Source organism: Notamacropus eugenii, chromosome 4, assembly GCF_028372415.1.
Source record: "Notamacropus eugenii isolate mMacEug1 chromosome 4, mMacEug1.pri_v2, whole genome shotgun sequence".
NCBI lineage: Eukaryota > Metazoa > Chordata > Mammalia > Diprotodontia > Macropodidae > Notamacropus > Notamacropus eugenii.
Genome location: NC_092875.1, coordinates 59917660 through 59978607, shown reverse-complemented (window position 1 = coordinate 59978607; position 60948 = coordinate 59917660). Strand labels below are relative to the sequence as shown.

Sequence of the window (60948 nt, the reverse complement as noted above, 5' to 3'; positions counted from 1 at the left end):
CCTGGATATGGATATGAGACATGGAAGTTCCAAGAAGAGGACAAAAAAAGTCTGTCAGAGATGAGTGGAGAGGACCAGAATACCATGGAGAGTTTTTAGACTTTAACAATCTGTAGGGTCCTTTCTAACTCTAAGATTCCATATACAACAAATGTTTCTTTAGGTCTCTGTTACAGGGCATAGTAGAGAGGAGCAGTATTACTGATTAATATTGTTACTGTGTTATAATTACATATTACATATGTATATTTAGTTATACAGATTTTCTTCTGTTCTCTGCATTTTTAAAAAAATGTTTGAATGTCCCTCTTTTTTTTTTTTTTTGGCATGACTACTGCTAACTCCTCTTTTGTATTGTTAATGTGTTTTTTGCTTAATTAGAAGATCTTTCCCATCCATTAATAGACCCATGTGACCTGCTTAAATAACATGGAAGCCTAAGTCACGTGGTAGGAGGAGCTTGCTGAACAGGTAGAGCAGGAAAGTGGAACAGGAAGAGGCAGAGCTGGAGCAGAGCTTAGAGGAAGTGGGAAAGACCAGTCAGATGTGGGAGAGAGAACGCAGGCAGCAGGCTGTAGGTGAGAGAAGGGCATTTTGCTTGAGAATATTCATTTGTGGGAAGGCCTGATAATGTGTATAGACTTTTTAGTTACTATGATGGATTTCTTTGTTGCTATGATGGATTTGGTTTTCTGGTATTGGGATTTGGCTTTCTGGTATTTGAATAGATGTTTTGGTTCTGTCTTCCATGTGGAGAGTCTGTTATATTTTGCAATTTAGAACTATGCTGGCATAGCTGTGAATATTGCATTGGTGCTACATCTCCCCTCCTGATCTTCTATCTCAGTTGATCAAGAAGGGAGATCTTGGATAGTATTGATCAACTACTATCCAAGATCTCCCTTAATTGTTTTTTTAAAGATGATTTCAAGAGGCACAAAGGTGGCACAGTGGTAAGTAGACTACTAGATTCAGCAGCAGAAAGATCTAAATTCTAACTCTACTCCAGATACTTCCTAGTTGTCAAAACCTGGGCAAGTCACCAGATCTCTGCCTCAGTTTCCTTATCTGTTAGATGGGGATGATAATAGAACCTAATTCACAGGGTTGTTGTAAGGATCAAATGAGATAACACACATCAAGACCTTTGTAAATCTTAAACCAATATATGTTAGCTTCTGTTATTTTAAAATAAAAAGTGATTTCATATATTAAAAAAAGAATTGATCAAGAGATTCCTCAGTTGATCAAAAGAAAGGGAAAAAACAACCTTTCATCAAATTAGCATGATCAAACAAAATGTGTTCACAAATAACCATATCCAAAAAAATATTCCTCCATATCTTGTTTCTACCACCACTACGTAATGAAGTGACTTCATGACATACGTCATCACCAGTCCTCTGGAAACAATTGGCCATTGATTTGATCATAGTTCTTAAATCTTTCAAAGTAGTTTTTCTTTATAATTTTGTTGTCTTTGCATAAACTGCTCTTCTAGTTGTCTTCACTCCATTCTGCATCAGTAAATATTACCCAGTATACTCCAGAACAAGGGTGGGGAATCTGCAACATTGAGGCCATTTATGGCTTTCTAGGTCCTTGGGAGCAGCCTTTTGACTGAGTCAATGTTTTACAGAAAAAATCCTTTTATGAAGGGGATTCATTCTGGGAAGTGTGGATTCAGTCAAAGGGCTACACTTAAGGATCTAGAGGGTCACATGTGGCCTTGAGGCCACACGTTCCCCACCCTGCTCCAGGATTTTCTTTTTCATCATTTCTTAAGATGCCATAATATTCCATTACATTGATATGCCAGTTTGATCAGCCATTGCTCAATTGCCTAAGCAGTGATCTAAGGATTAGATTCTAATTCTTTTCTCTTTTTCTCCTGTAGCTTTCCCTTCAGGACGTTTGTTTGACTTGTGATTATCACCCTCTAAGTCATATTCTCTCATTTCCCTGTTGAGTTTGATACAGTTCTATAACTGCACCAAACTGTAAGTATGTTTGTTTAACCCTCCTTTGTCATTTTTAGATAACGATGAGTTTCATCTGTTGCCTTTTCCCCTACTTTCTGTTTTTCCTTCACGATTGTGTATTCTTCTTCTTACAGACCCCAATTATAATCCATAACAAGTTCTCCCTTGTTGCTCCTTTCCTCACTAGAGTATTCTTCCTATTACCTTACCTTCTCTTTCCCCTTTTCATATCCTCTGAACACAACCAACCCACCCTACTAGAATCTCTCTGTTTTACTTAACTTTCAATACCCTTTGAAGACATTAAGGCTCTGAAAGGGCTACTTGTTTCTTCTTTCCTTATTAGAATTTTCGTGCAGTTTCTTCCAGTTGTTTATATAAATTTACCTTTCTAAGGTTTCTCTAGACAAGGGGTAGGGAACCTGTGGCCTCAAGTTCACATGTGGACTTCTAGGTCCTTGGGTGCAACCTTTTGACTGAGTCCAACTTTTACAGAGCAAATCCTTTCATTAAGAGAATTTGTTCTGTGAAGTTTGGAATCCGTCAAAGGGCCATACTTGGATTTGTATTTTAAAGTTCCTACTGAGCCCTGATCTTTTCATCAGAAATGCTTGAAATTTCTCTTCTATTAAAAGTGTATTTTCACCTTGTAAGATTATACTCAGCTTTGCAGGGTAAGTTATTCTTGGTTGTTAGCCTATCTCATTTGCTTTTTGGAATATTGTATTCCAAGATCTCTCATTTTTAACAGAAGTTGCCATGTCTTGTGTGAGACTGACACTGGTTCCTTAGCACTTGAAATGCCTTTTTCTGGACACTTGTGATATTTTTTCTTTGATATGAGAGCTCTGGATTTCAGCTGTGACATTCATGGGACTTTCCTTTAGAGATTCCTTTTAGGAGGTGGACTCTTTCCGTGGAAGTGGATTCTTTATATCTTCACTTTGCCCTCTGGTTCAAATAAATCTAGACAGTTTTCATTTATGATTTCTTGAACTAATATCTTCCTTTTCTGCGCATAAGGTTAAGGTCTATATCCTGTCTAATTCCCATTAGCCCAGGAGTCCAGACTCCGGGCCAGATATATTAGAGTGTTTTACTTTCCCCAAATAGTCAATAACTCACCAAAAATATGAACTTTACGTTTTAACTTTTCAAGAAATGATCTCATATTTTAAGAGAACACTTTTCTGGTTTGGGAGTAATTTCACTGAGGCATTCAGTCTCAACTTTATGTGTTTTTGAGTATCCACTATGTGCCAGGGACTGGGTATTATGACAATAGAGGCAAACTATTCCCTGCCCTCAAAGACTTACATTCTACTAAAGAAGAATGCATTGGAGATCCCCTGGTCTGGTCTAAACAATGCCATACACTATTTGCTTACATAAATCTACATGCCCTCTACTATGATTTCTGGTGCCCAAGAAGAACTCAACTTTTATAGTTCTTAATAACTGACTAGTATTTTAAAGCCTGCCAGCTGCTTAATCAAACAATCAAGTGAGATAATGAGGTAGGGAAAAGGGGATTTTTAGCCCAATTTTAAAGATCAGTTAACAAACTTTTATTAAGCACATGTTGTGTGCCAGGGACTGTGCTAAGTGTTGGACATACAAAGACAACTCTGTCAAAACAAACAATTTTTAAAAATTTACCAACATTGATACATGTAATGACCAACCATGATTCCTAAGAATTGATTATGAGCTATGCTACCCATCTGACTGAGAAGTGATAAATTCAGGATACAGAATGAGACATACATTTTTGGATATGGACAATGTGTGAATTTGTTTTGCTTGAGAATGCATATTTGTCAAAAGAATTTTTTTTTTCCTTTTAAATTAGGAAGTGGAGTGGGAGGGAGAGAAAACAAATATTTGTTCATAAAAAAATAAATAAAAGGAAAAATTTTTTAAAGACAGAAGCAACAGCACAGTCATGCATTGTTCACAAGCTATGGCTTAGATGAGAGATTGCCCAGGAGGTCCCTCTCTGACCCAGAAGGCCCCAGCAGTTTGTCCTCCTCACTGGAACACAACCAAGGGGGAAAGAGACTGAGCTGCCCATGTGGAAATCAAATTGTGTGTAGGCCCAGTTCTAGCTCAGAAGCCAATCAAAAATGCACACAGTAAGTAGACCAGAAGTAGCCACAGAATACTTCCACAGGCTCTCAAGTAGAGAGAGAAGAACCCTTCATCATGCCCATCCAGAATGAGACTCATCAGAACATCCATGGAGGGGTCCCCCACATATGGTCCCAAGACTTGGCTTTCATTGGCTATAAGGGCAAACAAAGTAGGATCTTTTGCTGTTTTTGTTTTAGCATAATCAAGTGCCTCTGATTGAATCTTGCTTTATCAACCAAGAGTCTTTACTAGGAGTAAAGTACAGATACAAGAGTTTCTTTAACTAGAAACAGTACATGTATTTGTATTGTTAATATAATTAAAGGTCTTCCCCACCCATTAATGGTCCTACCCATTAAAGGGAGTTTTATTAGGGAAGATTTGTAGGAAGGCCCACACCTTTTGTTAATGAGGCACTGGTTCTCTAGGGCTGAGATGCCCTCTGGCTCTAAAAATGGCACAAATACATTGAGGGTGAGGTTTTTCTTTGGGGCTTAGTTTTTTTTAAAAAGCTTTATGTGCGGAGAGGAGCCAAGAGGGGTGAGTAGAAAGATACACATATGCTAGCTCCTAACCCACAGCCCATAAAATACCTGTAAAGAAGAACTCCCAACAAATTCGGGAGCAGCAGAAGCCACACAACAACGGAGCAGAGGAGGTTTCTGTTCAAGAGAGACCTGAAAAATTGACATGAAAGGTCCTTCGCACACCAGACCCGGAGCACAGCCCAGCTATGCCTTGGCCACATGGCACCGAGAGGAGCAGATCAGAACAGGCTTCAGGGACAGAATCTCCAGCGGCTGCACAGGTCCCTCCACCCACAGGGGCCAAAGATCAGCGAGAGGGTCTTTTCAGCTTGCCGAGAGGGGAGTGGGGTGCCCTCATAATTCAGGCCCCCTCGGGAGGCAGCAGCAGACAGGGGCTCCCAAGGTAGGCAGGAGCTCAGATCCATTGTTGAAGGTCTCCACATAAACCCCCTGAGGGAACTGAGCCCCGTATGGCAGCTCTGCCCCCACCTGAGCAGCTGAACTTAATCTCACACTAAATAGCAGCCCCGCCCTGCCAAAACCCTAAGGCTGGGAAGCAGCATTTGAATCTCAGACCCCAAGCACTAGCTGGGTGGATCTGGAGGAGAGGCGGGTGTGGAGAGGACACTGAGAAATCAAGTAACTGGCTGGGAAAATGCCCAGAAAAGGGAAAAAAAAATAAGACCATAGAAGGCTACTTTCTTGGTGAACAGATATCTCCTCCCTTCTTTCAGATGAGGAAGAACAATGCTTACCATCAGGGAAAGGCATAAAAATCAAGGCTTCTGTATCCCAAACATCCAAAATAAATATTCTATGGGCTCAGGCCATGGAAGACCTCAAAAAGGATTTTGAAAATCAAGTTAGAGAGGTGGAGGAAAAACTGGGAAGAGAAATGAGAGAGATGAAAGAAAAACATGAAAAGCAGGTCAACACCTTGCTAAAGGAGACCCAAAAAATGCTGAAGAAAATAACATCTTGAAAAATAACTCAATTGGCAAAAGAGGTTCAAAAAGCCAATGAGGAGAAGAACGTTTTAAAAAGCAGAATTAGCCAAATGGAAAAGGAGGTTCAAAAGCTCACTGAAGAAAATAGTTCTTTCAAAATTAGAATGGAACAGATGGAGGCTAATGACTTTATGAGAAACCAAGAAATCACAAAACAAAACCAAAAGAATGAAAAAATGGAAGATAATGTGAAATATCTCATTGGAAAAACAACTGACCTGGAAAACAGATCCAGGAGAGAGAATTTAAAAATTATGGGACTACCTGAAAGCCATGATCAAAAAAAGAGCCTAGACATCATCTTTCATGAAATTATCAAGGAAAACTGCCCTGAGATTCTAGAACCAGAGGGCAAAATAAGTATTCAAGGAATCCACCAATCACTGCCTGAAAGAGATCCAAAAAGAGAAACTCCTAGGAACATTGTGGCCAAATTCCAGAGTTCCCAGGTCAAGGAGAAAATATTGCAAGCAGCTAGAAAGAAACAATTTAAGTATTGTGGAAATACAATCAGAATAACACAAGATCTAGCAGCTTCTACAGTAAGGGATCGAAGGGCATGGAATATGTTATTCCAGAAGTCAAAGGAACTAGGACTAAAACCAAGAATCACCTACCCAGCAAAACTGAGTATAATACTTCAGGGGGAAAAATGGTCTTTCAATGAAATAGAGGACTTTCAAGCATTCTTGATGAAAAGACCAGAGCTGAAAAGAAAATTTGACTTTCAAACACAAGAATGAAGAGAAGCAAGAAAAGGTAAACAGCAAAGAGAAGTCATAAGGGACTTACTAAAGTTGAACTGTTTACATTCCTACATGGAAAGACAATATTTGTAACTCTTGAAACTTTTCAGTATCTGGGTAGTTGGTGGGATTACACACACACACACACACACACGCACATGCACACGCACACACACACATAGAGACAGAGTGCACAGAGTGAATTGAAGAGGATGGGATCATATCTTAAAAAAGAAATCAAGCAGTGAGAGAGAAATATATGGGGGGAGAAAGGGAGAAATGGAATGGGGCAAATTATCTCTCATAAAAGAGGCAAGCAAAAGACTTATTAGTGGAGGGATAAAGAGAGGAGGTGAGAGAAAAACATGAAGCTTACTCTCATCACATTCCACTAAAGGAAGGAATAAAATGCACACTCATTTTGGTATGAAAACCTATCTTACAATACAGGAAAGTGAGGGAGAAGGGGATAAGCAGGGTGGGGGGGACGATGGAAGGGAGGGCATGGGGAGGAGGGAGCAATTTGAGGTTGACACTCATGGGGAGGGACAGGATCAAAAGAGAATAGAAGTAATGGGGGGCAGGATAGGATGGAGGGAAATATAGTCTTATACAACATGACTATTATGGGAGCCATTTGCAAAACTACACAGATTTGGCCTATATTGAATTGCTTGCCTTCCCAAAGGAGGGAGTGGGGAGGGAGGGAGGAAAAGAAGTTGGAACTCAAAGTTTTAGGAACAACTGTCGAGTACTACTCTTGCCACTAGGAAATAAGAAATACGGGTAAAGGGGTATAGAAAGTTATTTGGCCCTACAGGACAGAGGAGAGGATGGAGACAAGGGCAGAGAGGGATGATAGAGGAGAGAGCAGATTGGTGATGGGGGCAATTGGAATGCTTGGTGTTTTAGGGTGGGGGAGAGGACAAGGGGGGAGAAAATTTGGAACCCAAAATTTTGTGTAAATGAATGTTAAAAGTTAAATAAATAAATTAAATTTTAAAAAAAATGAAATCGAGGACTTTCAAGCATTCTTGATGAAAAGATCAGAGCTGAAAAGAAAATTTGACTTTCAAACACAAGAATGAAGAGAAGCATGAAAAGGTAAACAGCAAAGAGAAGTCATAAAGGACTTAATAAAGTTGAACTGTTTACATTCCTACATGGAAAGACAATATTTGTAACTCTTAAAACTTTTCAGTATCTGGGTAGTGGGTGGGATTACACACACACACACACACACACACACACACACACACACAGCACAGAGTGAAGTGAATAGGATGGGATTATATCTTAAAAAATGAAATTAAGCGGTGAGAGAGAAATATATTGGGAGGAGAAAGGGAGAAATGGAATGGGGCAAATTATCTCTCATTAAAGAGGCAAGCATAAGACTTTTTAGTGGAGGGAAAAAGAGGGGAGGTAAGAGAAAAACATGAAGTTTACTCTCATCACATTCCACTAAAAGAAGGAATAAAATGCACACTCATTTTGGTATGAAAACCTATCTTACAATACAGGAAAGTGGGGGAGAAGGGGATAAGCAGGGTGGGGGGGATGATGGAAGGGAGGGCAATGGGAGGAGGAAGCGATTTGAAGTCAACACTCTTGGGGAGGGACAGGATCAAAAGCGAGAATAGAAGCAATGGGGGGCAGGATAGGATGGAGGGAAATATAGTTAGTCTTACCCAACACTATTAGAAAGGTCATTTGCAAAACTACACAGACATGGCCTATATTGAATTGCTTGCCTTCCAAAGGGAATGGGTGGGGAGGGAGGGATGAAGAAAAGTTGGAACTCAAAGTTTTAGGAACAACAGTCGAGTACTGTTCTTGCTACTAGGAAATAAGAAATACAGGTAAAGGGGTATAGAAAGTTATCTGGCCCTACAGGACAAAAGAGAAGATGGGGACAAGGGAAGGGAGGGATGATAGAAGAGAGAGCAGATTGGTGATAGGGGCAATTAGAATGCTCAGTGTTTTGGAGTGGGGGGAGGGGACAAATGGGGAGAAAATTTGGAACCCAAAATTTTGTGAAAATGAATGTTAAAAGTTAAATAAATAAATTTTTAAAAAAAGCTTTGTGTGCCAGATAAGACTCTGGGAATCTGCTAAGGAACCCCCCTGGCTTTGAAACCCTGGATGTTAGTGCTTCCCTCCCTGGCAACTATGGTCAGACAGTTGGACCTCTCTGTTGATTTGTGATATATGTATTGCTTATGTCAGACAGTTTGGAAGCACTGTCTGTTGATTTCCTGAACTAAGTGAATGATATATGTGCCTGATTGAAGGAGATTATTAATCCCTCAAAAGTTGCTTTTCCTTTTAGAAAAGCAGATCAAAGAATCTGTGATAACAGGCCTCCCTGGATATGTCGGGGTGCTTACTGTTACATTGACCAATTCTCTTTTCTATAAGCACATAAATGACAGATACATAATTACTACAAATAGTGTGGGGTGGGAGTATAGCAGTCACTGGGGAGGCTTCATATAGAAGGTGGCACTTGGTCACAGAGATTTAGTAACTCCTAGAGTCACACAACCAACATCTGAGCCAAGATTTGAATTTGAGGTTTTCTGACTATGTGACCAGCCATTCTGTCTCTAGAGCTATTAGATGGCCCTGCCCCCATAGTTTATTGACTGACTGACAACACCCTTGAGAGAAATAAAATTCAAAAGCTTGAAAAAGAACAAACCAACCTGGGGAGGGGGGTGCCATTGAAAGCTAGACTTACCATCAGCACTTGGCCAGGTTCCTGCCTATGGAGCATAATAAATGCTTGAGTCATTGCCTGTTAGCTCAATAATATGTACGTCACACTAAACCTGGAACAATTTATTCAGGAACTTTTTGGCTCTGGGGTTATAGATTTCAATTCCTTCTCAAACTCACACACATGCACACACACACACACACGCACACACACACACACACACAGGGTATTTTAGATTCCTTTAAAAACAAGCAAAACAACCCACAACATTCATATTTATTGCAGGAATTCATTATTTCTGTCCCTTCTAGTTTTGTTCTCATCTCCTAGACCTTTAAACAGGGGAGAGACAGAAATAGAACCTCTGGGCCTATGGAGTTGCATCTTTATGGCCTTCTCCTGCCTCCTGGACCCAGATTCTCTGTGATACGTCATCTCCATGGAAACTATTCTGAGTGTAACCAATCTGATGTTCTGGGCAACAACAGAAACATCAGAAATCTCACAAGGAAAACACTTCTTTTCATTGGAATATAGAGTCATGAGCAGCATTATAATGTAGCAGATAGAGAATCAGCCTTGGAATCAAGAAGACCTGAGTTCTAGCCTCACCTCTGACACATACTGGCTCTGACCCCCCTTCCTCCCTTTCTCCCCGTCCCCTGGCAAGATCTCCCTTTCCAGGGCTCTAAATTGAAGGGGAGGTACTGTTCTGTGTGGGTAGAGGAGTTTCCCATACCAAGAAAATCACAGGCCCAGGACCAAAAAAAAAAAAAAAATTAATAGACTCTTATAATGTCAGTGCCAGGAGGAAAGTCGGAGCTGGGAGGGACGTAAACATAAAACACAGAATGTTAACACAGAAAGGGCCTTTAGACCATAAAGTATAAAATGTGAAAGCTGAAAGGGGCCTACAAAAACAGAACGTCGAACAGACTGTTAGAGCTAAAAAAGACCTTACAGAGACCCGGGTCCAACACAAACTGAGGCCCATAGCACAAAAATTTGTTTTGCATGACTATGCATATTTGTAATGACTTTGTTTTCATTACCTTCTCCCAATGTGGGAATTGGAAGGTGGAGGAGAGAGTGGGGGATAGAATAAATGAAATAAAATTGAATTCTAAAAAAGAAAACCTGAGGCCCAGAGAGGTGACATGATTTATAAGTTTATGGCAGACCCAATATCCAAACCCAGGTTTTCTGACTCTTAATTCTTTCCCCTCAGGGAAGGGACTGAGGACTGGCTCCTCCGAGGAGCATCTACTGCATTCCAGATGTCTGTGACTCATTCATGGGCAATGGTCCTAGCTCGATGTGGCTCCTCAGCTTTCCCTTTGGGGTGACTTGAGCTGAAGAGTTTCTCTTTGATCGGCTGCCTCTCACGTTCTTCTGCATTCCTCCCTAGCCAGGGCAGGGCTGAAGTGAGCCCAAAGTTCTCTTTCTAGCCCAATTCTGTTCTTAGGACTCTCTCTTTGTGTTGGTTCGCTTCTGAATTATAAAGCTGATCTGGTAAATTAGTGTCACAGCCAAAGAGAAGACAACAACCTGGAGGGAAAGAAGAGTTATTCATTCGCTTGTTCAATTCATTCATTCACAAGTGTTTACTGAGTACATACTGTGTGCCTGCACACCAGGCCTGAAGTCAAGAAGACTCACCTTCCTGAGTGCAACTCTAGCCTCATACACTTACTAACTATGTGATCCTGGGTAAGTCACTTCACCCTGTTTGCCTCAATTTCCTCATCTATAAAATGAGCTGGAAAAGGGAATGACAAACCATTCCAGTATCTTTGCCAAGAAAACCCCAGATAAGGTCACAAAGAGTTGGACAAAAAAATTACTGAACAACAACAAAAACAACAAAAATGTGTTCCTGACCCTGTGCTGGGATCTACGGCTCAGGGGAGACCAAGGAACTGACCACGGAAACAGCTCGTGTTTCTATGATGCTTTAAGATTTATAAAGCATGCTCCACACAACAACTCTGAGAGTTAGGTAAGAGGAAACTGAGGTTCAGAGAGTTGAAGTCACAGTGACTCTAAGGTCACAGAACTAGTAAGTGCCAGAAATACTATTCAAATCCACTAACTCTCTAGATTCTACATCCAAAGCCCTTTGAAAATAGCAAATCTCACACTATCTATTGTACCAGGTTGGGGTGAGGATATTGCCTTATAAACTAGAAAGAGCCAGAAAAATGGGAGCCATTCCATAGCTGGAAGCCCTAGGAGGGCAAGAAGCTGGTCTGTCCCGTCTAGCATAGAGCTGTATAGGGAACTGGTGTTGGGAAATATTCATCAACTGGTATAGGAAGGATGGGACACAGACATGAAAAGCAGTGAACTGGGGTTTGGGTAACAGGTTCAAGTTCCAACTCAACCATTTGTTCACTGCATGACCCTAGCAAGTGTCTCATCTCTCTGAACCTTGTCTTCCCCATAATGGCATTTTAGGAATGAGGAAACTATGTCTCAGAGATGATAAATTGCTTTATACCTTAAAGAGTCGGAATTTGAACCCAGGTCTCCTGATTCCAAATCCAAAACTTTTCCCACTACACCCATTACAAATGGTGAGGCAGTAGAGGAGAATACAAAGGATGCTTGGAGTCAGGCATCCCAGCTCACTTTGTGACCTTGGGAAAGTCACCTAACTCAGGTCTGTTTGTTCTACTCTCATTTGCCTAGGGTGTTGGGCTGGAAAGGACTGTGTAAACATTAACCCTAACCCCCCACACCCCATTTATTCTATTCTCTCTCCTTTCACACTGTCCCTGCTTAAAAGTGTTTTGCTTTTGACAACTGCCTTCCCCAATCTGCCCTCCCTTCTGTCATCCTCCCCTTCTTATCCCCTTCCCCACCACTTTCCTGTAGGGTGAGATAGATTTCTATACCCAATGGAGTGTGTATGTTATTCCCTCTTTGAGCCAGTTCTGTTGAGAATAAGCATTCTCTGCCACCTTCTCTACTCCCCTCCACTGTAAAAGCTCTTTCTTGCCTCTTTCTGTGAGATAATTTACCCCATTCTACCTCTCCCTTTTTCTTTCCCCCAATACATTCCTCTTTCTCATCTCTTAATTTTATTTTTTAGATATCATCCCTTCATATTCAACTCACACCTGTGTCCTCTGTCTATATATGCTACTTTTAACTACCCTAATAATTAGAAAGGTCTTATGAGTTACAAATATTATCTTCCCATGTAGGAATGTAAACAGTTTAACCTTATTAAGTCCCTTTTAATTTCCCTTTCCTGTTTACCTTTTATGCTTCTCTTGAGTCTTGTATTTGATAGTCAAATTTTCTATTCAGCTCTGGTTTTTTCTCAAGAACACTTGAAATTCCTCCATCTCACTAAATGTCCATTTTTTCCTCTCATGGATTATACTCAGTTTTGCTGAATAGGGGATTCTTGGTTGTAATCCTAGCTCCTTTAAAGACCCCCTGGACTATCATATTCCAAGACCTCTGATCCTTTAATGTAGAAGATGTTAAATCTTGTGTTACCTTGATTGTGGCTCCATGATACTTGGAACTGTTTCTTTCTGGCTGCTTGTAATATTTTCTCCTTGACCTGGGAACTCTGGAATTTGGCTTCAATATTCCTAGGAGTTTTTCTTTTGGGATCTCTTTCAAGAGATGATAAATGGATTCTTTCAATATTTATTTTACTTTCTGGTCTAGAATATCAGGGCAATTTTCCTTGATAGTTTCTTGAAAGATGTCAGGCTTTTTTTGATCATGGCTTTCAAGTGGTTCAATAATATTTAAATTATCTCTCCTGGATCTATTTTCCAGGTCAGTTGTTTTATCAGTTAGATATTTCACTTTATCTTCTATTTTCTCATTCTTTTGGTTTTGTGTTATTGTTTCTTGATATCTCATAAGAGAAGGTTTTATACACAATACTGAGGCATTACTATTGCTCCAGTGTCCTTTTGTCAGTCCTCCACAGTGGATAAAGTACTAGGCTTGACCTCAGAAAGACCTGCTTTCAAATCCTACCTCAGACATTTACTAGTCATATGATTTCACTCTCAGTTTCTACATCTTTAAAATGGGGATAATTGGAGCTCTGCCTCACAGGGTAGTCATGAGGTTCAAATGAGAAAATGTATGAAGGCATTTTGCAAACTCAAAATTCTACTTACATATGTTGTCATTATTCTGTGATGATAACTCTACTTACCTCCATTGCCAAAAGGCCCAGGGCCAATCCAGCAATCAGATGTAGGTTACTCTGTCCCCAAGTGACTATCTTTTCCAAACAACCTCCCGTGTGGATCAAGCTTTCTGCCTTCCAGGCTTTCAGATTCTGGGTCCCATAACCACACATGGTATTAAGAACATTCTACAGAAGAAAATGAGCCCCCCCTAAAAATATTAGACCAGTGTCCATTAGGTTTGTCCTCCAACCCTTGCAATTCAATCCAACACAACTTGACATACATTTATTTAGTACCCACTGTGTACAAGTCCCAGCACCAGAGACTAGTCTAAGTAGTCGGGACACATAGCCCAACTGTCTTGCCTTTTGTTTTTCAGAACTCTGAGGATCCAGAACAAGGCTTGGGAGGATATCTTGGTATATTCTTTGGCTTTCTTTTAAGTGTTATTAATGGCTTTTATTCTGACTACATAGTCATGAACAGATTTATTCCCTCCCTATCCCCAGAGAGCCTTCCTTCAAAGACCAAGAAATACAGGTAGGCAAATGCCACCAAAATGGTGACCCTATCAACTTATTCTATATCCAACAAAAGAAAGGTAGTGCTTTTCCTCATCTCTTCTTCTCCTGACTCAAGATTTCTCCAGGCTCATTTCACCATTACTTCCCTTTACACACTTTATGTTCCCAAAAAATTTCATATCTTATTTTTCCCAATTACATGTAAAAACATTTTTTAACATTTGTTTTTTTTTTAATTGTGAGTTCCAAACTCTTTCCCTCTCTCTTTCCTCTCCCCTCCTAGAGACGGCAAGCAATTTTATATAGGTTATATACATCCTGAGAGCACTGGCCTCCGGGTGATGACATTTTTCCAGCTCTGGAGCCAGAAAGAAACTATCTCTGTGTAGCCACCATATCGAGTTGGCCCCAAGCCATGCTTCACATCCCATCGTTGCTTCCCAGGCATCTTGCTACTCACATCGTGACTGTCTTCATCCAGTATCCTTCCACCCCTTACTTTCCATCTGTGAACCATAATCAAATCAATACTATCTCTGCTTCTAGAGTTCTATAGCTCCCATATTCATTCTCATCCACCATTCAGGCCAATATTCCCTTCCCTAGCCACCACAAGAGTGGTGTATATTGTCTTCCCTTATTTAGAATATAAACTCTCTGAGGACAAGACCTGCCTCCCTTTGGTACTGATATTCCCAGTGCCTAGAACAATGTCTGGCACGTCATCTTTCATTCTCAAAGAGGACCAATGACATCACGAGGGTGATGTCTTACTGTCTTTCTACAGCAATATTTCAAGAAATCAAAAATGAAAACTGCACAGGACAAAAAAGTGAATTGTCCCAGCTCTTTGGAAGGAGGAGGAATAAGCGCCACATTCCCTTACTTCTGCTAGGATTGATGGATTGGGCTACTCCTCCTCCCAGATAACATGGTAAAGATAGTTAATACATTCTCCATTTACTGGCTGTGTGACCCTGGGCAAGTCACTTACCCTCTGTCTGCCTCGTTTTGCTCATCTGTAAAAGGAAATAACAGCAACCACTTCCCAGGGTTGTTGTGAGGAGTAAATGAGATAATATTTGTAAAATACTTTGCAAATCTTAAAGCACCACCATCGTTCCAGTCTGCCAGGTTCCTAAGCTTGGCATTACCCTTGACTCTTCATTCTCCTCTACCCCAAATATCTAGTCAGTTGCCATTTCTACCCCCACAATCTAACTCTACTACTATAGCCGTCCCTCAGGAAATAGTAGGTGCTTAATAAGTGTTTGTTGACTGATTAACACATGATTGTTTGAATTAAATTGAACTGAATTTAAAAATTCATGCTGAAAGAATTTGGGCAGTGGGGAATCATGGAAGGGTTTTAAGAGCAAAGAGAGACATGTCAGAAACTCAGGGGCCCCAGGTTTGTCATTTAGTGACTCTATAACTTGGAGCAAATCAAAGCAGCTTCCGAGGGCTTACCTCTGTCAAATAATGGTCTTGATGGTACCTATGGTTATTTCCTCCGTTTCTTTTTGTTTTCTTCTTGCGCCAGCCACCTTCGGCAAGCTGAGCAAGAAAACCTACTTCCTTCTGGTTGTTTTCACCCTTCATGATCCAACTTGCCCCAAACTTTAATGAGGAGGTGAGGACACTTGGAGTCACTTTCTGTAACTCTGGCTAGTCCCAGTTAGTCTCTGTTCATAGGATAAACAGTGCTTAGATTCCCAGGGTGGAGCCCAGTCCAATCTAGTTAAGAGTAAAGGGCCTTAAAGAGCAGGGATGCAGTGACATTTCTAGGATTCTCTACAGGGAAGGATTTCTCCTTAAGCTATAGTCAGGATGGCCTTTTAACAGAGAAGGGAAAATTATATTTGATATTAATAATAATAAAATTAATTTTCTCATCACTGCCTTTTAAATCATGCAATGGAGAAAAGGAACAGAAAAAGACCCTGCTCATGCCAGGCACTCACCAGCTCCTCCTCGGGGATGCAGCAGGAGAAAGGGACGGCACAGCGTTCCAGGCTTGGATTGGAGATACTGCAGTCAAAATATTCATTCTGGGACCAGTCTTTGTAGGAACGCACCCCACAGCACTCGAACTGGAGAGGAGGATCAGCATTAGAACCAGAATGTCTGGATGGGCTTTGGTTTCAAACAGGGCCTGGCCTAGGTGGCCTCTCAAGGATTCTACAGCAAAGAAATCCTAAGGCTGTGGAGCTGATGCCAAATTAGACATCAAGTGATTGTATGATGCTGAGCCCATGGCTGGAGGGAGGTCACAGGATGGGAGCTTTCTATTGTCTGGAGGAAACAGAAAGGCTTAATTATGTAAGGCTTTATCAATGTTATGTTTTGATTCCTGCACCACAGGTGACCCTGACCTCTCAAAAGCTAGGGTTAAGGAGTCACCAGCCCTGACAGATTCAGTCAGGAGAATGTGATCTTAAAAGGAAGGACTGTTTTAACACCTAATAACTCCTTGAAAAACATTTGCTGAATCCACAAGCTTTGCTTAAGTGCCTACAGTTGCCATGCATGAGACTAGGCACTTGATATACAAAGATAATAATGAAATTGTCCCTGCCTGCAAGAAGTTTACAGTCTATTGGGGGGATAGGATAGGACATGTGCATAAATAACTGAGTCCAAGGAATATACAAAGTGATTTCAAGAGGGAGAGAGTTCTAACGACTAGGGGAGGGATCAGGAAAGCTTGTGTCTGAGGCAGCACCCTCAGGAAGCCAGGATTCCACAAGGGGAAGATGAGGATAGAAAACCTTCTAGACACAGGACCATTTGTACAAAGGCATGAAGGCAGGAGCCTGGGATGCCAAGGACAGGATGTTAACAGGCCAGTTCTAGAGTGGAAAGTACATGCGAGGAAGTAATAGGAAATGACTGGTAAGGTAAGGGAAAACTCAATTGCGGAGGGCTTGGTCTACAACAGAACCTTAATAAGTACTTATTGATAGATTGATTGACGTAATATCAATCTTCAAGAACTGGAAAGGTCAGTGGCTCAGTGCACTGGCCCTGGAGTCAGGAGGACCTGAGTTCAAATGCCGCATCAGACATCACCGATTCTGGACAAATCATTTAACTACTCTCTGACTCAGATAACAGCACTTGCCTCCCAAGGTTGTTGTGAGGATTGAATAAGATGATATTTGAAAAGCATAGTACCTGACACATAGTAGGTACTATATAAATGCTAGCTAGTATTAGACTTGACAACTAGAGCTGTCTCAAGCTAGACTGGGCTGTTTGGGGAGGTAGTGGGTTCCCTTTGATTGAGATACTTCAAGCAAAGGTTGGATGAGCACTTAAATAGCATGTGATAAAAGGGATTCCTTTTCCTATTTTAGTTATGCCCAATGTTCTACGACATCAAGATTCTGTGACTCATTGATCCTTATTCCCCAAAAGTTTAGAGGAATTCACTGGAAGTAGGACTGGAAGAACCTTACAGATCACCTAGTCCAAACTTCTACTTCTACAGATGAGGAAACTGGATTCCAGATGACTCAACCAATTATTAATGGCAGGTTTCCTGACTCCCAGCCCAGGGCTTTTTTCAATACAATACACCACCTGCTTCTTACCTTCTTCTGTATGTAGTCAATGAGATTTTGTAAATCAAGGTCATCCCGGTAGCTGGCAATGGCTTTTCCCATAAGAAATGCAGCCTTATCCATCACCTGCAGCTCAAAACCAGGAGTAAGTATTTGCTGGACTTACCTCTCCACTAATGGCCGTTCACCCACCTCCCTGATAGACTTCAGAAAACACCCGACTATGATTCTTCTGTCCAAAGTCTAATCTACTCTGTCAGAAAACTGAACATAACCATCAAAAAATTCCCATGCATATCCTTCCTATCCCTTAATAAGAGCAAACATGTATGCAGTGCTTTAAGATTTGCAAAGCACTCCACAATATTATCTCATTTGATCCTCAAAATAACTCTTTAGAACATTGTTAGCTATTGTTATACCTATTTTACAGATGAGGGAACTGAGGCAGAGAGGTTGAGTGATTTGCCTAGTGTCATATAGTTATGTGCCTGAGACCGAATTTGAACTTAACTCTTCTGTCTCCAAGGCCAGCGCTCCATCTACTGTGCCACCTAGCTACCCCTTCCAATGAGCCTACACCTAACACAGGAAGCTTCATGGTGGGATAGAGAAAGCTCTGGATGGAGAGTCAAAGCTGCCTTAATGACATTATTGTGAAACAACTAGACTATGTTCTGCCACCTACTGACCAGGTGACCTGGATAAATAAATCCACTTCCACTCTCCAGGCCTCTGGTTGCTTATCTGTAAAAATAGCTGGGGGGAAAGGGGTGGGGAATGAGTGGGGGGGGGCGGGGGGAGAGGATTACCTTTCCCTTTAATTAGATGGATTAGACCATCTAATCCCTCAGCTCTGACATCCTGGGTTCTAAGGGCCCTCCCAGCTTTGACACTCTGTGTTCTAAGGGACCTCCCAGCTCTGACATCCTGGGTTCTAAGGACCCTCCCAGCTCTGATACTCTGTGTTCTAAGGGACCTCCCAGCTCTGACATTCACTCTTCTAAATTCCCTTCTAGTATTAACATTCTACCTTCCCTTCCCAGTCTATTATTCTTTGTTCTAAAGCTCCTTCCAGCTCTCAATTTCTAGGTACTAAGGTCACCTCCAAGTCATTTATTTGAATGAGCCAGGCAGGACCAGAAGAGAAAACAGATTCAGATGCCCCTACTTTTTCCTCCCTGGAAAGGTCTGTGATTAAGCTGTTGGCCAAGGCAGAAGGTTTGACACAAGGTAAGCCTTAATGGTGTTCCAGTGCGCATCAGAATCCTGAGCCTTCTTGGTTCTTGTTACCTGGCCAGAGAAGAGAAAGGCTACTCCCACAGCCACCACCTGGAGCACGAAGATCAGCCATAACATCACAGCAAACTGAGGGAAGAAAGCAGCATGGTGATGAACTGAGACTGCTCCCAGCCAGGAGCTCATGCATGAGAGAAGGCAGGGCTGAAACAATGAGAACCCCCTACTCAGGAATATGAGTCCGAGTCTGGGTGCACTGTTTACCGGATTCACACATGACTTTCCCTTTCCCTGAGCCTCAGGTTTCTCATCTGTAAAATGGGGATCACAATCCCTGCCCTGCCTTCCACAGGGAGGAGGGGTTTTGTGTGCATCTGGACTCATTGAGCATAAAAATGTTTGAAACCGACAAAGCCCCTTTAGAACATGGCCAATTGCAAAGGCAGTAAGTGGCTAAAAACCATTTTGGAGCAACTTAGTGGCCTCCAAGTGTGAAGCCTGACCTTGAAGAAAGGGAGGTCTCCCTCTTGTGGCTGATAATTAGTACTGTATGGTGCACCAGTTAGATTCTAAAATAAATGAATGGAAAATTCTAACACTTTTCTGGGGGGTGGGGAAAGACAAGTATGCTATTAAGGGGAAAGTACAAGCAGAATAAATTTAGCAAGTCAGCTTTTTACATCTCAAAATGATGTCAGTATTTTAAGCAGAGTTTAAAGAGTAGTTTCCAACATCTTGCCTAGTTACAAAACTAAAGGAGCCCCAGTAGCTGACCTGCAAGGGTGGGGAGGCAGCACCTGTCCTAGCCCCAAGGAGGGCATCACCTCTCACAATCTGAGCCTGCCTATAAGCAGCAAATAAAAGCAGGGAGAGCCTGACCCTCTGGCCTCTCTCCTGCTTGTCTTCAAGGGACAGAAAGTGATCCAGGTAAGGTCTATGTGTTACTGGAACAGTAGGACCTTTGGCCATAGTGTCCCTGGGAGCAGAGGTTTCCCTGGATGTCTGTAATCCCCCTATGATCTGTACATCTGTCGATTTCTTACCATTTTCAGCAGCAAGGGCATATCCCTCAGGGCACCAGTGCAACCCACAAAGGTGACAGTAAATGTGAGAGCCCCTACAATGATTACGATGAGAGAAGGCTCTGCCAGAAGGGAATCCACGGCCCCTGGGAGGCATAAAATGCACATAAGTAAATTAAATGTGTAGTATTGTAATTGAGTAATAATATTCGTGATTGACATTCGTTAATGTGATTAATTTACTATACTTATTATTAGTTCATTCACAAAAAAATTTCCTCATAACTATATGAGATTGGGAATGTAAATATTATTTTCCACATTTTATAGAAGAAGTATCTGAACCTCCAGCAAAGTGTAACTGACTTGCTCAGCATCACGTAGCCAATAAATAGTATAGCCAGGATTAGAATCCAGGTATTCTTTCTATTATACCACACTGTATCCCCGATCAAAGCTGAGCTTAAGGAAGATAACCACCAGCCTATGAAGGCTGCATTAGAAGAGAGAGATGAGTCAGGGAAGCCAGTTAAGAGGTTATTGCAATAATCTAGAAAAAAGATGTTTAGACTTAGAGGAAACACAGAAGGAAATGGGTCAGCTTTAGAGCTCCTATTCTCCACCCACCTATCTTTATCTTTGAGCATCAACTCAAATAGTCTACTATGACTCACACCAAAACAAATCATGTTTTGACAGGGTTCTTGGGTGCTTGTGCTTGAACCCCAGTTCCAAGATCATATCTGTCCCTAGCAGTTTTCTCCCCTGACAGTTTTTTCCCAAGCTCAAGGACACCATGCCTAGCAATAACTCAAAAATGGGCCTCAGTAAGACAAACTATCTTTCCCTATCACAAGAACAAGCTGACCTCTGAAGAAATTCTCTTATAAAAACAGGACTATCTTGTAACCATAGAATTATCATGCACTGATTCCCAAAGTTATCATATTCAATCCAGAGGTCAAGCTATAGACAGCTCTCAAAGTTATTTTGCTACAGACATAACAGACCAGAAATATATCCCTGAGAAACCCCTTCCCCTGGTTTCCAGTAGTGAATGATGCCAATGACTAAGGTTGTAAATTATCACCTGATTAGCACATCTGACAGATAATCCACTACTTTTACTATATAAGTTTTAGCATTATTCCTGTTAAGTTGCAAGTTCCTTTAGGAATGCAAGTTCCTTAAGGAGTTCTGCCCACCATGTTGGTGTTACAATAAACCTTTGCCAACTTGATTTGAAGAATGCTTGAGTCTGTGAATTCATTCCAGACAATCCTGTCCAGTACTCCATTCCTTGGAGGGTCCCCAGACCTCTTACACAACATCAGTTTCACACCCCATCCAGCCCACCCTCTTACTGTCCTTCCCTACCACTCCTCTCCATTCCCCACCCCAACTGGAAAACTCAGTAATCAAATCAATACTAGCTTGTTGCTAGAAAAGGCAAGTCAAGTGATCTCCCTATACATGAACTCACCTTCCCTATGACTCAGCCCACACACTCCTTTCCCAGGCTACCATTCCCTTTTATGATTATGTCCCCTTAACAGAATATAAGCTTCTTAAGGGCAGGAGCTGCCCTACTTTCTTGTATACCCATTGTGCCTCGCAGGTACTATACACTTCATAAATTTTGTTTTCATTCATTCATACATTTTTATAACTCTTCAAGTATCTGGAGGCTTGGACTAATAAGACAAATGCAGGAATGATAGTAATTACTTAGCATAGCTATCACGATACAGAATCCTAGAATGATAGAATTTTAGTGTGGGAACTCAGAGATTAGCTAGGACAATCCAAAATAGGTCATGGAGGACGGAGCTCTAATGCCAGGCTGAGAGGTTTGGACTTTAATAAGAGTCAATCAAAGTGGTAGCATTTGCCCAGAGGCTATATAGAATGATTCTGTGCTTTTCTCACAATAGCTTCAAGTGATATAAATACATGTAACGTGCTTGGCAAACTTTAAAGTCACATATATACACTTAGGTATGTGGGGCATAGAGAACAGAGAGAGACATGGAGCCAGAGAAGCCTGGGTTCCTGACCCGGGGCTGGTCACTTAACTTCCTGTAACTCCAGTCAATTTTCTAAGACTTTAAGCTTCAGAGCAGATACAAATCTGGACTGGCAGAGAGAATTTTCCTCCCTGGCAGTGAATGGAGGGAATGAATATGTATTTGGTTCAGACTTGTGATTTTATAACCATGGAGACCTCCCAGTGTAGGAACTCCCTCCCCTGAGGCAAATCAGCAACTTGCCTGCAATCTATACTCTTAAGAGTTGTCTGACTTGTATAAACTGATGCAAAATGAAATGCGCAGAACCAGGAAAACACTGTACACAGTAACAGCCATAATGTGTCATGATCAACCATGAATGACTTAGCTCTTCTCAGCAATACGATGATCCACAACAATTACAAAGAACTCATGATGGAGAACGATATCCACATCCAGAGAAAGATCTTATGGAGTCTGAATGCAGATGGAAGCAGACTATTTTCACTTCATTTTTTTGTGTGTTTTTTTCCCCTTTGGTCTGTTTCTTCTTTCACAGTTGTGACTAATATGGAAATATGTTTTACATGATTACACATATATAATTTCTATGTGTTTTAGGAAAATGGGAGGTAAGAGAGGAAGGAAAGGAAAAAATTTGAAACTCAAAATTTTCTAAAAATGAACGCTAAAAATTGTATTTACATTTGGAAAAATAAAGTACTGTTTTTAAAAAAGTTGTCTGAAACACTGAGCCTAAAATCCAAGAGGTGTGTGAAATGACAATGTTAGAAATATGCTGTTGTTGAAATATCATTACAGCAAATTTCCAGATATCAATGATTGGATTTGGTTACATTGTCTTAGTGACATTCTTGCCAAATACCATCAACCTGGGTAACATTGTACTGTATCTATTTCCTTGGACATCCCAGAGCAAAGTCCTCAGGGAATGGCATTCAGGATGATTTCAATAGGATAGATAGAAGGAAAAGTGAATACAAAGTTTGAAGCACTGGATCAGAAAGACAGATGGTAGGGGTGAAGAAGGAGGTACCTCAAGCTACCAGTAGAACGTCTGGACCCTCAGCATCTCTACCAGTCCATCACCCCACCTCCAGACTCTCCCTTCAAACCCTCCTTCATGAGCAAACTACTAGTTGTCTACTATTGTAACCTAGTCCCTCCTACTCTTAAATTTTCAGTGGCCCAAATGAAAGCCCAAACTGGCATTCAGGCCCCTCTCCAACCACTCCAATATACTTCCTCCCCCAACCCTTCCCCTTGTCTCCACTCTCTGTCCAGTCTTCAAGGCTCAAATGCTACCTCCTCCCTGAAGCCTGCTGTGAACTCCCTCAAACCAATAAGCCTTATTCATTCTCAGAACTTTCACAAGTTGCTTTTATACTGTCAGTAAACATTTATTAAACACTTACTAAGTGCTAAGTACCAAGTATACAAAGATGAGCTGCTCACCTCCTGATAAAGAGGGGAAGAACCCAGAGCTCACAAAGAAACAAATTGTTTCCGGAGAAAGCCAATGAGAAAATTTGTTTGCTTGACAAGGTTTTTGTTTTCCTTTCATTCTCAGTGGAAGTGGAATGAAGGATGAAGAGGGATGAAGGGATGAAGAGAAACCAGATTTTTGCTGATTAAAAAAATACATAATTTTAAAAAAAATCAATGTCCCAAGTACAAGATAATCAAAGCAGAGTAAGGAAATAAGTCATCTGGAAAAGATCCGAAGGTTACAGTATGCTGCAAACTCAATCAATCAAGCTGAATCAATGTATTAGCCAAAAAGGCTAATGCAGTCCTGGACTGAATTAAGAGAGATGTAGCTTCAAGAAGTGAATAGTAGCACAGTCCCATTGTTCCTCATCAGAACTCATCTGGAATATTATGTTCAGTTCTAGGTTTTGTTGATGGAGGGTCCAGAGGAAGTCAATCAGGATGGTGAAAGGCCTTCAGTCCATGCTTAATGAGTAGGAGATCATGGGCATGTTTAGCCTGAAGAATGTAGAGAACCTTGAGAGGTTTGAAAGAGCCCCTTATCAAGAGTTCCCCTCCTCCAAGGGAGACTAAGAGCTGACTTGAGAAACTAAGTGATATATTGTTCTCAGGTGCCCGTCCTTGAATTCGGGTGTTGAAGTTCCAGGAATCAGGGCCCCTGCTATACAGGATAACATTCTGATAAAGAGGCCTTGAGACCTCCCTTTCTACTTATCATAATCTGTTCTGTTTCATGCCTCAATTGCTACCCCTATGGTTTTTTACTATTTAAGCACCCCAACCCCCTAATTTATTGGCTCAGTATGTCTAGAATAAACTCAGCTTGTTCAGACTGCTGTGTCCCGCCTGTCTTTTCATCCTTGCTCTGTGAACCCCGTAACCGCCCCAGACCTGCTGGACTGCACTGGCTGCAGCAGAAGAAGATTCAAGGCTACACAGGATAACTAGAGTCATTAGCCCTAGAGAGGAAGACTTCCATCTGAGCAGTCCCAAAGTAGAGCAGGCTGTCCCCCTCCTTGTCTTCCAGCAGATTCTGGCTGACTACTTGTCAGGTGTGTCTCATAGTGAGGATTCTTTGTGGGGCAATGGTTTGACCTGGATCTGGACTTCTCAATCTGGGGTGCATGAATTTGTTTTTGAAAAATATTTTGTCTTAGAGAGGAGGAAGGAGAGATAAAGAGGGAGAAAATTTGAAACTTAAAATTTTAGAAAAAAAATGAATGTCAAAACTTGTCTTTACATGTAATTGGAAAAAAAATTTTTTTTTTTAAAAATAAAAATATCTTTGTGACAATTTAATGTTGACTGGTTTCCTTACAATGGTACATATTTTATGTATTTAAAATGTTACTCTGAAACTGAAAACAAATAAATAAATGAAATGTTACTCTGAAGGGAGATCTGTAGACTTCCCCAAACTGACTGCCAAAGCGGGTCCCTGGCCCAAACAGGGTTAAGAACTTGTGACCTAGATGGTCGCTGAGCTCTTCCCCTTACAGGATGCAGCTGTTTCTTCTTCTCTCGGCTCCACAGCATCCTGGGCTTCAGCCACCTGCCTTTCTGATTGTGTTTATCACAAGGGAGTAGGAGGAGGCCTCTCCATTCCCCAGTGAGTGCCCATGCCAGGTCCCAGAAGCTTAGCTACTGAGGCAGTCATACTTACCTGATTCTTTGGAGAGCTTTGCATATAGACCCACAGCTATCATTAGACCACTGGCCACCTGGCAATGAAAAATAAACATGGAGGGGTCCCAATCTGATCAAGCAAAACCTTCCCTACAAGAGTTGATTTGGGGGCTTCCTCCCAGACATTTTCCATGTCAAATATGATTTATAAACACAGCTGGCTAGGTCAATGGAAGCATAAACCTTGAGACAAAAAGCCTTAAGGAATTTTTTCACTTAAAGCAAAAAATCAGTTGAGCCCCACCCCCTTTGTCACCCAGTGAAGAGAAAATTTGAGGTGGGGGAGGGGAACCAGATCCTACAGAGACAGGCACCAGGCTGTCCTGGGAGATTAAACAGCTGCCATAGACCAACAGCTGCCTACAAAAAGAGGATATTCCAGACCTTCTGGTAGCAGGCTAAGCTTCTCCAGGGATGTAGAGCATTTCTAAGTATATTGTTCCCTAGGAAAAGGACATCTATTTGGATTTAGGGGTCTGGCTCCGCCTCCAGAGGAAGAGGAACTTTTCCTCCCATCAGGAGGGTTATAGGAGGAGACAAGGCACTTTGATGACATTCCCCCAACTGAATTCCAGGGAAGAATTAGTAGCAAAGTGATGGGTGGTTTGGGGCTTCTATTAACCAAGAACTGCCACCATACTCTTTTTTCCCTCCCAAAGACCCTCTTCCATCCAAGCCCTACAGGGACAGAGCTAGTAGAAGATGATAAGGAACAGATGTAGCATTATGTAGACCAACAAGGCAGGGAAAGGTACACCTCAAGAAAGTATGTCCCTCCCAGATATCAGACCCCATTGAGTCAAAGCCCCAGCTTTTCCATAATTCTTGTTATGGGTCTTTCTGGTCCCTTACACAAGTTCCCCCTGGTGAAAACACATCCCTCATCTCACTCTTGCGAGATTTGTAGTATATTACTGGATCCATTTTACAGATAAGGAAACTGAGGTTCAGAGAAGACAAAATGATTCCCCTGAGGCCGTAGGACTAGCACATGTCACAGCTGGAACTTCAAATGCCTCAACATACTTTGCATAATAACTTGCTGCCTTTCTCAAATATTCAAAGTCCTCATCTGCTTTGTTGTCGTTTAGTCATTTCAGTTGTTTCTGACTCTTTGTGACCCCATTTAGGGTTTTGCTGACAGAGATACTGGAGGAGTTTGCCATTTCCTTCTCTAGTTCATTTTACAGATGAAGAAATGGAAGCAGCGTTAGTGACTTGACTAGGGTAACACTGGAATCAAAATTTCCACCTGAATGCCCCTCTAATTTCTCAATGAAGTGTGAGGGTGACAGCCCTGGGTTTTGAAGCTAAGGCCAGGGGAACTGAAAACTCTAGAAGCTGCTACCAAGAGGGAAGAATCTCAGATAGACCCAGAGCCCACATATGAGGTGGTTGTCTAAGAAACAGCCCAGTTATGTTTGGAGAATGTCATCTTCAGACCACAGAAGAGACAAGATATGAGAGAAATAGCCCTGGATTTGAAGTCAAATGCCAGCTCTGCCACTGATTCCCAGGTGACCTTAGACAAGTCCTTTTATCTCTTAGGGTCTCAGTTTCTTCATCTGTAAAATGGGCTAGATGGAAGTCCCCTTCAACTCTAGAATCCTACGTCCTATGAATTCTTGAAGAAATAAGTCACAGAGTGGGTGACAATCTGTACTGTGGAAGAAACACCCCTTCTGAACCCATGGCAAAAATACAAATGCTAAAAGTAAAATAGGATCCTGGAATTTTAGACTCAAAAGATTCTAGAATCTCTAAGAGTTCACATTCTCCTAGCTACTCAGCCTGGTAATCTCTGAATCAATCATCTTTGGTTCTCTTCTGTCCCTTATCCCTCTTGGTTGCACCCCCAATTCCACTCTATCTAATTACTTCACAAATTCCTTCATATGAAATTTGTCATAACTTTAATTATCTAAACAAACCATTATAGGAGTGTATTGGAAAGAACTCAGAATCAGGAGAGAGCTGAGTTCAAAGCTCCCTTGATATCCTAACTGAATCATTTAATTTCTCTGAGCCTTAGTTTACTCATCTGTAAAATGGGGATAATGATGCCGGCAATACCAACCTCCTAGACTCACAAGTTTCAAATAATACCATGTAGGTAAGGTGCTTTACAGCACCTTAAAGTGCTGTATAAATGACAACTATCCATTTTGTGGTGGCCAAGAATTGGAAATCAAGGGGATGTCCATCAATACAAGTTGTGGTATATGAATGTAATGGAATATTATCATTCTGTAAGAAATGATGAGCAGACGAATTTCAGAAAAACCTGGAAAGACTTATATGAACTGATGCTGAGTGAAGTGAGCAGAACCAGGAGAACACTGTATACAGTAACAGCCACAGTGTGTAATAACTGACTTTGCTAGACTTAGCTTTTCTCATCAATGCAATGATCTAAGACACTTCCAAAAAGACTCATGATGGAAATGCTATCCACATCCAGAGAAAGAACTCCGGAGTCTGAATGCAGATGGAAGCAGACTATTTGCTCTCCTTTTGTTTCTTCAAATTCAGCCTCAATGATTTACTAACTATATGATCCTGAGCAAGTAATTTAATCACTTTTTGCCTCACTTTCCTTATCTGTAAAATGGAGGTGATAACAGCACCTACCTCCCTGAGGTGGTGGTGAGTCTCAAATGAGATAGTATTCGTAAATGTCTTAGCACATAGTAGGCACTTAATATATGCTTGTTCCCTGTGTGGAGATATTAAATGCAGACCCCACTTTCTACAACTTAGTAGATTATCAAGAAGAGTTCGAGCCAAAAAATTCACCACCCTGCAGATAAATCTTCTCTGAATTTAAGTAGATCGTTCCTTAGATTACAAACAAAACACAACCAGTTCCTCAAAGCTTTTCCAGGTCAGACCTGACAAAGTTTATGCTCCTCTAGCATAGGCTTCTGAAAGTCAGGTTCACCTCCGCACCATGAAGAGGCATCAGAGTAGGACATTAGTGGAAGTGACTGAAGTCCTTTTCCCTTTGAATTAGCAAACATAGTTTAAAATGATAAAATTCATTGTTGGCAGGGCTGTGAATAAACAGGCCTGCTGTTTACATTGTTGGAGAAGCTTTGGTTAGTGCAACTTATAATTTGGAGAGTAATTTGGCAACATATAATAAGAATTATGAACCCTTTGTCTGACCCAATGGTCCCATTGCTAGGACCGAAAGATAGAGCTAAAGAGAAGAAAGATGTCCATCTCTTAAAAAAAAAGTTTATGCCCTCTTTTGATAATAATGAAAAATTATCAACACACTATGTGTCCAATTTTTAGTGAATGGCTGAATAGGTTGTGGTACGTTAATATAATATAATATTATGTATAACAGCCTAAAATTTGAAAAATATGAACAATACCAAAAAAGGGAAAGGCAGAAAAAAATAGTGCCAATTGATGAAAGTATTACACTGACTACAACCATATTAAAAACCAGTTGTAAAAATTTTGTAAGTACACAGGAAAAGATACCAGAAGGGGACACAAAACAAATTATTATTTTTTAGTTTTATTGACATGTAAAAAATAGTTTGAAATTTAAGACTTTGAGTTTTATTTCTCATTTTGTTTGTTCATATTTTGGGGATTTGCTATTAAGTTTATAATGTGAAATTATCTTGAAAAAAATAAAGTGAAGTGAATGAACTCAATTTCTAAAGCTCTCTCCATCTCTGTCATCTTATGTCCCAAGGTCCCTTCCTGACTAGCTTCCTCTCTTTTAAAGTCCCTCTCAGTCAGTCAACCAGACCAATGTGCTAAGCATTGTGCTCTGACAGTCCAAGTTCTAAGGGCCCTCCCAGATCTGACTTTCTCTAGAATGAGGTCTCTTTGGGCTCTTATGTTCGAAGCTCTAAAGTCCCTTCCAGATCTGACTTAGGTCCTAGAGACCTAAGACTTCTAGTTTTGACTTTCAAGAAACTGCTACAATAAGCCATTGTCACATATTACTAGGCTATCTGGTGATACTAGCTTCAAAGTTGGAAGATTTCAATTAAATTCAATCCAAAAAGCATTTATTATGCACCTACTATCAGTCAGGCTTTGTGTCAGATACTGGTACAGAGACTTAAACAAACCATCCCCCCTCAAGTAATTTACCTTCTCACAGAGGGATATATCTTGTACTCAAATAGGTAAATATAAGGTAATTTGAGAAGGGAGAAAGCATGAATCAATGGGAGGGGCTGTGGATTTCCTCTATTCAGCATCACTCATCTCTTGGGGGTTGGGGGTGGGGTAACTGAAAGTCTGTCTGTCCCAGCAACACCAGTTTCTTCAGAGCTCCTTCTCACCGATGATCCAGTCCTCTCCTAAAGGTCCTTTCTCAAGGATCCTCGTCCCCTGGACCCCCCAAGCCCCACTTACCCAGAAGAGATAACAAGAAATAAACAAGATATATTTCACAAGCTGGTTGGTTCGCATTGCTCTGGTAGCAGCTGGCCACACGTCTACCACCCGGGCTTCTGGGTTGTTTGCTCTGGATCACACCTAGCCCGCCTTCTTTCCAGGCAAAAGAGCAGATCTCAACATGCACAGTCCCATCCTCCCAGTGGCGTGCCTTTCAAGGCTTGCCCCACCCTTGCCTTCAGTCTACATTACTTTAAACTTGGGCATTTAGAAGGAGCTCTTGACCCTCAGAAAAGAATTTCTGCTGTCTGTGGGTGATTGGACTAGTTCAGACGAACCCTGAAGGGCAATGGAGGATGGGAAGGAAATTATGTTACCTTGGAGGAAATTTCAGCCCAATAAGGAAGAACCAGAGATATCCAGGAATGAGATGATTTCCCTGGAGAAAACATGAACAAGAACTTAAGTACGTACTATGCATCAAGTACAATGCTACGCTCTGGAGATACAAAGAGAGAAATCCAGTCCCTGACCTCAAGGAACTCGCAACTAATGGGGGAGGTAGCATGCAAACAATTGTGTACACACACACACACACACACACACACACACACACACACACAGACACACGAGACAAAGAAGTATAAAAGAGAGATAATCTCAGAGGGAAGGCTCTAAGGGATGAGTTCCCCATCACTGAAGGTTATCAAGCAGAAACTTGTCAGGGATGCAGTAGAGAGAGTCCATGTTTCAGCTATGCGTCAGACTAGATCAGTCAGGCAATAAGCATTTATTAAACTCTTACTATATGCCAGAAACTATGCCCTCAAGGAGCTCACAATCTAACGGAGAAGACAATGAGCAAACAAATATGTACAAACCAGTTATGTAGGGGATAAATAGGAGATAATTAACCGAAGGAAGGCACTTAGATTAAGAGAGATGGAGAAAGGCTTCCTAGAGAAGGTGGGATTTTCGTTGGAATCTGAAGGAAACTGGGGAATTCAGAAGGCGAAATGATGAGCTAGAGCTTTCTAGGCTCCGAGGACAGTTCAGTGGAAAATCTTTCAAGTTAAGAGATGGAGGATCATGGCTGAGGAGTTTGTGGAGGGGGTAAGGTATAAAAAGGCTAGGTGACTCATGAGGTCTCTTCCAGCTCTAGGATTCTGTAACTCTATGAAAATAAAGTCTGATGTATATGAAGAAAGGAATGGAACAGAGATTTCAGTATTTAAAAGTGGACTCAAAGTATCTATTAGAAGTAAACATTTATTAAGCACTAGAAGCAAGAGAACACAATTTTAGAGCTGAAAGAAACTTAGAGATCATCTAGTCCACCTCTCGTATTTTACAGATGAGAAAGACCTAGAGCGGTTATGTGATTTGCCCAAAGTCACATAGCAAAGTAGTGACAAAGGCAGGATTCAAATTCAGGTCCCTGACTCTAAGATCCGATACTCTTTCTGCTCAGGGTCACGTCCAACTGGGACAGACAGAAAGGAAAGCAGGGGTCAGTGGTCTTTCCCTAAAGAACTATTTCAGAAAAAGCATTAAAACTAAAAACATAAGCTTAACCACAGAGGGACAGAGACTGAGGTAGAAAGGATCTTAGGACATAGAACCTAAAGACTCCATTGAGGCAGTTGGTGCTCTAGGAAGTATTCTAAAAGTGTAGGCAGAGCAGCTGAGTTCACATCCTATCTATTTAGCTGTGTCACCATGAGTAAATGGCTCATCCTCTCTTAACCCCAGTTTTCTCATCTTTGAAATGGAACTAATAACACTACCACAGTATTGTTGTGAGCCAAATACTTTATAAACCGTAAAATTCTATAGAAGAGTGTTTTTATTATTACAGTTATAGAAACTGAAGCCAAGAGGGGAACTGGCATTCTCAAGATCACACAGTGAGTTAGGGTTGGGAGTTAAGTCTTGATTCCCCATGAGCTGTTTCCTGCTCATGGCTAGCAACAACAACAACAACTATGATGATGATGATGGTGGTGATGAGGATGATGATGGTGATGATGGTGATGATGATGGTGGTGGTGAAAATGATGACAATAATAACTCATGTAACCAGGGGCAGCAGAGCTTCTCTCTCTGCTTCCAGTCAATCCCATGTACTAGCTTAGCATTTGGGTTTTTGGGGAGTGATAAAGCAATCAGAAAGATTCAATTATTCAGTGAGTCTTTAGAAAGGGAGTGATTCCACCCCTGCCTTCATCTTCCTTCAATACTCCAGGTGGCATCATATTACTCAGAGACATCTTACAAGTAGGAAGTCAAACTGTTCTCATATCGGGGGGCAGCTAGAGCTCCCCAGCAACACAAGTTTAAGCCTGAGCCTTTGGTCTTACAAGACTGAACATGAATCTCAAGATGGATACGCTCAGGCTTGGAGCTGATCTCAGAAGGTCTTCAGTTAATGCTGGCTGCCCATTGAAAGGAGGCCCTAGCAACTACTCTAGAGATCTTGGAGAAGAAGACCGCCAGTAGGAGGATGAGTTCTGTCTGCTGAAAAACCTGACCCTATTTGTGGAAAGACCCCTAAGATGAGGGGCCCAATGAAGAGTAATAGTAAAGTAGAACAATGCCTATTTAGCAGTTCCACAGATGGCATTATGTTCTGATGAGTTTAAAGTTTCAACCTCTTGGGAAAGTTACACGTTATGGAATCATGTTTTAAGCTGTTCTACTGATGCACTCTTGTGTTTTGTAGTTAGCATTTCATTTGTTTGTACGAAATAAGTACCTGTCCCATACCTGATTTATGCTACATACCTTTTTTTCTCCCATTTTTGGAGAGACCCTAGAATTTGATCCAGAATTTAACTAAGTCAGGAACCCCATACATGGGTCCAGAGCAAAAGGGGACTCCTTAGTGGTTTCTGTTAGACCCCGAAGTGATTTGTAATTGTTACCTGTATTTCTGGGATGCTGTATGGTTTACAAAGTCCTTTTCTTGAAACATCCCTCTGATGTACTGTAGAAAATATCTTTGAAAAAGAAGATTGAACAAAGGAGAAATTATGTGAGTATATGCAGTACAGTGTAAATCTGCTGCCTGAGGGAAGAGCCTTTAAACTGCCTTCATCAGATGACCTCAAGGGAGCAAGTTTAAACACTGGTTCTCCTTGGGCCAAGGCCAAGGCTTCCTGTGGGTGAGCCTTAGGTGGCTGAAGTAGAATCTTCAATTCATTCCACTTACTCCACCCCTCCCACCATCTGCCTGAAAAAGCTCCTTGTGTTTCAGTGAAAATTCTGAAAGCTTTTCTGGAGAGTGGGCTCCCAAACATTCATGACCTCTTTGTCTTAGGACACAGACCAGGGAGCAGATGCCAATTCTGAACCTTGTACATACAATCCAAAAAATCCTCAGAGCTGCTTCTATGTGCCTAGGTCTGTATTAAATACTAACAGCGTGGAAGATCTAAGAGACAAGATTCCCAAGGGATCTTCTATCCCTCCACTCCTCCCTCTTCTCCCAGCCCCACACCCCTCTAGCCTCACCTTCCTCCCTTCCATGTATCTAACCTAGAATTAAATTCAAGCCTACACAGTCCCCAGCTATCTCATCTCTCCTTGCTGGCCCCCCACCTCCTTTCATAAAACCCCAGATTATTCCCGCTTTCCTTCTCTACCAATCTCAAGTTCTTCATCAGCTAAGAGTGGAAGGTATGTAAGCCTCCCCCTCTCTTTATCCCCTATCTTGATCTCCAAGTACCTTGGAGGTGCTTTTTGGGCCTGACAGGTCCCAGTAGGTCAGACAGCTAGGAGGCTGTCTTGTACTCAGCCTGATGCTCTCAGGTTCTCCATCCAGTGATTATGTTGGAGGCCCTGCACCTGGGCCCAGTTTCTGAAGCATGGAAGACAAGGACAGATGCCCCATCCAGAAGTGTATGCCTAATTCTTTCAGTTATCTTGGCTAGGGAATTGGGAGAGCATCAGGTACCTTTTTGTGGGGGTTTTTTTTGGGGGGGGTCTTGTTTTGTTTTGTTTGTTTCTCAAGGCTTACTCCCAGATCCTCCTTTATGGAGTAAGGGACTTCCAGCCCCCTTGCCTATAATAGGTCAGTCCTTTTCAATTCCCAAAAGTTCACCTTTAGGTTGTCTTTTACAAAATTGGGAAAAATTTAATTTCTATAAAGAACTTGAAAGGAAAAAGTTGGTGTTCTTCTGCAACACTGTTTGGCCTCAGTATCACCTAGAGGGACTTTACAACATAATATTCTCTTGCAGTTAGAATCATACTGTCTCCAAAAAGGAAAATGGATAGAAGTTTCCTACACAATGGCCTTTGTCTAGCTTTCTCAGGAAAGACTGTGAGACACTTGTACCTAGAGCCACGCCACATAGGGGCAATAGGGGCCAATTAAATGACCCCCTTCTTATGGCCCCCAGGGCATTGGCCTCCTCCTCTCCCCAGTCTCTATTCCCACCACCTCCCCAGTTCCTATCCCCACCCCAATCTCCCCCAGCCCCAGCTATGGGTCTTACTGAGGTGCCTTCCTCTTCAGCCCCTCCCCCTGAGGTGATACCCACTCAGGCCTCAGGCCCCACCCCCACGGCAGTCTCTGGGGTATCTCCTCCTCTGACCCCTTGCTCCTCAGATGCCAACTGATCTTTCCCCTTACCAGTCAGATTCCCCAGCCTTGCAGCCTAATCCAGCTCAGCCGGCATTCCCCAGCCTCTCCTTCACAAGACGTGGGGCTTCCTATCTCCCTCCTCAATCCCCCCCCATAGTGTCTTCAGCATTTTTTCCCCTTAGGGAAGTGTCTGCCTCACCTAGTGGGACAGTTACTGCAGTTCCATTCTCCATGTCAGACCTCATTCAAGTTAAAAAGAAACTGGGGAGATACTCGGCTGACAGCACTAAGTTTAACAAGAGTTTTAGGGACATATCGCTACAATTCGAGCTTTTCTCAGGTGATTTGTGTATCCTCTTCTCCACCTGTTGTACCACTGAGGAAAAGGAGAGAATCTGGGAACAAGCCCAAAACTTTGGGGATCATTTGGCTAGCAATGACCCCACAAAATATCCTCCAGGAACAGCTGCTATTCCCACTCGTGATCCAGGATGGAATCATCTAAAGAGTGAGGAGAGAGGAAAACAAGTCCATTTGGTAATTTGTCTGTTAGAAGACCTAAGAACTTCAAAAAAATAGGGAAATTACTCAGGGAGAAAAGGAAAGCCCTGCCCTTTCCAAGACTGACTGGTGGAAGCAATTAAGAAGTATTCGAGTTTAGAAGAAACTCTGTAGAAGGGGCAGCAACCTTAGCATGTATTTTATTAATCAGTCTGCCCTGTTAGAAGGAAACTGCAGAAATTGGCAACGGGACCCCAAACACCTCAGGTCCAATCACTGGAGGCTGCCATTGGAGTCTTTACAACAGAGACCTCACTGCAGCAGAGCAAAGAGAGCAAAGGGAAAGGGCTAGAGACAGAGAACATATTCAATTCTTACCTGCTGCCATGGGCAGGAACAGCCCCAAGGAGTACCCCTCCAGGGTGCCCCTCAGAGGAAACCCAGCAACTTGGGCAGTGGGAAAATCTGCTTTGGACGCCACAAGGAGGGTCATTGGTCCAAGGAGTCCACCTCCAGGGTCCCCTCCCCAGAAGGAACCCCAGGAAGCAATGCCTGTGGAACCATGTCCATGTGACCAGGAAGGACATTGGAGGAAGGATTGTCCCCCAGGTTGGAAAAGTGGCCCTGCCCTCCAGGCTTCTCAAGACTCAGAATGGTGTGGGAGCTTGGGTCTGGCAGCTCTCGCACTTTCACCATGTCTCACACCAAGCCCTGGGCAAAAATTGAGGCTGAAGGTAAAGTTACCTACTTTATCATGACTATATTCTCTGTTTTAACCAATTACTCTGGCCCTACTTGCCCCTCAACCAGTCAGATCTTGGGCATGTCTCCAGGCATACTCCCCTCCCTTGACTACTTGAGGATCTGTTGTTTGAACACTCCTTCTGATGAGGGCTGGAAAGATAGAGGAACTCCAAGACTGGAGTTCTCTCTATGGGCCATCTGGAAAAGAATTCACAGACTCAAGCATTCTTGAGGTCAAGGTGGTAAAGATTTGTTACACTTTTCAGAGGGCAAGAGTTTTTAGGGAACCTGAAATCTTAGATGGGTACAGCTAAAGTTTATATAGGATATTCTATAGTATAACATGTGCCAAGGATGCTGACTGATTCTGGAGTGGTTAGTTCTTAAAGAAACTTGCACTTTTGGTACCTACTGCATGGGTATTTTACTCAGGAAACAGCCCAAGATAGGGCTACATGGAGGTGTGGTTTTAGGCCTGAAACATCAGTAAGTCAACTAATGGTCAGAACTGACTAAGCAATACCCAGGCTGCTCTCATCAATGTCTCGTTAGACAAGATAAAATGTAAGGGAGTATATGTATGTCTAAGTCTAAGTTACATATGATTGGTCAGTGAGTAGTAAATGTCGTTTTGACCCAGTACACAGCCAGTTCAGCCAGTACACAGCTGGTCCAAACTAATAAATTCTATAAGCGCTGCTGGCTATTATATGAGGAAGAGAGAGAAAGGTTTTGCCAGGGCAGGCTGTCCTTGAGCTGGGGAGAAACTGCCTGGAATAGTGTTGTGAGCCTAGGGAGAAATGTGATTTTGGAATTGCGGTCCAAGCACAGGCACCCAAGCTCCCCATCACTTCCTTTTGCTCTTCTCTTGCTCTTATTGGGAAGGGACCTGATGGTGAAATTGGGAAGCCAATTTTCTCTAGTTAAACCTCCCATATCCCTTTTCCCTCCCCATTTTCTCTGGAAGTGTGGGAGACAGTTGAGCCAATTGTTCGGGATCAGAGAATTCCTGGGTGAGCTCTTCATGCCACCCCAACTGTAGTTCACCTCCAATATCTTCAAGTGTTCCCCCATCCCAGTCAATATCCAATTAAGCCCCAGGCCTGGGAGGGCCTGCAACCATTAATTGCTACTCAAAGCCCCGACTCACTCCCTCTAGAGTGGGGCAAAAGCTTTTGAGACCTTGAAAACTAAATTGACCACCACTCCACCATTAGCCCTACCAAATCTAGAAAACCTTTCACTCTCTACGTTGATGAAAGCAGAGGACAGGCTTTGGGATCTCTAACCCATCCCTTAGGACCTGACTCCAGGTCAGTTGCCTTTTGCAAAACAATTAGGCTCTGTGTCTGCTACAGTCACATTATAGTACCCACCAGAACCATGGAGCTAGGGGAAAATAAAAGACTAAAACTTTTTACTGACTCAAAATTTCCTTTCCATGGTCTACATGCCCATGGAGCAATTTGGAAAGAAAGGGGATGTCTGACAGCAAAAACTCCCCTGTCAAAAATGCTCTTTTATGTTTCGGCCTTGCCATAGTCATCTTTAATTCCCTCCAGGGAAATTGTCTTTTCTTTATTATACTTTTAGACCTATTTGGTTCTGGTTTCTTAACCTCTTTGCTGGCTTTGTCTTCTCCAGAGTTCAAGCCATCAACTTGCAGATGACTCCTCAGGTTAAGTACCCCTTGAACAGAACCCAGAGAGGCATGGACAACTTTATGCCCTTTGTCAGCAGGAAGCAGTTTCAGAAGCAGAGACCTTCACCCCTTGCCCCAAAAGAATTTGGGTGCCATTTGTTTGAGGGAGGAAGGATGGGGTACAGGGTCTGGGAACCCCCTTGAACTCTACTTGAATCTTCCCACTTGATCTGGCATTCTCCAGAGGATGTAAACCTTTCATTATCACTTTGTCCAATTGCTTCTGGCTGCTTCCCATCCTTGACCCTAGCCTAGGCCTTCATTGTCCTTTACGGATTGCCTCCAGGTATTTCCCATCCTTGATCACATCAAAATCCTCCTCTCTTGGTTCTGACCTCTAGTCACCCCAATCCCATTGAGATCCTCCTTAGACAACTCCTCAAGATTCCCTAAACCCCTCCTCCTATCACCTCAGACTACTTTGGCCACCCCTAGATCCTTCCCACAATCTTTCTGTATATAAGTTCCATCTTGCCTCCATGAAGGCACTCAGATTCAATGTGGCTCAGATTCTATCTGGCTGGCTTGTCAATACAAGGAGCACAATTGGTGAGGCTGCTTAAAGTCAGTCCAATATGGCAGATCTTAAATAAACTTTGCTTTTCTTTGGCTGAAAGAAAGTTTGAGTTCAATTCATTTGGGCAGGATCCGGGGTGTTGGTATTTTGGGGTCCCAAGCACTCCAAACCTTAACAGGTAAACAGCTGGATTCACCTGTTGTTGTTTAGTCATGTTCAACTCTTCATTTGGGTATTTCTTGGCAAAGGTACTAGAGTGCTTTGCCATTTCCTTCTCCAGCTCATTTGAGAGATAAGGAAACTGAGGCAAACAGGGTAAAGTGACTTGCCCAGGGTCACAAAGCCAGTAAGGGTCTGAAGTCATATTTGAACTTAGGTCTTTCTGATTCTGGGTTGGTGGAAGTGATGAGAGCTGGAAGGCATGGGGGGAGGGGAGGGACAGGAACTCCAAGACTGTAATTCCCTCCATGGGTCGTCTGGAAAAGAATTCACAGGCTCAAGCATTGTGGAGGTCAAGGTAAAGATTTATTATGATCCCTGCAACCTTAGAGGGGTACAGGTAAAGTTTATATAAGATATTCTATAGGAAACATGCCAAATATGCTAACTAGGTGTTTTGGGGTGGGATTAGGGAGTGGTTGAAGAGTGGTTAGTTCTTAAAGGAACATGCACTTTTGGTATCTACTGTGCAGGCTCAGCCCTCACTCAAAACAAAGTCAAGTGCAAGTCTTGTCGTCATTTCTCTGACGGCATGGTCTTTTTTCACAACAAAAGATGAACACAATTTTACCCAGAGTTCACGAGGAAATAGCCCAAGGTAAGGAGGCTACATGGAGGTGTGGTTTTAGGCCTGAAACACCACTAAGTCAACTAATGGTCAGGGCTGACTGAGAAATACCCAGGCTACGCTCATCAATGTCTTGTTAGACAAGATAAATGTGAGGGAGCGTACATATGTCTAAATCGAGGATACACACGATTGGTCAGTGAGTAGTAAATGTCACTATGACCCAGGGCACAGCCAGTTCAGCCAGTACACCGTGGTTCAGACTAGTGAGTTCTATAAGTACAGCCGGCTACTATATCAGGAACAGAGATAACGGTTGTTGCTTGGGCAGGCTGTGTCCTTGGGCTGGGGAGAAACTGCCTGGGATGGTGTTTTGAGGCTAGGGAGAAATGTGATTTTTAAAGAGAAAAGTGATTTTAGAATTGGGGCCCAAGCACATGCACCCAAGCACACCTTCAGGAGTTTTATCCACTTTTCCACCCAGCTTCCTGACTCCACCTAGGCCTTCTGGATTTTGCTTTGGTCTTATTTACATGACAATTCTTCTTTCCCTCCCATAATAGGGTTGAAAAGAATCCCTGAAACCCAGCTCCACCAGATTTCTTTGCATTTTTGCTAAGTGGAAATCCTGGGATGATTTAGAGAGGATCCTTGCTAGTGGTATAGGGGGCTGATAGGAGTTAGTTTTCACTTCATAACTCAGAGTTTGAGCCAGGAAAGTCTGAGTGGCTACAGAGGAAAGAACATTTCAAAAGACAGGCTTAAACATACTTTAAAGATTTTTATAAACAGCTGGTTGGAGAGAGAGAGAGAGAGAGAGAGACTGAGAGACTGAAAGAGGGAGGGGAAAACAGAGACAAAGACTGATAGATATAGAGAGGAAAGACTGAGAGACAGAGTCAGACACACAGAGAGAAACAAAGAAAAAGACAGAGACAGAGATGGACAGAGAGGAGCAGGGAGGGATGGCTAGACCTCTGGGGATCCATAGCTATCAAATTTTCAGGCCCTGCCCCCTCTCCTGGCTCTAGAGCATGTTTTCATCACAATGGCCCCTTTCTCTCTTTGGTGACTTCCTTCCAGAGCCTCTCTTTTGGGGATGGGCCCAGGCCAGCCATTCCCCTCTTGGCTGTCCCTCAGACTCTTCTGACTTCACCTCCCTGCCGCCCATATCAGTACCTCCTTTCCCCCCTCCACCCCTTTGTTATGTATGATGTTCCCCCAATACAAAGTGAGCTCTGTGAAGGCAGACTTTTTTTTGCCTGTTCTTGTATCCCCAGCCCTTAGCACAGTGCCAGCCACATTGCAAGGGCTTAATAAAATGTTTGCTACCTACCTGCCTTAAGGCAAGGACTCTTAACCTGGAGTTAACTTTTTTTAAATGTTTTGATAACTGCATGCCAATAGAATTGATTTCCTTTGCAATTATTTGTATTTTACTTTCTGCATTTAAAAACATTACTCTCTGAAGAAGCCCATAGGCTTCAACAGGCTGCCAAAGGGGTTCACAATTCAAAAAGATTTTTGAAGCCTTACTTTATTGGAAAGAAGTTACAACTCTAAAGAAGACCAGCAGATGGCAATAGAAAGCAATTTAGTTTAAAAAAAAAAAAAAGCCACTGGACACCTGATGGATGACCAGCAGATCCCCACATCACAAAGTATATCAGCATCTTTGGGAGCATGAGTTGACCTAGTCATATTGTTCTCTGCACATATATATGAACAAACATGTCTTCTACATGTGCCTTTCGCATATGTTTCTAGCCAAGTGAATTCCATGTGTGTGTCACATACACACTGGTGGAAAGTATACATACTGTGGGAAAGCATACCCCTGTGTATATGGGAGAAATCTTGTCACATTTTGCTATACTATTTGATTAAGTATCTTTTGCTTTGAACCCTCTGTTTGACTTAATAAAAGTAAACACATTGGTGGGGGCTCGAGAACCATGGTTTCATATGAACATTAATTCACAAAAGGCATCAAACCTATAGTAGCTTTCAGAGGGATTATGCATGAGAGGAGCCCTAAGTGCTATATAAATGCCAGGGGGATTTAGAGGAAAGAGATATCAGTAAGACCTAGGAAAACTTTATGGAAGAAATAAAACTTAAATTGTGACCATGTACTCCTTCCATCCAGAAGAGAGTAATGCTGTTACAAATCCCAGAATACCTTCCCTGGCCTCCTTTAAAACTAAACTCAGAAAAAAAAAACCAAACTAAACTCAAAGGGGCAGCTAGGTGGTACAATGGATAGGACATCGGACTTGGATTCAGGAATACCGGAATTCAAATCCTGCCTTAGATACCTTACACTAGCTGTGTGACTCTGGGCAAATCACTTAACCCCCAACTGCCTTGTGGAAGAAAAAAAAAAGACTAAACTCAAAGCTAATCTTGGTTTCCCTCACCCCTTCAGCTTCTAGTGCACTCCCCTTTGAGATAACCCTTTATCTATTCTGTGTATATCTTTTGGGATTTAGTTGGAACTTGAAGGAAGCCAGAGAGGCCAAGAGGCAGGGATGAGAAAAGGCAACCATCCCAGGAATGAGATCTAGTCAGTGAAAATACGTGGAGTTGAGAGATGGCATGTCTTGCTCAGGAAGAGCAAGGAGGCCAATGTCACTGGAGATCATAGTACAAGGAGAGGAGTGAGGTGTAAGAAGACTGGAAGGTAAAAGGGGTTGGGTTAGTGGAAGACTTTGAAGGCCAAACAGACAGTTCTCTATGTGATCTTGGAGGTGATTAGGAACCACTGGAGTTTATTGAGGAGGGGCTGGCATGGTCAGACCTGCACTTCAGGAAAATGACTCTGGTGGCTGAATGAAGGCTGGATTGGAGTGAGGAGAGGTGGTTGCAATAGTACAGGCCTGAGGTGACAAGACTCTAGACTAGACAGGGTCTGTGTTAGGGTGATGGGATACAGGCTCTGGGAACCCCCTTGGAATCTTCTTGAATCTTCCCACTTGATCTGGTTTTCACCTGAGACTGTAAGCCTTTCATCATTGCTTTGCCCAGTTCTCTGTTACTCTTAACAAAGCCTAGCCCTCCATTGTCTGTTCTGTTACTTCCTACCCTTGATCCTATCAAAACCCCATTCTCTTGGTTCCTGGCCTCCAGCCTGCAGTCACCCCAGCCTACTGACCACTCCCATCAAGATCTTCTCTAGACCCCCCTCCTTCCATCACCCCACACTACTTGGCCAATCCTAGATCCCTCCCAGTCTTTCTATGTATAAGATCCATCTTGGCCTTCCTGAAAGTGCTCAAATTCAATCTGGTCTGCTGGCATTAGTGATGTAAATGTTCGAATTCCTTAAGAGTCTACCCAATATGACAGGTCTTTAATAAATTTTGTTTTTCTTTGACTGAAAGAAAGTTTGGGTTGAATTCATTCAGGCAGGAACTGTATATTGCTATTTCACGGTTCCAGCACCCTTAAATCTCAACAAAGGGAGAGGAAGGGACAGATCTGAAAGATGCCGCAAAGGTGAAATTGAGAAAAGGTCTCGGATTGGGCATTTAGGAGATCATCATTAACTTTAGAGAGTTCAGTTTTGGTGGAATAATGAGATCAGCAGCTATAGAGGGTTAAGAAGAGAGGGAGAGAAGAGGAAATAGAGTTAACCCCACCCCAGGCCTAGTGCCTTCCTCTGAGATTTATCTTGTTCTTCCCAAAAGAAAGTAAATTCTGATGACCAAAATCTACCTAATTAACTTGAGGTTGACAAGTCACACTTCATTCTCTAAGCCCAAGCATTAAATCCATTTCACTCTGGATCTCATGGATTGGACCACAATAGGTCCCTGCCCAAGCACCACTTAGTGGCAATATTTGGGGCCATCCCTTGACTGAATTCTTAAAGAGGATATTCACTGAATAGGCATTGCCTCACTCAAAGCGAGAGCTTGAAAAGGCCTTAGCTTAAAAGGGCCAGGGTCTCCCATTGCATCCTGATGAATATCTGGTCACTGGATCCAGATGGCCCTGGAGGAGAGAGTGAGGGTGGTGACCTCACACAGCCTTCCCTCCTTCAAATCCAAGTCAGTTGTAAGTCATGTCATCATTCCCTGATGTCCTCTTTGAGAACGGATAAACCACAACCACAATCACAATCCTGTCCATATCCTGTACGTACATCATTGAATGGGAACTCCTTGAGGACAGGCCTCATTTATTTTTACCTTTCTTTGCATCCCTAGCACTTAGCATAGTACCTGGCACATAGTAATTATTAAACGCTTACTGTGCTAGAATGGACACGGTATATAAGACATGGAGTCAGGAAGATCTGAGTTCAAATCCAACCCTCAGGTACTTACAAGCTGTGTGACCCTGGGCAAGTCACTTACTCTGCCTCAGTTTCTTCATCTGTAAAGTGGGATAATAATAATTATCCTCCTAGGTGTTGTGAGTCTCAATGAGATATTTAAAAAGCACTTAGCACAGTGCCTAGTTTACTATTAAACATAGTAGGTGTTTAATAAATGCTTATTTCCCTCCTTGAATGGTTGAACAGAGTGGGATAAGCACAGATTTCCTTCCAGGTCAGAACTCTGGGATAATAAGGAAAACAAACCCTGTGATTTGTCTATGGTTAGTACTCAGGACTAGGATTTGAACCCAGGTCTCCTGACCCCTGGTCCAGGGATCTTTCCTGAATACTAGCAGCAACCAAGAAGTAGGCTTGCCTATCTCTCCGCCATGTTAGTCACATTCCTTGATTCTAGGAGCCCTGAGGGCTCCCGTGGAGACTAAGCCTTGGGCTAAAATTAGACCCAGAACTGCCTTCAGATTTCTCAAGCATGAGCAGGGGATCTCAAAGCTACACCCCCCTTTCCCTCCCCCTACCCCTCCCCTTCCCCTCCCACTCCCATCCTCTTCCCATGCCTAGTAGCCAAAGGCTGGGAACCTTCTCAGGACAGCAAGACCAGAACACGGGAGGCACGCATGTCAGCTCAGTTGTCACAGGGTGGCTGACCCCAGAGCACACTAGGAAACTATTTTGGGACTGACTACTCATAAAAAAAACAACAACACACCAACAAGGAAGGCTTTACAGACCATAGTTAAGACATAGAGTCGACTCGGTTTGCTCATCTGTAAAACGAGAGGGTTAGTCTGCATGGCCTCTGAGCACCTGCTACCGTCTGATCCCATGGTTTTCTAATCCTTTTAGGGACAGGGGTCAGACTTCAAAACTCATTTGTCTGTTTCTTGTACATTTAAATTATTATAACCAGCACAACCTGAAGTAAATATAAAACCAATTAAAGGAAGATAATCTAGGGCAAGTCTTTTACTTTCCTTGAATCTACCTCAACTATAAAATGGAGTTAAACTCCAATGTCCATTCTAGGCTATTCCAGTTTGGATTTTGGCGGGGAGGAAGAGGAGTCAGGAGCTCAGTGTGGAGTATTCTGATGTAGAGACTCCCTCCACAGATTCAATAACAACTGAAATTATAAGTTTTAAGTTAAGTGAGTTGCCCATAGTCACACAGCTAGAATGGAGTCAAGCCAGAAGCGGGACCCAAGCCTGCAAGGCTGGCCCTATATCTATATCTACGTCTATGTCTATATCTATATCTCTATCTCTGTCTATGTCTATATCTATGTCTATGTCTATGTCTATATCTATACCAGGCTCCTCTGAACATTCTGTGCTCCTGTAAAAATGCCCAAAGGAAGCATCTGAATGAATGGTTAGACCAGTTCTGTGTTCCAAGGCCCAGGAAGAGCCATAGCCCAGTTGAAAGAGTATGCAATCAAGAGTCAATATTTGAACCTTTGTCCAGATAATGATTCTGCTCTCAGTAACCTTGAACAGATTACTTCCCTTTTTCAGTTAGACCTTGGGTTCCTCATTTGTAAAATGGAGAAGTTGAATTCAGTAATCTCTAAGGTACCTTCTTTCTCTGGAGTCTATGTTTTCTCACAATAAAATATCAACCTTGGAATTTAAGATCTTTATTAGGCACCTTTATTAGGTACTTAATATGCTCCAGCCCACCTTTCCAGGCACATGGTGCCAGGCATTGTACTAACTGGGGATACAAAGAAAGGCAAAAGACAGTCTCTGCTGTCAAGAACTAGGCAGCTAGGTGATATAGTGGATAGAGTACCAGACCTGGAGACAGGAAGATTCATCTTCTTGAGTTCAAATCTGGCCTCAGACACTTACTAGCTATGTGACCCTGGGCAAGTCACTTAACCCTGTTTGCCTCAGTTTTCCTCATCTGTGAAACAACCTGGAAAAGGAAATGGCCAACCCCCCCAATACCTTTACCTAGAAAATCCAAAATGAGGTCATGAAGGGTTGGACATCACTGAAATGATGAGATAACAAGCTCTCAAGAAAAGGGAGGCAACAACCAACGAAACACACACACACTATATCTATATACATATACATAGATACAATGCATGTATATATATAACTTTATATATACATACACATACTATGCACACTCACATACTCCATACATACCATATATGTAATTTATATATATACATACATGCACTATTCACACTCATATATTCCATGTACATATATGTAAAATTATATATACACACATATACACACTGTGCATACTCACACACATATATATATAATTTTATATATATACATACACATACTATGCACACTCACATACTACATATACACACACGTAAGGTAGAGATAATCAGGAAAGGAAGGGCACTAGCATTAAAGGGGAACTTGGAAAGGCTGTTTACAGAAGGTGAGAGGCAGAGATGAAGAGGAAGAAAGTTCGAGGTTTGAGAGACAAGAGAAAATGCCTGTAGTTGGGAGAGGGAGGGTCTCATTAAGGACTAGTGAAGGGGCCGGTATCACTGAATTGAAGAGTATTGGGAGGGTATTGGGAGTAAGAAGACTGGAAAGGTAGGAATTTCTTGGCCATTTCCCTCAAACTGACATTTGCACTCTTTATCTCCCAGATTGGTAATATATACCTGTCTCAGCCCCACCTTCAGTGGATATTCTCAGCAATCTCTCCCTTATCAAAATCAGATTACATGCTGACCCTGCCTTCCCAACAGAATTTATTGTAAAGTACAAATTCGTGCTCCTTAGGGGCAGTCAATGTGGTTTTTGTCTTTCTATTCCAAGAGCCTCACACAGTTCCTGGAGCATAGCACGTACTTAAAAGCTAGCTGAACTGAACATGACCACGTGGACAACCCCCCCAGCTCTTAAAGGTCAACTACAGTTTGTCATTTTGCTTACATCTTCAGTGGCTTGCACATAGTAGGAACTCAATAAATGCTTTTCACATTGAACTGGATCATTAATTCTCCTTGTAGAGGCTTTTGGAAGCAAGGTCTCTTTCTCATTTTGTCTTTGTATGCCCAGCACCTGAAACACCTGCCCACTGGATTGAATTTGATAGGATTCCAGTGTTGTCATTCTTTCTACGTCATTTACATAAGGGATTCATGCAACAGCACAGGGGATTATATTAGGTGGCCTCTAAGATCATTTTTAATTCTAAGAGTCCATGATCATGGTAAAATGGTGCTATCCTGGCACCTTAACATTTGCAGGAATCATAGAGTCCATGAATCTATAGATAGAGAGTCCTGAAAGAGACTGTAAAGGTCATATAATCCAGCACTAAAGGGGTCATGAGTGGAAAAAGTTAAGAAGTTCTGATTTTATAGTCCAAATCCCTCAATATTTTTTAAACGAATAAAGAAACTTAGAGTTATATAGCTTGTTCTTGGCTGGGGCTTCATACAGATAAGATACTGAGAAAGCCCTAATAGGAAATGTCAGAAACTCATAAAATTCCTCTTGGATGGTCAGATAGTTCTAGATCCACTGGTGACGGGAGTTAGTGGGGAAACTATAATGTGTGTGTTACACACACATACACACACACACACACACACACACACACACACACACACACACGGAAAAATAAATAAAATAAGCCCAAGGTGACATCATCTTCTTGTCTTCTGACTTCCTTGGATCTGAAATGTGAAAAGAGCTGGGAAAAAGTGGGGGAGGCCTCTAAATTCACCTTACAATGCTTTTATTTTGTGGCTCATCTATAAAACATCACCCCCTTACTTGGAGCCCTTTATAGTCATCCAGAAACCGGTTTGTCAAAACATGATGCTTTTAAAAGAGACGACATCAGACCCTGCTGCCTGACTTCGTGGTGGGGAGTAAGGAGAGGCAATTCACCTGGGGTAAGGCACTTCCCAAATTCACTGCAACCAACCCACTTCCTTGGTGGGAAAAATCCTAGGATTTCTCCCAATGTTAGGTCTTGCAATAAAATCCCAGCCCTGAAACCTTCAGTTTAATTGGAAGAAGAAGGCGTGGTGCATCCCTCTTAGTTCCAGGTTCCATTTCCAGGTGAGCAGCCTCAGTCTGCTTATTATCCCTTTGGTGTTCAGTTTCAGGAGGTTCAGGGTGTTTGGATTGGAACATGATCCCTGCAGGCCAAGATCCCAACTTGGAAAAGCCCCTTCAGCTCCTCAAAGCCAGTGTCAGAACTTAACTGTAGACCTACCGAAGAGTAGCCCAGGGTTAGAGTCAGAAGGACCACAGTGACATAATGTACTATCTAGGACCCCATCTCTCTGGTTGTGCCTTTCCCCTCACCTCACATATGCTAGCTGACCCAAGACAAGACACACTGAGTAGATGCCAGGCTTCTTGCTTAACCAAAAAGCTCAATTTCCATATTGCAATTAAAAATTGGTTCAATTTCCATTTCGATCTTAAGGATTCAGGGAAGTCTGATAGAACATCAAAAGTCAGGAACATTACCAGTGACCATCTGGGAAATCTCAGTCCCCCAGATATTTCAAAAAGACAGCTCTCTGAAAGCTGACCTGGATCTGAAGTGAATGGGCAGTTCCAGGTCTAGCTCAGAGGTAACAGGCCACAGGTATCTCCTCAACTTGGGTGCAACACTTAGTCATTGAGGTCCCTTCTCAAAATTCAAGTTATTTTTCTTTCTCATAAGTCAATTCAAAAAGACATTATTAGGAGTCAATTATGTCAGGGTGGGTTTTTCCCCCTCACTCTTTCATTCTTGGATTCAAAATAAATTAGTTTAAAATACAAAGTAGTTTTCAGATGCCAGGAATCCTAAAGAGACATCAGGCAGAACCAGTGTTCCTAGACTCCCATAGCAACTTAAAACTGTTTCCCAAAATAGCTTTTGTTTAAAGGGAGAAAAAAAAAAAAGGAGAAAACATACTATGAAGATTCCTGGCTTTGGGCTAGAATTCTCCCTTTGGGCCTATAGGAATTTCCACACCTCATCTGTAAGCCCCTGAAAATAGGGGGTCTCTGATGGGAATAAGAGAGGCATGCTGGGCCGTCGCCTAGATTCCTTCTCCCTTGTACAAGTCTTAGAGTGGAGCCTGTGAGGGCTCGGGTGACATGGGTATATTTCTCATGCAGCTCAAAAATGACTCTTTCTTTGGCCACCAGTCACACGTGGCAGATTCTTCATTTACTCTGCCTTCTTGGCCTTTCTCTTTCTGGAACCTTCATTCAGCTCCTCCTTTGATTTGGCTGGAGGCTGAGGGGCATGAAGGGAGGATGAGCCCCCATGGGCATCGTGGGAAGACCTGTGGTCATCATGGTGATCGTCCCCATGGTCTCCGCAGGAAGAACCAAAGAGAACAGGACAGATGAAGCCCTCAATAGTATCAAATGGGGACGCATGGGAGTGTGTAGCTGTCAGGAACACCTGTGATGGGGAATGGGAGAGGAGAAGAAAGAGGAGGAGGAGAGACACAGAGAGAGGAATGTGATTTGTAGATCATTTTAGGTAACTAGAACTGAGGTATAAGTCATAAGAGGAAATCTCTAGGCAGCCAATTGCATAGGACATCCTTCCATACCTTCCCCCCACCTTGGTTTTTTAGTATTCAGTGCCCTGCCCCCACTCATTACATTCCCCACTGAATATTCCATTCCTCTACTGAATGGGTCCATGAAAGTCCTCCTCTCCTCACTCACCACCTCCCACCTGATAAAAGCTTAACTGTTTTCTATCTGCACAAAGATATTCATATTAGCATTATAGGGAATTGCAAAAAACTGGAAATATTCTAAATATCCATTAATAAAGTCAAATAAATTGTGGTCCATTTATATAATGTAGAGATTCTCAACCTAGGGCCCATGAAATTTTAAAAATATATATTTTGATAACTCTATTTCAACATGATTGGTGTCCTTTGTAATCCTCTGCATTATATTTTACGCATTTAAAAACATGGTTCTTAGAAGACGGCCATTCACTTCATCAGACTGACTGCCAGAAGAAGTCTAGGACCCCCCAAAAATGCTTCGAATCCTTGATGTTAGGGAATACTATTGCACTATTAATTAAGACTGATGGAGATAAGGCAGAAAAAGAAATCTGGGGAAAAGCTGTAGGAAAAGGGGGAAAAAGCAGAAAGAGAAGACCAGAAGACACACTAACTCTATGATCCACACAAACCAGTTTTATTTTCTCTCTCTCTCTCTCTCTTTCTCTCTCCATACCTAGCTGTCCTCCATGCCTACAATGCTCTCCCTCATTACTGCCTCTCACAACATTCCTTACCTCCTTCAAAGATCTGTTCAAGTACTACCCTGTATATGAAACCTTTCCTGAGCCCCGACACATTCCCCAAACGGAAGCTGTCAACTCCCCAAATTTATCTCATATACATACATACATACATGCATAGACATATACATTAATATGTGTAAACACACATATAGTATATATACATATGTATATGTATGTACATATATAGGTGAATACACACATACCAGCTTGCAACATATGTAATCAAATGCAAGATTTGATTTAGTGTAAATTATAAAATGATACCAAGGAACCTTAGATATGCTTCCAAATTCAATTAACAGAACATATGAGAACTACTTGAAGGTTTGAACATGATAGTTTGTCACATAAAGTATGGATGTGATATATTACTGCATATCTTATTACCCACAACTTCGTTAAATGTTTTTTTTTACAAGCCCTTAACATAATGGACACAAACAATACTTTAGATGGAAACATTACAACCCCAAAAAGAAGAGACTTAGAACAAAAATGTGATGGACTTGAATGGTGTGAATGTGGTCATGGTAACTCTCATAGCTGATGAGATGTCAGAATGTCTGAATCCATGGTGCAGAATATTATGAAACACACGGAGGAAGAAAACAGGAAGGGGCAAAAATGAATCCATTTTTGTGATTCACAAACAAAGGAAGGTAAGAGTTATAATGAAAGAAATGGGCCCTCTTTTAGTTGTATGGTTTGAAGATTTAAACCAAAAACACTCCCCTTTGCGCAGAGCAGTCATTCTTACCAAACTCTCAAGTTTATTTAAGGAACTTATAGGGTCTGAATGCAGATTGAAGCACACTTTTTTAAAAACTTCCTTTTTCTCTTTTTTGATCTGCATTTTCTTTGGCAACATGGCGAATATGGAAATGTTTCGCATGATAGCGCATGTCTAATCTATATCAAATAGCTTGCCTTCTCAAGAAGAGGGGAGAAAAGGGAGAGAATTCAGAACTCAAAATGGTTTTTTTTAAAGTTAGAAATGTTTGTTTATATGTAATTAAGAAAAAGATAATAAAAATGAATGTTGAAAACTAAAAATTAATTTTAAAAGAAAAATAATTTTTAAAAAGTTTTCATTTATTTAAGGAAATGAAAGAAAATAAAGAGATATTTCGGGGCTTTGGGCAGCTTTCACAGAGAAAGTATCAATCTCTACTGGCAGAGGGACTTTTCTCACCTGGAAACTCACAGGTCTGAGCCCATTCGTACATTTTGTAAGGACTTATTTGTTTACGTGTTATCTCCTCCTATCAAATATAAGCTCTTTGAGGGCAGGAACTATTTCATTTTTGTCTTCATGATCCCTGTGCCTAGAATGATTTCTGGCACACTAACTACATAAAAGGAAATGTGAATAAAAATGAATGAACAAGGAATCTCGACTCAGATTGGAGCAGGTGAAAGATTGATTGTTATGATGTTTTATGCATTAAATTAAAACAGATACTAAGTGATTACTGGTCTCTTTTTTGGCTTCCTACTATACTTATCAATCAAAAAGCATTTTTCTAAGGACTTATGGAATAGATCCCTATCTGTAGAGTCAATTTCTAGTGTGTAAGAGCTGCGTCCTCTGATAGAGTATAGATTCCTTGGAGGCAATGATAAGTCTAATAAAAATAATAATAACTAGTATCAATTATATAACTATAATAGCTAGTACCAATTACATAGTGCTTTAAGGTCTGTAAAATATTTTATAAGTTTTATCTGATTTTATCTTCACAACCCTGAGAGGTAGGTGCTATTATCATCCCCATTTTATAGATGAGGAAACTGAGGCAGGTAGAGGTTAAGTGACTTGCCCAAGGTCCCACAGCGAGTATGTACATGTGGCAGCATTTGAACTCAGGTCTTCCTGATTCCAGTCCCAGAGTTCTGTTTACTAAGTCATCTAGCTGCCTTCCCAGTAGGACAAAAGGTCCTGCCTCTGATTCTCAGTGCATCTTCCCCAAATTGAATCTTCTCCAGGGGCCAGGATTCCTAGTTGATATTCAAATCAGGGTTCTTGATACTTGTGGGGAAAGAATTTTCAAGCTCCATCATGGTCATGTTATAGCATCTCCACCAGCCTCTTACCTTACAAGACACCATGAACAGGGTGCAGAAGAAGATGAGGTTAGCTTTGGAAATGGGAAGCCAGCGAGTCTGCTGAAGTGTGAAGAGAATGGCTCCATATAAGCTGGCTTTGGTTGGACTGGAAAGGAAATAAAGAGCCCAGGCTTTAGTGGAGATAGGAAAGCATCCCAGCACCCACAGGGTAAGTCAGGAAGGTCCTAATGTGCTGATGCCTGCCCTCCCCCGTCTTCCCATCATGACCTTCCTCCCACCCCTCCTCCCCAGTCATCCAGACCACTTCCGTCTGAGACAAAAAGAATGTTAGAACTAGAACACATAGGAAGAACATAGTGAAGTTAGAAGTAGACAGGAACTTAGGTCATAGAATGTCAGCTCTTTGTAGTTTTCTCATTGGTAAAATAAGGGCACTGTATCAGATGTTTCCTAAGGTCCAGCCCAGATCTAATATTCTCTTCTAAGAGTCCTCAATTCTGTGTCCCAAGGGCCTTCATAGCCCTGACACCCTGTGTTCTAAGGGCCCTCCCAGCTCTGACATCATGTGTCCTAAGGGCCCTCCCAGCTCTAACATCCTGTGTTCTAAGGACCCTCCCAGCTCTGACTCATGTGTCCTAAGGGCCCTCCCAGCTCTGACATCATGTGTCCTAAGGGCTCTCCCAGCTCTTACATTTTCTGGTCTAAAGACCCAGCTCTGACATTCTGTGCTCTAGACCCCTAGGCAGCACAGTGGATAAGAGTGTTGGTTGCAGAGGCAGCAAGACTTGAAATCTAGCCTCAAACATTTCCTAGCTATGTGACCCTCAGTTTCCTCAACTTTAAAATGGGGATATCAGATAGATATGACCTATCTCTTAGGGTTATTGTGGGAATCAAATATTTGTAAAGCACTTGGCATAATGCCTGGCAAATAATTAGCATCTTTTCCCTAAGGTCCTTCCCATTTCTGACATTCTGTTCTATTTTCTAACTTCCTTTCCAACCCTGGAGATAGATGAGTCCCATATGTGTCCCCTATGTGTCCTCTTCAGTCGGAATGCAATTGGCAATGATTGCATTTCGTCTTAAGTGCTCGGAGTTGGGCTTTGATACAATCACACTGTTAGGCAAATCACATTCCCTTTGGTGCTTTCTATGTAACTCCGAAACAAAGGCTCCGAAGCTCTCAGACTTCTTCCAGCTAAGACAGCCTCTGCTTCTAGTAACTAACTAACATTTATGTAGCACTTAAGTTTGCCAAGCGCTTTGTAGGTATTATCTCAGTTGATCCTTACAACCACCCTGGGAGGCAGGTGCTATTATGATCCTCCCTACTTTACAAGTGAAGAAACTGAGCCACAGAAGGTTAAGTGACTTGCACCTAGGGTCACACAGCTAGTGTCCGAGGCAGGATTCAAACTCAGGTCTTTTTGATTCCAAGTCCAGCACTCTATGAACAGTGCCAAGTCAGTATGTCAGTGTACAGGGCCATATCTGGGCCAGCCCTTTTCTTCAATTCAATTCAATAAGCACCTAGGCACTTAGCCAAGGAACTGGGCTAAGAAGTGGTTCCTGCTTAACCACAGAACCTCTTTCCATTTCCATTTGCCTACATAGGTGTCTAATCTAGGTATGGAGAGACTCTGATTGTAGCTTCAAGACTTGGCGACCCCATGACTCTGAGGATGGCCTCAGGCAAAGTGGTTGACTTATTTGGGTTTGGTTTCCTCATCCACAAAAATGGGAATAACTTGGATTTCCTAACATCCTGACTGTAAAAGAGGAAGTTCCAACGTCAATGACTTACAAGGACATGTGGAGAATCTCGTTTGTCTCTGGCTTCCAGACTCCACGGAGCAGTTGCTCAAAGTTGGACATCAGAGCCACACCTGAACCTGTACAACAGTAAGACAGTGAGGCCACATCCTGAATGTGACAGCTATCCTCCTGCATTCTCTTCAAAAAGGAGTCTTTCTGGATCTTCCAGCACTTGCCTAGAACAGACTCCCCCCACGTCTCTGCGTACTGAAATCCTCCTTGAAAAGCTCCCAGTCAGCTGCCATTTCCTCCCTGAAGTCTTCCCTGATAATCGATGGGTGTGATTGACCCCTTCCCTCCTGGAAGCTTCTCTGTAGCTCCTAGATACTTTATCATATTCTAATGCAAAATCAAATCAACACAACCACTGCTTTTGGAAATTGGCTGTCCTTCATAAGGAAAGAGGACCAGAATTACATCACTATGTCGGGATCAATACTGTGTCCAATTATGGCTGATCAGACCAATATGAGTTTGGAAGGCTCTACCACAGGGCTGGCACAAATAATAGGTGTGAACACTTGGAATGGAGATGTCTCCAAATTTGCACATCTCAGTTTGCACATATTGGGGAAACAGATTATTAATCTACTGTCCTACTATTCCAGTCACCATTCTGGGGACTTCCCAACCCCAAGACGTCCTTTGCTCCCTAGCCACCACAATACAAATATAAGCCATTTGAATATTGTTCCTCTATCAAGGTCCTCCTTCAATGTCTCAACATTTCTTGGGGCTTACCCAAAGTTCTTCAAGACTATGTCAGGGAGATAAGAAAAAGGATAATTTCAGGGAACCCTGGGAAGACTTATATGAACTGATGCAGAGTAAAAGGAGAAGAACCAGGAAAACAATTTAGACAATAATAAGAACCATCAAGACAAACAACGACTTTAAAAAAAACTTTAATGAAAGCAAGGACCAACCACGATTCCAAAGGACTGATGATGAATCATGCTACCCACCCCTGAGAGAGAGGTGATGAACTCAGAGTGTAGAATGAGACATATTATTTCTTGGACATGGCCAAAGTACAAATTTACTTTGTTCAAGTATGCATATTTGGGACAAAGGTTTTGTTTTTCTTTCTTTTTCCCCGCAATGTGTGTATATGGTGGGGAGAGGTTGGAATAGAATAGGTAGGTAATTTTTTGGTTGTTAATTGTACAAAATAAAAAACCACAAATTTTTCAAAAGGCTGTGCCCATGAAATCAAAGTTATAGGAGGGCCTTCACAGTGGGACAGGCTTCATATATAGTTATGAACAACACATCTGTTACCCAACTTAAATCAGAACAAAGAAGCTTGTCACCTTGTATATGTTTTGTAAGTACTTACAGGTTTGCTTTCTCCCAGCAAAATATAAGCATCTTGAAGGCAGGGACTGTTATCTCTGTCTTTGTATCCCCAGAGGATAGTACAGCACCCAGTAGGTGCTTAAGTGGTTGTTGAATGAATGAATCAACAGAAGGCTGGCTAGCCAGTAAGTCTTTTTTTTTTTTTTTTTAGTCACTCGTGAAATTTGGTGTGGAAGGGTTTGCCTTCTATATCAGTGGAAGGAAAAGGCATACAACAGAATTGTGGTTCTTTTGGAGAATACTATTTGCACAATAACTACAGTAATGTAAAAGAAATACAACGCTAAAAGACATTGGAACTCTGACTGATGCAGTCAGTGATCAATGAAGACTTCAGAGAACTAGCAGAGAAGCATGCCTTCTTCCTCTCAGAAGAGGTGGTGAATGAGGCATACACAGTCAGACATGGCCATTGTGGTGCGGATTTGTTTTGCCTAATTATACTTCTTTGTCATAGGAGAGGGTTCTATGATAAGGGAAATCTTCAGAAAGTGACTCAACTATCATTTTTAAAAGAGTATCAATAAAGCATCTAATTCATTTTTTAAAGGAAGGTAAGGGTATCTATTATTCCATAGAACAGTTGGCTGTTCTGAGTATGAGAGTCCCCCTTAGAATTTCTCACTTAGAGCTTCAAGTCTGGAAGGCAGGAGCTCCATTGGCATGGCCAGAGACTTACCTTTGACCCAGCCTGTGGCGATCATGATGAACCACCCGTGGTGGTAGTGGTGGTGGGCATGATGGATGCCAACCGCAATCTTCCGAACTCTCACCACCTCCTTCATTGCCACAAATATTAGCTTCACAGGCAGGAAACTGATGCATTTATAAAAGAGGTTCATGGGGCAGAAGAAGGTCATGTACCTGCAAGAAAGGCAGCATCCAACATTTGGGAGAAACCAAGACATCTTCTCATTCCCCCCCCTACCCTTCACTCCAATGGTGGCCTGAACAGTAAGGAATGTGATTAGCTTTAAGTCTAACTATGTCAATTTATTGAAGTAAATGTGAAAGTTAGAAGAGAAAGAGAAGACATCCTCTTGCTTACCATATCTCCCCCTTCAACCCATCCTGCACACTCCCTACAACACAATGCATCTTTCTGATATCCCTCTGTTCAAGAGCTTACAATAGCTCTTCATTGTCTTCTAACAAGTCCAGATTTTTAGCTTGGTATTTAAAATCCTTCTGCAACCTAGTCCCAATCTACTTGATCATCTCTGTCTTCTCTGCTTCCCTACAATTCAACTTCCACTCTAGCCCATCCCTCTGTCATCCTTTCTAGCATTTTCTCTCATTATTACTTGACATGAATCCTTCTCTAGGCAGACTGGTCAACTTAGTGTTTCATAGGTGCTTCTCATGTTTTCCTACTTCCATACCTTTGCTCACTCTGCTTCCACCAACTGTAATGTCTCTTGCCATTTTCTTTATTTCTTCAAAACCTAGCCTTCTTTTAGCCAGGTGGCACAGTGGGTACAGTGCTCAGCCTAGAAGATTCATCTTCATGAGTTTAAATCTGGCCCCAGGTGCTTCCTAGCTGTATGAACCTAGGTAAGTCACTTAACCCTGGTTGCCTCAGTTTCCTCATCTGAAAAATGAGCTGGAGAACGTAATAACAAACCATTCCAACAGCTTTGTCAGAAAAAAAACACAACAAAACTCAAATGGGGTTATGAAGAGTCAGATGCAACTGAAAAACAACAAAGTCTTCCTTTAGGACTCAGGTCAAGCATCTCCTGACTCTCTGTACTGCACCACTCTCTCTGCCCATTATGGATGGTGTGAGGCCTTTCTTATCTCTGCCATTCTTTGTTAGTTAACTTTCAAGGATTGCCTGGGTGACAGCTCTGGGAAGAGTCATTGTTGTTGTTATTGCTGAGGAGGACCATGACATCAAGATGATGACATGACTTGCAGTTGACTTTGATTTGAGTGAGGGAGGGCAGCAGAGCAATACACACATTATGGTCAACCTTCCCTGTCAAGAGGCAGGGTCTGCTTCCAGAGGAAGGCTTACCAGACAGCGGAGGCCAGGAGTATACTGGAGTTATTGCTGAAATAATCGATTGGTGCTTCCCCGAGCAGAAGATCAGCCAGGATGTAGCTCCCAAAGCAATAGAGCATGGCACAGATCCATGAGGCCACAGGGCTCCTCCGGGACAATTCCACAGAACCTGCAAAAGCATCCTTGTGATGGTCACCTAGGTCTAATGGCCTTAGAGAAGCCAGGAAGTTCAGATGCCCAACCCAACCTTTTCTCTGGGTGGTATACAACCCCAACTCGTTTGCTAGAAAGGGTTATTCATCCATCTATACCTCCATATCTAATTGAATTCATTCTTCTACCCACTCATTCATTCATAATTTTTATTCCTCCACTGCTTCAGAGCCTGCTGGTTGGTGTCCGTCTCAATGCTCCCCTCCTCCAGTCCATCTTCCACTCAGTGCTCAAAATTATTTTCCTAAAGGGCAAGTCTGACCGTGTGATCTCTCTGTTCAATAAACTGCAGTGGTTCCCTATTCCCTCCGTGATCAAACAGTAAATATTCTGTTTGGCTTTTGAAGCTTTTCAAAGCCTGGCCCTTTCCGACCTTTCCAGTCTTCTTATACGTTTCAGGCAAAACAAGTTCTGCAGTCTGGGGACACTGTTCCTCCTTGCTATTCCTCCTACATTCCATCTCTCCACTCTGAGTATTTTCACTGGCTGTCCCCATGTCTGCATTTCTCTTCCTCCACATCTCTGCCTCCTATCTTCCCTGGCTTCCTTCAAGTCTCAGCCAAAGTGCCACCTTCTGCTCACATTCCTTAATCTGAGAGCCTTCCCTCTGAGATTATGTGCAGTTCATATCCTATCTTTAGCTTGTTTGTCCCTTGCTGTTCACATGTTGTGTCTCCCCATTAGATTGTGAGATCCTTGAGAACAGGGACTGTTTTTATGCCTTTTCCTTTTTTCCCCTGCATCCTCAGCACTTCACAAGAAGTGCTCAATAAACGCTTTTTAAATTTGATTTATTCATTCACTCATTTACTCTTTACTTCATCTCATTCATTCAATCTTTTACTGTTTCATTCATTCATCAGTCAGTCATCATTACTATTAACAGAGCACTGTACTAGGGGAGGCAGTTGGGAAGCAGGTTGAAAGCACTTTCACATAGTGGAAAAAACCCAAGTTTGAATTTTTTCTCTTCAATTCCAAAGGACTCATGATGAAAAAAATGAACTGACAAAGATGGAGGCCTTTGAACGGATGGGAAGGGGAGGGGAGGTGCAGAAAGGGAAATTCCAGGTTGAAAGAATGATAGGTAAGTACAGGATCAGGAAGAATTAAGTTAGGCAAGAGGTGAGCCAAGAAGCATGCTTTGACCTGCAGAGCTTGGCAGGGAGTCAAGGTGAGAAGTTAAATATAGCTAGACGTGGAGACAGGTGGAGACTCCAGAATGGCAGCCAGGTAATCACTATTTTTTTCTTAACTTGCCATGTCTTTAGGGAGTGTAATGGGATTATTATAGTGAGGTGTTGGAAAGAGACAGTAAAATGTAACTCAGCAGAAAGAGGAATCTCTTGGTTCAGTTGGAAACACCAATGGAATGGTTTTCAAGAGTGCCAATGATGCAGGGTCATCCTGTTTGGCTCCAGAGGGTAAGATAGAACCAGAAGCAATAGGTGGATGTTGTAAAGACACAAATTTAGGCTTGACATAAGGAAAAACTCCCCAAAACTCAGCTGTGAATGGGGCCCACCATTCTGGAAAGCAAAATGGAACTTCAAACCCTCAAATCACTAAACTATATAAATACTTTTGATCCAGTGATGCCATGAGCAGGAAAGAGGAGAGAATAAGCATTTACATGGTACCTACTATGTGCCAGGCACTATGCTAAGCATTTTTACAAAAATTTTCTAATATTACCAAGCACATAGCCTCAAAGAGGTCAGGAACAGAAAGGAATGCCACTCCTCCCCCTACCCTTCCTCCTTTCCTCCTTCTATGTGTGCAAATATTTATAGCAGCTCTTTTTGTGGTAATACAGCAGTGGGAACTAAGGGGTGCCCATCAATTAGGGAATGACTGAACAAATTATGGTACATGAATGTAATGGAATATCATAAATGACAAAAAATGATTTTACTGAATAAGAGCAGGAGAACAATTTATGCAAAAAATTACAACAATATAAAGGAAAACAACTTTTAAAGACTTCAAAGCTTTTAATCACTGTAAGGACCAATTGCAGGTCCAGATGACTGATGACGGTGTGTGTCTTCCAGCTCTTAGCCAAGAGGTGTTAGACTAGTCGTACTGAATGAGACGTACATTTTCAAACATGGCCAGTGTATGAATTTGTTCTGTCTGACTGTACAAGAGAGAGTTTTTATTTTGGGAGGGGGAAGAATTAGTGGGTAGTGATAATGATGCCAAAAAAGAAAATAGCAAACAGGAAATGTCAAGAAAATACACAGAAGAGAGAAGAAGAAGGTTCACCAGAGGCACAGGGACAAGCTGGGTATTGTTTCCTTCTAACTTTAATATATACTTTTTAAAAATCTGTATGTAATAGAGATCCTTGGTTTCATATACAACTCTCATTTTCTGTTCTTCTTTGACAATGAAAATGTTTGTGTTAGCTGATGTTTAAGTTCATAATGAAAAAAGAAAAATTTTAAAAAAAGGTGATGCAGATTAATTTTATCTCCATTTTTGATAGCAATATTAAACCATTAGATAGGAAAGGGATAGGATGCTGTAATTAGAGTTTGCCTATCAGAGTGGGGAACCTGCAGCCTCGAGGCCTAGATTTTGTAAAGAATTTGATAAAGTAGCTCAAAATCTTGTGGAAAAGATATTTAAATAACAAAAATGTTAGATGGACTTGGAACTGGTAGAATGATCAGATCTAAAGAGTATTAATTAATGGTTTGATATCAGCCTGAAAGGAGGTGTCCAGAGGAGTACCCAGTGAATCTCTTCTTGGCGCTGTGCTATTTAATTAAGCATGTTTATCAAATCTGCAGATGATTTGCACTTGGCTATCACTGAAAAGGATAGCTAACACATTGGATAACAGAATCAAGGCTCTCAAAAGTCCTCGATAGGCTAGAATATAAGGCTGAATCTAATAAGATGGAATTTAATAGTAAATGTAAAAATAAAAATAGTAAGGTAAAATAGTAGAAAAAAATCCACTGTTTTGACCCTTTACAACCTGGCACTCTTCTTTCTTTCCAGTTTTCTTAATGCCACTTCTCCCCCTCCCCTTCCCCCCATATACTTTCTCTTTGATCCCTAAGACACCTGTCTCCTTGCTGTTTCTCCCAGACTCCATCCCCAGATTCCAGGCATTTAAAGTATTACTTTTACTATTTACTATGACTATTTGTGACAGATTGTCATCAAAGCCTGTTGATTTTATGTTTGCGCCATCTCTCAAATACACCCCCTTCTCTCCTCTGACACTGCCACCATCCTAGGGCAGGCCTTTACCACCTTATTATGTCTCACCCCACCCAACCCAAGCCAAATTCAATCTGCCGCCAAGGTCTGTCGATTTCACCTTTACAACATCTCCCCAAAATGACTTCTCTCTTCTGATAATTGGCACCACCCTGGGGTAGGGTGTCATCATCTCACAACTGGATTATTGCTGATGAGTCTGCCTGCCTCAAGTCTCTGCCCATTCCATCCTCCAGCCACCAAAGTGATTTTCCTAAAATACAGATCAGACAGCATCCCTCTCCTACTCAAATGAACTCCAGTGTCTCCCTATTACCTCCAGGATCAAATCCAAAATCAAATCTTCCAAAACCTTGCCCCAGCTCCCACCCCCACCTTATCTTCCCAGTCTTCTTACACTTTGACCTAAACTCTTAGAACCAGTGACTTAGAACCTCCTGGCTGTTCCACCAATAAGACATTACACTTAGCTCTGGTTGTTTTCTCTGGCTTTCTCCCAGGCCTTGAATGATCTCCCTCTTCATCTCCACCTCTTGGTTTCCATCAAGTCCCCACTAAAATCCCATCTTCTGCAAGAAATCTTTCAATACCCCTCTTAATACTAGTGCCTTCCCTCCGTCAACTGTCTCCAAATATCTTGACGCCTCTAACCGGTGAGTTTATACATAGTTGGCTTTTGTTGAATTCCCCTTAGACTGTGAGTTCTTGGAGGGCAGGGAACGAAGTTTGCTGCTTTTCTTTGTATCCCCAGAATCTAAGCACAGGGTCTGTCATGTATTAGGCACTAAATAAATGTTTATTGAATGACTCTCCTAGTTTCCCTCAAGACTTACAGTAAGCTTCCTCTCCAAGAGACCCTTCCTGATCTTTTGTCTCCACTTCCCTCCAGCGGTTAGCGTCTCCCTTACAAAATGACTTTCAATCAAACAATAATATTTGTGAGGCACCACTGCACCCACTATGGACCAGGCATGGCGCCAAGTGCTGGAGATACAAAAAAATGACAAAAGTGAGTCCCTGCCCTCAAGGAGCTTCCAATCTAAAGAGGAGACAATGTGCAAACAACTTTGTACAAACAATATTTCTAAAGGATAGATAGGAAGTAATTAAGAGAGAGAAAGCAGCACTAGAATTAAGAGGGATCAGAAAAGCCTACAGTAGAAGGTGAGATTTTAGTTGGGAAGCCCGGAGGCAGATGAGGAGAGAGAGCATTCCAAGCAAGAGGGATGGCAAAGAAAATGCCTGGAGTCTGGAGATGGAGTCTGGGAGAAACAGCAAGGAGACAGGTGTCTTAGGGATCAAAGGGAAAGTATATGGGGGGAAGGGGAGGGGGAGAAGTAGCATTAAGAAAACTGGAAAGAAAGAAGAGTGCCAGGTTGTAAAGGGTCAAAACAGCGGGTTTTTTTTTTTTTTACTATTTTACTTTACTATTTTTGTTTTACTTTTACTATTTATTATTACTATTTTTACTATTTACTTGGAGAATTTTGCATTTTTAAAAAGGTATACACAGTTTTCCTCCATTTAATGTCAACTCATTGAAGGCAGGGATTGCTTTATTTTCATCCTGG

The 60948-nt window shown here is 42.0% G+C and overlaps 2 protein-coding genes across 3 annotated transcripts in view; both read right to left on the bottom strand.

Annotated features, from left to right (window-relative positions):
* Positions 1–10266: 10266 nt before the first annotated feature.
* LOC140499615 (tetraspanin-33-like) lies at positions 10267–29369 on the bottom strand. The gene is made up of 8 exons (XM_072601267.1): positions 29234–29369; positions 24822–24879; positions 19659–19783; positions 18670–18744; positions 17407–17502; positions 15775–15903; positions 13310–13471; positions 10267–10665 (listed from the first exon to the last, which is right to left on the bottom strand). The coding sequence occupies exons 1-8, from the start codon at positions 29288–29290 to the stop codon at positions 10579–10581; spliced, it is 789 nt and encodes a 262-aa protein (XP_072457368.1). The 5' UTR covers positions 29291–29369; the 3' UTR covers positions 10267–10578.
* Positions 29370–46105: 16736 nt separating this feature from the next.
* Positions 46106–60948, bottom strand: part of TMEM38A (transmembrane protein 38A) — a 22586-nt gene continuing 7743 nt past the window's right edge. Inside the window, exons 2-7 of one of the 2 annotated variants that reach the window (XR_011965497.1) lie at positions 55940–56096; positions 54599–54783; positions 52550–52637; positions 50770–50887; positions 47305–47802; positions 46106–46604 (exon numbers count right to left, since the gene is read on the bottom strand). Coding sequence is in view for 1 of the 2 variants with exons in the window: in XM_072601266.1 (XP_072457367.1) it covers positions 47563–47802; positions 50770–50887; positions 52550–52637; positions 54599–54783; positions 55940–56096 (788 nt within the window). In the remaining variant the exon portion in view is untranslated. Of the gene's footprint in view, positions 47803–50769; positions 50888–52549; positions 52638–54598; positions 54784–55939; positions 56097–60948 lie in introns of both variants that reach the window. The other variant, XM_072601266.1, reaches the window with a different exon arrangement.

What these genes read in the sequence shown, in the direction of transcription:
- LOC140499615 (XM_072601267.1), bottom strand. Translation starts at nt 29,290, where the DNA reads ATGCGAACCAACCAGCTTGTGAAATATATCTTGTTTATTTCTTGTTAT. An exon ending in CCTTTCTCTTCTCTGGCCAG is followed by an intron (nt 17,503 to 18,669) that starts GTAACAAGAACC and finishes TTTGAGCTGCAG; the next exon opens with GTGATGGATAAGGCTGCATT. An exon ending in TGGGCCTTTTGGCAATGGAG is followed by an intron (nt 10,666 to 13,309) that starts GTAAGTAGAGTT and finishes CTTTCCCTCCAG; the next exon opens with GTTGTTGTCTTCTCTTTGGC.